Here is a 72,089-nt window from a genome sequence, read left to right as displayed (position 1 = left end):
ATTCATTGTCACCACTCTGACCTTTTAATGACTTCAACTAGCGTTTGTATCAAGATTGAAATGTGTTTCTCTGATGTCCATAATGACTGTCGTAAGTTTCTTACAATTACACCATCCTTAACACAGTGTTATTAGATTACACTGAACAAATCTATTTTCTTCGCCGGGCCGGGCTACTGGGCCGAAGAGAAAAAAGCTCTACGTCAGTTCTTGATCCTGGTGGTGAGTGAAGGCAAAATAGTGAAGAAACGTGTGCTTTTTTCCTCTTCCATCGTGAACACTCATCACGTGTGCGTCGTTATTGTTGGAGTTGGATCCAGAAGCGGGTGGTTCGAAACCGGAGGAAGAATTCAACGGGAGGCATCGCTAGAAAATAAAGTAAGTAATAACCGTTACACGATGTGGAGTGACGCGTGAGTCATAAGATTTAACGACTGTAGCCACAGCTGCGGTAATCATGAACACTGCGGCGATACTTCAAATGTCTTTACGGCATAATTTTCAAGAATAGTCTTGTCAATGTTGTGTCGCGGGTTATTATGAGTTCTTGAATCCATTTTGACTAGTTTCAACTCGAGTTTGCCTGTTTTAAACAGCGTATTAAATGTGTTGTCGCGAGGTTGTTGTTTTCTGGAAATTTTCTTCAATAACCTGAACAACAACAATTATTTCTGAATTGGTTTAGTTTACTATAAATTATTTTTGATAACCTTTAGTTTTTGAATCTTCTAAATAATATTTATAGCTTATAATCCATGTCAATTTAAAATCCTTTATCTTGACCTATGTTTTGCTCATACACAGCCAGGGGCGCCATTTGGCATAAAGTCATTTGGCATAACGCCATTTGGCATAAGGTCATTTGGCATAAAGGCCATTTGGCATAACGGTCATATGGCATAACGGACATTTGGCATAATTGTAACCAACGTCAAAAGTGAGGGTCTTTGGCATAACGGACATTGGCATAATTTTTCTTTGCGTTCGCTAAATGGTGACTAAGTGGTGAAACACCCGGAATAGTAAATATAACACCGTCAATAACAATATTAAAAGACATTGTCCTCTCTGGAAAGAATCATTTGCAATACAATACAAAATGAGCGCATGCCCGGACTAAACGAGTGGTGGATAGCAATACGTAACTTCTAGACGTTAGAGTTGAAAATTCGTATTTTGGTGCGTTCACTTATCTGCCTGTTTTTCCAGATATTTCTTAAACTCGCAAAGGCAGCCCTTGCTTTCTTGATCCGTGCGCCTATGTCGATCTTGGTACCGCCGTCTGACGCCATTTGGCTACCAAGATATTGGAAGCTTTCAACATTCTCCACTGGTTGCCCGGCTACTGTGAAACTGGAAGGAGTCACCGTGTTTACATCCAACGATTTGGTTTTGTTGACGTTGATGACTAAACCTGCCGAGGAGGAGCGATCGGCAAGGTCGTTGAGCTTACTCTGCATATCAGAGCGCCGTTGCGCGAGTAGTGCAACGTCATCCGCCAATTCGAAGTCGTTTAGGTGCTCCATGGTTATAGGCTGCCATAACAGCCCGCGGTTTGGTTCACGGTCAATCGCATCTACCAGAATCTCATCGATTACGATGAGGAACAGTAACGGTGATAGAATACATCCTTGCCTCACACCAGCTACGACCCGGATAGGGTCGGACAGGACCCCATTGTGCAGCACTCTACACGAAAAGGCCTCGTACTGTGCTTCGATGAGGCCGATGATTTTCTCAGGAACCCCCTTGCGTCTCAGGGCGCCCCACATATTCTCGTGATTGAGACGGTCGAAAGCTTTTTCGTAGTCAATGAATACCAAGTAAAGGGACTCTTGGAACTCGTTAACCTGCTCCAAAATGATGCGGAGCGTGACAATATGGTCCACACAGGATCTTCCGGCACGGAATCCGGCTTGCTGCCGCCGGAGAGTCGCATCGATCTTCTCCTGAATCCGGGCTAGGATAATTTTGCACAGAACTTTGAGAACGGTACACAGCAACATAATGCCTCGCCAGTTATCGCATACAGTCAGGTCACCCTTTTTGGGCACCTTCACTAAGATACCTTGCATCCAGTCGACCGGGAAAGTTGCGGTGTCCCAGATATTACGAAATAAACGATGCAGTAGTTGAGCGGATGTCATGGGGTCAGCTTTGAGCATCTCGGCTGATATGCGGTCGACCCTGGGGCTTTATTCGATTTCATGCTTTGGATGGCTGTTTGAATCTCTAGCAGTGATGGAGCTTCGGTATTGACACGTGTTATACGTCGGATCCCAGGCAGATCATGCCGAGGTGGTGATGGCCTGGTTGGCACTTGAAAAAGTTGTTCGAAGTGCTCGAACCAGCGTTTCAGCTGGTCAGTTGGGTCGGTCAATAACTGATCATTCGCGTCTTTCACAGGCATCGTTGCATTCATCTTCGCCCCGCTTAAGCGTCGTGAGATATCGTAGAGGAGGCGAATGTCCCCGGTTGCGGCGGCTCTCTCCTTCGTCGGCCAGAGAGTCTGCCCACGCTCGCTTGTCCCGTCGACATGAGCGTTTTACTTCCTTCTCAAGAGCCGTGTATCGTTGACGGGCTAAGACTTTGGCTCCTCTGGTTTTCGATCGCTCTATCGCGGCTTTGGCTTCTCTTCGCTCCTCTATCTTCCTCCAGGTCTCATCGGTGATCCATTGTTTTCTCTGGGTGCGTAGTTCGCCCAGATTGTTCTCGCTGGTGGCGATGAAGGCATTCTTGATGGCGGTCCATTGGTCTTCCACGCTGCCACCTTCCGGAATATCTGCAGCACGCGTCTCCAGTTCTTCAACGAAGGACCGTTTCACCGTGGCATCTTCCAGTCGGCGTGTGTTGAATCGTCGTCCAACTCTTTCCTCCTGCCGACGAATCCGCGCAATGCGCAGGCGTATTTCGCCGATGAGGAGGTGATGATCAGACGCGATATCGGCACTACGTTTATTCCGTACATCAAGAAGGCTCCGTTTCCATTTTCGGCTGATGCAGATGTGGTCGATTTGATTTTCTGTAAAGCCGTCACGGGAGACCCACGTGACCTTGTGAACCGGTCGATGAGGGAAGAGCGATCCCCCGATCACCATGTCGTTATTATCACAAAATTCTGCGAACAGCTCTCCGTTTTCGCTCATTTCTCCGAGACCATTGCGTCCCATAATGCGCTCATGGTTCGAGTTGTCGGATCCGATCTTCGCATTGAAGTCGCCCAAACAGATCTTGATATCACCCTTCGGAATTCTATCTACGACGGCATTGAGTTGACTGTAGAAGTTCTCTTTGTCTTGCAGATCGGCAGCATCGGTTGGCGCATAACATTGGATTATAGTAAGGTTTCGGACCCGTGTTCTAAATCTGGCAACGATTATCCTTTCACTTATAGGTTCCCACTTCATAAGCGCAGAGTGTGCCTGAGCGCTTAGTAGGAAGCCAACTCCGCGATGCCGGGGAGCGTGTTCACCTCGTAAACCAGAGTATAGCAGAACTTGTCCCGACGGCGTTCTGTGTTCTCCAAAGTTTGGCCAACGGACTTCACTCAGTCCCAGGATCTCAAGCTTCATGCGGCGTGCCTCATTGGCAAGTTGTGCCAATTTACCCTGCTGGGCTAGGGTTAAAACGTTCCATGTTCCTATTCGTGTCCGTTGTTTCGCGCTAAGAGTCGTCGCCGTAAAATCAGTCCGTATTCTTTCATTATCGGATTCTCGAACAAAATGATGTTTCGGGAACAGTAGGTTGTTGGCCCAAGGTTCCCTATCCACCGGGATGGGGCTGCCATCTTAGGTATAGCTTCCGGGGAATAGCATTTCATACTCAGCCGCTGGATGCCAGAACAGACGCTGTTGGAGCCGCACCTCCTTGGTGGACAGACGCTCGATCAGTCGGGTCAAATTTGTTTAAAGTCCCACCCAACACCAGGACTAGGCGAGTGCGCTTTGAGCGGCACACGGTCGCTTTTATAGGGCCTGCTTGGGGACACATGCAGCTTGGTATAGAAGGTCAACAGAGCCCACTGTCGAACCCCACCACATCCTAGGCAGACCCCACAGTACGCACCCTCTCACTCTAGCTGATGTCAGAAGGACAACAGTGCCCAGGCTGCACTACCAGCTAAGTACGCAACCCTTAGCTGGCGGTCAATTGTTATCGGAAGACCCGTGGAAGCGTGAGTATTGGAACTTGTGAGGACCAGAGCTATGTTAGGCGCCCCTTCCCGGATGTCAACTCACCATTTCGCAGCCCATGGAACGTCCACGTTGCTGGAACGTCCACGAAAAAAGTTACAACGCATCGAAGATTGTGTGTTCAAACCATATGCAAAAATCGTTTATTCTGCCAGCACTGCCGAACTAAGTAGATCAATAATTTAACTGAGTGTTATTTCAAAATAATTGATCTTAAAGGGCTTTAGAGCTAATGGGAGCTATCCGGAATCATTTCACAAAGAAAAAATCCGACAAGAAGGAAGATGGGTTTTGCCCTTCGATAACCGTAGGTCATCCGGTAGTGCAGGCAGAAACATTGATTTCTTGCATATGGTTCGAACAATCAATTTTCGAAACGTATTAACATTTTTTCAGCTTCCTTCCAGCTATGTACCTTCTTCGGCAAAGTTTTTTGGCATCTTCCAGACTATATGCTAACGTATTGAGTCACGTGATTGATGATTAATTGAAGCCGCTAATAGCAAAGATGTAAAAAAGTACATTTCCCATACTAATATTCATGTAAATTTAAAACGCGATGCGGCATGCGAGGTCGCAACCAATCGAGTCCATATTTTGCACAGTTGATTGGGGTCCCAAAACGATTCAGAAAAACCTTGATCTCACTTGATTGGACGAAGTTTGCGTTTTTCCACACAAATGCGCCCCACTCTAATACATATGGAAGTTTTGATAAATCAAGAGGAGAATTTGGGTAAATTGGCCAATTATACAAATTTTCAATCACAAAATGACTTGCCTATTTGAATTCAGCCTTTATAGATCTGCACCAGTTGAGATTGTTCTACATTTTTTGGAATAAAACACGAGTTTAGGGAAGAACCTGGCAAAATGAGCACTTTCCAATGGTTTGTCAGCAATGCGAGCATTACCAATCGATTTCCCGGATGTTTTTTACATATGAATGGGTCTACTCCAGTCCTTTAAAATAGTGACTTAAAAATAGTACCATACGAGATCAATTACTCCCACTGTGCGTTTGTTTGGGAAATGTTGGGTGTTTCGATTATGCTTCCGATCTGGAAATCTCAGGCTCATTCTGTAGCCGCTATGTTGCGAAGGCCGGCGGAGGTCATTCGTGGCATAGTTGGTTAAAAGCACCAATTTATCATACTGAGGATCATGGTTTCGAGTCCCATCGAAGGAAAATGGTTACCTCACGTACATTTTCGAATCAAAATCTTACATCTGAGTTCTTCAGAACAGAAATAATGTATTTCTGAATGAGCAATCGCCTCACCCACGGGCCTTAATGACAGAGACACAAAAATCGTATTCTTGTCTTCTTGTCTTCTTGTCTTCTTGTCTTCTTGTCTTCTTGTCTTCTTGTCTTCTTGTCTTCTTGTCTTCTTGTCTTCTTGTCTTCTTGTCTTCTTGTCTTCTTGTCTTAACCAAAACTTCAAAGGGTATTGTAATGTCCCCATTTGAATGCCTGATGACAAAGTATTTATGTGTTTAACTTTTGGCCATATATTGTCTATGTTTACCATCTCTGACAAATATCCGCAATCCATTCATTACCGCAACTGCCTGCATATCAACTGGAGCTCAGTACATTTGCAAACATTACTCACTAAAGCACACTGCGGATCGCTTTTGCACTAACGCACATTCCGGCACATACGCCTACGCAACGTAAAACTGGCGGGGAGGAAGAAGGGTGCTCATTCACGTAAAGTCTCTCAGAATCAATGCGCAATCTGTCGTTTACCACGTTCGATCCGTAGCATTTTCAGCTGCTCGTGCTGCTGAGCAGCGAGCCGGTGTTGATTTTTCTCGTTTTTATTTGCTTGCTGATGCAGACTCAGTTTGATTGCGTTTGCAGACAGCACGAGACCCAACCAGCAGCGGCGTCAGCCAACAGTGTCGGTGCGTGTGAGGAAAGCCCATGCATAATATGTATGTAGCGGCACGGGATGGATTGCGCTGTTGGAAGGTAAAGTGATGTTTGTCGTTCAAATGAATGGAGAACGTGGTACCAACATATTTTTTTTCACTTTTACCGTGGTGCCCTTTAGAAAACGGTAGTATTAAGAGTCTGCCGCAGCAAGAGACTTTCCGTCTGACTAGTCCTAGTGTTGATGATTTTGAAATAGAATCCAATTTACGATTGATTTTTATTACACAACAAAAATTACAATTCTTAACAGTGTTATCAGTATATCAGGGGATGAATAAGTTTGAATTGTTCACAAGAAACGGGCGAAGCCTGGAATTTATAACCCTGCGAAATATTTCAAAAGGCCATACTGTTGAGGTAGAAATACGTGTTAGTAGAGATTAAAAAGTAGTTGAATTAAATGGTATAGTACTAACTCGTCTTATGACAGGTGAAGAAATTCCATTGAACAAGATTAAATAATTTTCTTAAATTATAGATCCCTAATTAATTATTTCCTAGAATCTAATTTTAAACTATTTCATCTTTTCGGATGGCTTTCTTACAACGACCTGAAACTTCGAACGGAGTTTCTTGAGTTGATAGCAAGTGTATTTCCTTATGATCTGGAGATATTGACATATCAAAGTGTGGTTCTAATTGACTTTCTAGGATTCATACATCAATATATCCATATTGATTTAAGAAGCTAGTAAAGCATTATTGAAATTAAAGATTGTGAGTCTATATTTCATGATCACGTGAGAGCGTAAATACCCATTGGATATATCAGAACCATTCAAACACCATCCGGATTGAATTGTCTGTTTTGAATAAATGACGAACTATTTAATTTTGCCCGAAAAGAAGCATGAAAGACCGCATAAACGGTTCAAACCGGTGCGATCCGAGTGTACCTGGATGGATCACAATTATTGCAATCCATCTTTGCTCGGGTCACACCGGTTTACGCCGGTTGCTGGCCGGTCGTTCGGCGGATTTATGTACTGAGAAAGAGTGTCTTGCAATGTTAATTGTTTCGGTACTGGGGGGTATTCCGAGCAACAGCAGCAGCAGCAGCAGCAGCAATAGCAGCAGCTCCACCAGAGCAGAGCGGTGACTTGAACTGGGCTGAGTATGAGATAAGATGTGCGGTTTTGGGTCATGTATGGAGCCAACCAACCGGTTGGAATCGAGCGCGTGCGAAGGTTTTGCTCTTACGTAATTAAAACCCGGGTATGTACGTCGGCTGGGTCAGTGGTGCGTTTTATGGCTGCAAAATCACCCTCATGGGTATAGGTCGCCGTTCATATTTCATCAGGTGAATTTCGTTTGACATGAGAGCTTTTGCAATTTCGGGGAAATGAAATCAGCGAGAACGCTCACCGAACCGACATTTGGTTGTGCGTCATTCAGAGATAGCTAGGCGTTTTGTGAATCTGATGACATTTTGATTTAACTATTATCAAGCGTCAAAATCCCATTGCCTATGCCGCCAAGGGTTGCAACCTCTTGGGCAAAAATTACACCAGGGATCACTTATGACAATTGACCCGTAGCGAAATGCTTGCTTGCATGCTTGCTCGGCATCGACTTGCATTGTCGGTCCGTATCTGCCCGAAAGCCCAACAGCACACAACAACCAAACCACGTTACGCTGTCCTTTGAATCCTCCGCAGTTTCCTAACAAAATACAACCGAAACGGCCGACCAAAGCAACGGGGACGGTGTGCAGTCAGTGGCCGGGTGGTGGAGAAAATTTAATTTTGCCTTCTCAAGTATGTTCTATTCTCTGAAATGGAAAAAATAAAAAGATACAAGATTAATTAAACATCTTTAGTTGGAAATGAGCACAATTTAATGAGATAATCAAATTATTTTACTGTATTTCACTGCAGTTTGCGACAGTTTGCGTAGTCGCAACCATTACCGTCTACTTGTAGTACGAGTTGTACATGTTTAAAATTAGCAAAACAGTTTTATCCAGGATCAACGTTTTTCTGAAAAGATTCTCTTGTCCTTATTTTTACTGCAATCCAAGATTGGTTTTATTTAAGGTGTTGGGACTGCTAAATTTTTAAGTGTCAATAAAGTAATTTTATTATTATTGCAATAGTGAAGGGTCGCGGTTACTAATAAGATGATTCGTGATGATTTCTCGTATTACAGTCAACTCTCTACATCTCGATGTTCTATATCTCGATATCTCTCCCTATGTCGATGGTTTCCTCGATCCCTTCAATCTACATACATTTTGGCTTTCTACATCTAGATAACCTCCCTATCTGTTCTGATCATATTTGGGATTCACTCTCCTCATGTCGATATGTTCAAATTTTAGGGCTACTAGACCATCTTTGGACAATTACAAACACATCAACAATAAGAAATGACATTTGCAACAAGATTTTTTGGATATAGTCTTCTTCTTCTCCTTCTTCATTGGCATTACATCCCCCACTGGGACATTGCCACCTCGCAACTATTGTATAGACCGGCACCGGGAATCGAACCCAGCCACCCTCAGCATGGTCTTGGTTTATAGCCGTGAATCTTACCGCATGGCTAAGGAGGGCCCATTTCAATTTCCCCCCATTCCTCGATCTCTCCCTATCTCGATGGTCTCTTTAATATCGAGATGTGAAGAGGCCACTGTAATTTGAAAATTTAATTTCAAATTACCCGAGAAGAAAAAAAGTTTTTTACAAATTTATTCAGTAAATAATGTGACTCAGTAATCCGCTCTGGCTGCTATACTGCCCATGATTTCATAGTTGACGTAACAACCATTGCACTCTCGTAAGTATTTCGAATGATTTAAGAACAAACATTGCAAATTTAAACCATTTCAATCCGTAAACATTTTAATGATGTTTGGAACATGCAACGTATAGATGCTGCGGCGGTTGAATTACCCTAGAAAACGTGTAATAAGTCAAATTCGCTGAAATTTTGAATGGTTGATACGTCAACTATGAAATCATGGGCAGTATATACGTCTCAGAGAATCTTCATTTCAATCACAGGTTAACTTTCTTTAAAAATTTTAAAATTTAATGATAAGTATGTAGGTATAAATGAGACTGTGAAAGAATAAATTAAAAGTGCTGGGTCATTAGGACGACGGGTATTACGCTGAATTGCAGTTAGGGCGAATGGCCATTAGGCCGAATGAAAAGTGGGGAGTGCGAAACGAGAAGTTAGTAGTGCAAAGGGAGGAAGAAGTAAGACGGAAGAAGATAGAAAGAAGAAGAAAGAAGGAATACGTAAGAAAGAGAAAGGGAAAAAAGAAGCCGAAGGAACAAAAATAAGGAATATGAAAAAGGGAAGAAAAAAAAGAGAATTAAGAGAAAATAAAGAAGGAAGAAGGAAGAAACCCCAGATTAATCCACCTAACGGTGATGGAGCCTTTCTCGTGTGTTATGAAAATAGCATTTTGGCCATAACTTCTGAGTCCATAGTCCGATCTGGCCAATTTTCAATAGGAAACAATGGGAGAGAATTCTGCATCGAATGCAACTTGTTGCAAGCAAGTTAAGGATAAGTGCCTGAAAAATTAGTGACACTTTTGCCACATTTTTTTGGGTGGGTGCGCACAGACATACACACAGACATCACCTCAATTCGTCGAACTGAGTCGATCGGTATATGGGTATCCGGGCCTTCTATAAAACGTTTGTTTTTGGAGCGATCATATAGTCTTTACGTATACTTAGTATACGAGAAAGGCAAAAAGAAAGAACGGAGAAAAACGAAAGAAGAAACGACAAGGAAGAAGGAAGAAGCAAGAAGAAAGAAAGAAGAAAGTAGTAAAAGAAGCAAGTAGAAAAAAGGAAGACAAAAAAAGTAGGGGGAAGAAGAAATGCGGAAGCAGGAGAAAGAAAAAAGTGAGGAGGAAGAAGGTAGGAGAAAGAAGGAATGGCCATTAGGCCGAATGAAAAGTGGGGAGTGCGAAGTGAGAAGTTAGTAGTGCAAAGTGGAGAAGAAGTAACACAAAAGAAGAAATAAGAAAGAAGGAAGATGTGAGATGGAAAAAGGAAGAAAAAAGAAATGAATAATGCAGAATAAAGAAAAAAGAAGGAATAAAGAAGAAGAAAGAAAGAAGAAGTAAGAACGAAGATAAAATAAGGAAGAAGGAAGAAAGAAGAAGACGGAAAAAGTAGGAAATGGTGAGAAGGAAGAAGGAAGAAGGAAGAAAGAAGAAGAAAGAAAGAAGAGCGAAAAAGGAAGAAGGAAATAGGAAGAACGAAGAAGGAAGAAGGAAGAAGGAAGAAGGAAGAAGGAAGAAGGAAAAATGAAGAAGGAAGAAGGAAGAAGGAAGAAGAAAGAAGGAAGAAGGAAGAAGGAAGAAGGAAGAAGGAAGAAGGAAGAAGGAAGAAGGAAGAAGGAAGAAGGAAGAAGTAAAAATTAATAAGAAAGAAAGCAGGAAGAAGGAAAAAGAAGAAGAATGAAGGAAGAAGAAAGAAGGAAGAAGGAATAAGAAATAAGGAATAAGGAATAAGGAATAAGGAATAAGGAATAAGGAATAAGGAATAAGGAATAAGGAATAAGGAATAAGGAATAAGGAATAAGGAATAAGGAATAAGGAATAAGGAATAAGGAATAAGGAATAAGGAATAAGGAATAAGGAATAAGGAATAAGGAATAAGGAGGAATAAGGAATAAGGAATAAGGAATAAGGAATAAGGAATAAGGAATAAGGAATAAGGAATAAGGAATAAGGAATAAGGAATAAGGAATAAGGAATAAGGAATAAGGAATAAGGAATAAGGAATAAGGAATAAGGAATAAGGAATAAGGAATAAGGAATAAGGAATAAGGAATAAGGAATAAGGAATAAGGAATAAGGAATAAGGAATAAGGAATAAGGAATAAGGAATAAGGAATAAGGAATGAGGAATAAGGAATAAAGAATAAGAAATAAGAAATAAGAAATAAGGAATAAGGAATAAGGAATATGGAAGAAAGAATAGGGAGAAAGGAATAAGGAATAAGGAATATGGAAGAAGGAATAAGGAGAAAGGAAGAAGGAAGAAAGAAGGAGAAAAAAGGAAGAAAAATAAGGAAGAAAAAAAGGAAGAAAATTAAGTAAGATAAAAATAGGCTGAAGGAAGAATAAAGCAGATTGATGAGAAAAGGGAGAAGGAACAAGGAAGAAAAATTGAAGAAGGAAGAAAAAATAAATTTGAAGAAAAAAGGAAAAAAGGAAGAAAGGAGAAGGATGGAACAAAGCGAAGATAGAACAGAACAGAACAGAAAGAAGATAGAACTAAGAAGGATGAAGAGAGAAAGAAAGAGGAGTAAAAATGAGTAAAAAGAAAGAAAAAAGAAAAAAGAAGAAGGAAAAGGAATAAGGAAAAAAGAAGAATAAGTAAAAAGGAAGAGCGGAGAAGAGAAAAAGAAAGATGGGAGAGAAAATAAGGAAGAAGAAGAATGAAGAAAGAAAGAGGAGGAAAGAAGAAAACGAAGAAGAAAGCAGGAAGAAAAAATAAGGAAGAAATAAGGAAAAAATAAGAAGGAAAAAGAAAGTAGGAAGAAGAGAGAATATAGAAGGAGATAGGAAGAAGGAAATAGGAAGAAGAAAGAAGAGAGATACAAGAAAGGAGAAGGAAGTAGGGATCAAGTGAAGAGAGAACTTCTCATTTGTTACTTTTTGCTTTTACCTTCTCATTTGGCCTAATGGCCATTCGGCCTAATGACCTGATACCGACGTCAAGACGTGGAAGTGAAATGCGTAAAATGTTGAAGGAGAGGTGCAAAGTTAGTAAGCGAACATCTACAATTTACGTAACGCTCCGAAGGGGGAGTTGGCTAAAGTGTGAAGATACATACAAAATGTTTAAATACTTCATACAAAAGTGTGACTAGGGGTAGGGGAGGTTGAAAATGACCAATTTTTGCGTTACGTAATTAATGGATCTTCCTTAATGAGAAGGAAGGAATTAGATGTGGGTCAACTCCGGAGGTTTTGTTGTTTTTTAGCCAGACAATATCTTCCTGAATTTTCTGGAACTGACAAATCTTTTGTCTTGGGTGCTTGACAGTCGCATCGGTATATATCAAGAGCAACATTTGAAAAGAACGTAACAGCCAACATTTATTCCTTCTGATTCTTTGTCTACATATATAGCACTTTATGTGGACGAAAAATCAGAAGGAATAAAATCCATGTATGTCTGCTCGGTGTTTGGCCCACCGTTTTTGGTCGAATGCCGTTTGGCCAAATTGTGAGAAGTGAGATATTCGAATTAAGAAGTTAGTGGTCAAAAGTGAGAATTGAGAAGTGAAAAATGAGATATTCAAAAAAAGGAAAAAGTATTGAAAAATGAGTACCAAGAACTGGCAGTGAGTATTGAGTAATGAGATGTGTGTAGTACGGGACCCTCCTTAGCCTAGTGGTAAGACGCGCGACTATAAAGCAAGACCATGCTGAGGGTGGCTGGTGCCGGTCTAGGCTATTTTCGGTTTGAAAATTTTCTCGAATCTGGGCATAAAAGTATCATCGTGTTAGCCTCATGATATACGAATGCAGAAATAGAAACTTGACTTAGAAACCTCTCGGTTAATAACTGTGAAAGTGCTAAATTAACAACAATAAGCTGCGAGGCGGCAATGTCCCAGTGGGGGATGTAATGCCAATAAGAAGAAGATGAAGAAGATGTGTGTAGTAATAAGCGAGATATGTGAAATGAGAAGTGGTAAGTAACTGATGAGAATTGAGATGTGATAGTTAAGAAGAAGGAAAAAAATTGTTGCTGCAACATCATTGTGCATAAATCTGGTCACATTTGAGTTACTTAGGGGCCGTACAATTATTACGTAAGCATTTTTCTGGGTTTTTCGACCCCCCCTTCCCCAATGCAAGATTTTTTCCATACAAATATTTTTTAGTTATATGGAGCGTAAGATATTGACCGACCTCCCTCCCACCACAGGTGCTTACGTAATATGTGTACGGCCCCTTATGTCAGGCCTGGTAGCGGGTCACTTTTTAGTGACTTGGTCACTTTTTTCGGGCTAGTCACTAAAAAGTCTCTTTTTTCGACCTCTAGTCACTAAAGTCACTTTTTCTCGCAAAAAGTCACAATTTTCAACTATTTTGAAACTAAGATATTTTTATAAAGCTTTATCCAACGGAAGCTGTTTTGTTTAAGGCAGAAATGAAATTACGGATCTTGGAAAAATGATCACTCTGAAACATCGCCAGCCATTTAACTCGCTGCTCCTATTGACATTTACCAGTAGCTAATTGAAGGTGTTTTACGTCACAGTTTATAAATTGGTATACAGTCATGCAAGCAGGAGACCTGTCGATTTAGTTTTTTTAACTCAAACTTTATGCAGTAGGGGAAGGTGAGAAGACTTGATTCTCCCCTGTTTTACCAAGAACTAAACTGCCCATGATCGGATATTTGTAACACTCCACAACAGTAAAACAGGTTTTACTATCTTGCTTATCTGTGGTAAGCTGGAAATGATTGAGTTTGTGGGGAGGATTAACAAACGATTTACAAAATTAACCAAAATGCATATGTTACAAATGCTATCATTTTTTCACAGCACAAATCCATAAATATGCTAAATGATCTTCACTGATAAAAATGCCATCATTCCACCACAACTTCAGGATATTTGAATTTTGAGTTGTTGCCTCAATTTGAGGAGACTTTATCTCTCATTAGGCATCCATATAAGCATTTGTCTAAAAAGTTCAAGGAAATATAATTTGTTCTCAAGCGGCTTTTTTACAGATGTAATGAAGGGTTTTCTCTAAACAAATATTTATTGAGTAGATATCATAGAAAGGCGATCAAGTCTCTCCAATTTTGAAGATTGCATGCGCTGTCGAATTCCATAGCAAAAATCGTTCATGAATACGCACCTCAAGTTGGAAAATCTGCGTATTTTGGAGTAAAAATATTTAAAAATTCAGAGAGCATTGTCCTCATTACAAGCAGGAGGTCGAAGGTTCAATTCCAAGCTCGTTGTACATGAATATTCATAATTTTTGTATCGTTTTCTACCAAAACGATCCTACTGTTGTTCCTGTCGCACTAAAAATTCCAAAAACATCCGTGACACCTATGACAAATCGTTAGAGTTCTCTGCATCTTTCTTAAGTAGGCAGCTAATCCAATTACTTATTCTCACTTATTCTCACGAGAAGAGAATGCTCATTCACGCAGATATTCGCCGAGAAATAATTTTCAGGAAAGAAAAACAGGTGTTAAGAGTGATAACTATATTTCGATCACTTCCAGTGGCGTAAATATTTGATTTGCTTGCAGACTACTCTTAGTTTAAAGTTGTCCTGCTTTTTACTGATATTGAGTAAAATTTCCGTGGGGTTAAGAGAGGGCAATAATTTCACTTAGTCACTGAGTAGATAAAAGTTACCGAGTACGATTTTCATTTCTCTTCTTAGCTCGTTCTAAGAGAAAAGAGTGACGAGTGAAAGATATTTTCCGCCGCAAATTACAAAAAAAATATTCTCCTTCGACTCAAAAACGCTTGATTTCGTCTCATCGAACTTAAAATTGATTGGAAGTCACTATTTGGTCACTTTTTCTGCAACTGAAAGTCACTATTTGGTCCCTTTTTTCGTCAGCTTTGGTCACTAAAGTCACTATTTTGAGTAGCTTCGGTCGCTACCAGCCCTGTATGCTGCTAGGGTAGAAGAAGGAAGAAAAAGGAAAAAGAATGTATGAGAAAAAACTAAGAAGGACGAAGGAAGTAGGTAGGAAGACCAAGAAAGAAAGACGACGGGAAAAGGAAAAAGGAAGAAGGAAAAATAAACAAGGAATAAGAAAGAAGGAAGAATAAGCAAGAAGGCGAAAAAGAAAAGAAAAGAAGGTAGAAAAAAAGGAGGAAGAAAAAAATGAGGAAGAAAAAAAAATGAAGGAGAAAGAAGAAGGGAAAATGAACAAGAAAAGTGGAAACAAGGAGAGTAAGACCAGAACAATTCAGAAAAAGAAAAAAGGAAGACGAATGGAAAAAAGGAGGAAGAATGGAGAAAAAAAGGAGTCAAAGAAAAGAAGTAGGGAGAAGGAAAAATGGTGAAAAAAGAAGGAATTTACTGATTATGGATCGGCTGTACGTTTTAATTTTATTTATTGAACGGCTACTCAGTCTTGCAATTATTACAACGAGTTTTTTATTTACCCGACTTTTCGACACGGGAAAAGAAGAAGGAAGAAGTAAAAAGAGGATGAAGGAGAAGGAAACAAAAAGATGGAAGAAGGAAAAAGCAAGAAAGAAGAATAAATGAAGAAGAAAAGAAGGAAGAAGGGAGAAGAAAGCATAAAGAAGGAAGAACGAACTAAGAAGATGGAAAAAGGAAAAAAAAGAAAAAAGATGCAAGAAGAATGAAGTAATAAGGTAAAAAATAGGAAGTAGATTAAAGAAAGAAGGAAGTAGTTACTTTACCATTTCTCGCTTTTCACTTCTCAATTCTTACTTCTCACTTCTCTCTCATCACTTCCTTCTTCTCACCCCTCACTTCTTTCTTTTCATTTCGCACTTATCATTTCTCTCTTCTTACTTCTCACTTCTCATTTCTCACTTTTCACTTCTTACTTCTCACTCTTCAATTCACGCTTCTCGCTTATCATTTCTCACTTCTCAGTTTTCACTTTCCACTTTTAATTTACCATTGCTCCCTCCTCACTTTTCAATTCTCGTTTCTCACTTCGCTCTTTTCTCACTTCTTACTTTTCATTTCTCACATGTCACTTGTCACAGTTCAGTTCTCACTTCTTACTTTTCACAGCTCACTTTTGCTCCTCACGTCTTATTTCTTATCACATGTGAGAAGTGTCTAGTTCCTCATTTCTTTCTGTACACTTCAAATAATTCTCCCTACTCACTCCTCATTACTAGCTTTTCGCTACTCGTACTCTAACGATTTCTTTTCAACTATTCGGCTAAACAGCATTCGGCCAAAAAGGGTCCATCCAACCAAATGACCTGACACCGTCACGGTGTTGGAGCAACTTTGCCTACCACAATGACACGAATTGAAACTCTAACATTAATAGAGAAAAGAAAACCCCACAATCTAAGGGGTGATTCAAATATGATGGTTGGGAGCTGGTCCTGCACCTCCGATGAGGACTGTATTTTTTGGTCGGCGTTCCAAGAGCGATCCTTGGGACTGAGGTGGACACAAATCGGGTAGATTTGGCTTTTATTCCAGGTGGGTTTCGGATTGTTCGCTTTGCGGGTTTTGTTTCACAACTCAGATCATCTTCATACTTGAATACATTAATTTTGTCCATCACACATTACACATCATCTTCTTCTTCTTCTTATTGGCATTACATCCCCACACTGGGACAGAGCCGCCTCGCAGCTTAGTGTTCATTAAGCACTTCCACAGTTATGAACTGCGAGGTTTCTAAGCCAAGTTACCATTTTTGCATTCGTATATCATGAGGCTAACACGATGATACTCTTATGTCCAGGGAAGTCGAGACAATTCCCAATCCGAAAATTCCCTAGACCGGCACCGGGAATCGAACCCAGCCACCCTCAGTATGGTGTTGCTTTGTAGTCGCGTGTCTTACCGCACGGCTAAGGAGGGCCCATCAATATTGGCTTAATAAACAACACTTTATTTACTCGTAACTTCGTTTATTGAAATTAACACTACGTATATTTTGGTTTGAACACCCTTGGATATTCGAACTCTGTCCAATCGTTTCCGATGTGAACAGGAGACCTTTCTAAGATGGCGCCGTCGGTGCGCCAAATTTCTCCTTGTAGATGGGTGGCCACGCACACCACCCAGCCACATGTTTCGCCGAGGGGTGCATCAATAAAGATGGCAAGCTGATACTTTTTAATATTTCTAGACCTCCCTCTCCCCTCTGTTACGCTTTTTTGTATACCTTGTATATGTACTGTCATAAAATCTTAGACCCCTTCCCCCTTAAAACTGAGACGACGGGCACAAGAAGACGAGGTGAGGAGCAAGTGGGTGGATCGGTCAGGTGGAAGACGATCCCTCCGTAGACTGCGTGGTTTTTATCAAATCTGAAGATGAGGCTTTGGATAAAGGGAGGCTAGTGTGTAATGATAAATACTGCTGAACTGTAAGGCGTTATTTATGGATAGGACTTAGGAAGTTTATCATTCCGTACAAGTCAACGAGACGTCGACCCTAGACCATGCACAACTATTTGCACATCACACTTCAGGTATTCCACGGAGTTATCTATGAATGGATTAGCTTCCTTGTTGTTTTCACTTTACTCATCCATCGAAAGATGGACCTGCTGGGGGTGGAAAAGTTCGGAGCGGATATTACTATTTGGAGGGATGTCTGCAAAGAGAACCGAAGAGCTCGATCGACTAGTTGAAAATCACGGAACTGTCAGATATCGAGGGACTTGCTTCTAATAAACGATAACAGCAAGTGAACAACTTTACGAAGACTGTCTAGGGAATCGGTTGTGGCAGCGAATGTTTCCAGGGATAATGTCATCCGAACCGAAGGGCGATTAAGTAATTCAGCAGTATGGGATGGTCCGATGGTTCTTTTTGCTCTACCGCCTACAAATTCAACACACATGGCCGCAGCTGCTACTCGGAATCGAGCATCTAAGATTCTGATCTTTGTGCATAAGGAGTGTGACACGGAACCAGGTACACCAAATTAGAGTTTCCATCCCGGGATTTAGGAAAATTCGGGATTTCCCGATTCCCGGGATATTATTTTTGAAATCCCGAAAATCCCGACAAAAAATACTGTTTCATTTCCAATTCGCAAACAGTGTAATTTTTCTTCTTACAAAAGTTATTTGTTTTGAACGCGAAACCCAACTTAGGTGATAAACTCATATCATATTTTTATACCTCCCATCAGACATGTTTTTTTCCAAGTTCGTTTATTTGGTAGGCTCAGGCATGTATACGGAGCCAAGGTTCTTTGTGATGCACAATCGATATCATCTTATTATTAAATTAGTAAGAGAGGAACAGACATGAAAATAAAAAGAGATAGTTAATAGATCACCTTCACAAAAAATAGTAGATTCCCCTATACCACTCAATGGAGGGCTACTGACTGATACTTTTTCCAGCAGCTACAGCTCTCTATTAATTAAACGACAAGTATCTACAGTACAAGATCAGCTACATCTATTTGGCGCCTGCTTCCTACCCATCTCCCGTCTACAGCGAGGTTGTGTACACTAGCTGATATTCGCCTTGCTAATCTCCTCGCGCCGCCCAACATTGAGACAGTATTCCTGAGCTTCTTGCCTCCAAAACAATTCTTGATCTAATTCATGTCCTCCCAATCGACGTTCGTACAACAAAATTTCCAGCAAATGCGCAAGTAAAAGTGGTCCAACCCCGATGCTCTGCCTAATTTTTTGGTGTATCACTTCAATCAAAATCAACAATCAATTTGTCCAATTCTCGGCTTCTGTCAAAATTGTATACTGTGTGGCTATATTTGAGCGTGCAATGCTTAGTGTAACCTGCGCTCAACCTTTGAGTGGATTATCATATTTCCCACCACCAAGGTTGCACTAACGGTGAGTGCCACCACAAGAAGGCTCATGGCACAGCGGACGCCATTACTCTTCTCTTTCCATTACCAACCGCCCGACAGGTAAGACGTGCATCCTGATAGAACCGGGTGATTCCTTTTCGGTCAATACTTAGACTTTCACAATGGCGATCCTGCCAGGTGTTGTACAAATTTTATACTTTTGTTAACAACTCAAACTAGAACCTGAGCTAAAAGGAATCACCCGGAGAACTGATCGAAAAGAGTAGAAATTAGTGCCAAATTAAAGCCTCCCCGATACAAAGAGCGGATCCTTGAAGATCGCGCATAAGCAGCGGGTCTTTTGATCGCGCATCCGGTAGCGGATTTGTTAATCGCGCAATTTTGAGCGGGTTCTGATTGCGCATTGGAGCGAATCTTGCAATCGCGCACTTGAAATGAATATTATGATCGCGCTATCAGAAGCGGGTCTAATAATTACGCAAATTTGAGCGGATCCCGATTACGCATTTGGAAGCGAATATGGCGGTCGCGCATTTAGCAGCGGATCAAAAGCATCGCGCATTTACTAATGATAGTACAACGAATCCTAAATAAAACTAAGTATTTAACCTATTCACGAATCACACATTTAAATGCATTACTATAATGTTGAATTCACAAAAAAGTAGAAATCAAATCAGAACAAGTTTGTTAAGTAACATACCTAATTTGAATTTTGCATTAATGCATATCGTTACAGTCAAACCAGTGCCGAGTAAAACGACTGCAAAACAAAAAGAAATGGCGAACAATGGAAAATATGTCCGACCGGTTGACGCATCAGAAGATGACGCCGCAATCGGAAGTGACGAACGAAATCAAGCCAACGATGAAGTGAAAAACGACCAATACGATGCAAACAGTGATAACAACAGCTCCCCAACCAGCGAAACAAGCGGCGCTAATACTGATGACGAAGAAGAGCATAGCAACGCATCAAGTAGCTCTTCTCCAAGCTCCCCTTCGCCACCGATTACTCCTTCAGTCCGTGAAGAAGCCCCGACTCAAGCCGCAAGCCAAAATGAATTGGAACAAGTAAGCAACTCCGAACGAATCGAGCGCATGGAGAAGATGATCGCTGGAATTAATGACACCCTGAGTCGTTTCCAGCAAAGCTCTGGCCCAGTGAAGGAACCTACCTCGATCGACAACCGTGATAACAGTTGGAATCTCGCCAATGAAACCACTTCGTTCGGTGCCACCAGCGGAAGCTCCGCGAGTATCCGCTGGGACCATATACAACCATTCCCGGCGAGCGTCCCCGCGAATAAAATGTGGGAGACTTGGAACCGTTATCTGGAAAATTTTGAGATAGCGGCGTCACTGAGCAACGTCAATGACCCAGTTAAGCGAACACAATTATTGTTTCTGTCCATGGGCAGCGAGTTGCAGGAGATTATCAAGGCTGCAAAGCTCCGCCCGAGTCTAACCAGCTCGGACTGTTATAAGACCTTCATATGTAACATTAAGAACTATTTTCGATCCATGACGGACACCGCCGCTGAGCACGAGGCATTTACAAGAATGAGGCAGGAAAACGGCGAAGCTGCGGTTGCGTACCACGCGCGACTCATGTGTAAAGTGCGCTCGTGCAATTACTCCATCGACGACGAGGACCGGTTTGTGCGCGCACAATTACTGAATGGGCTACGGAACAGGGATTTGGTCAGACAAGCAAGGACCTATGGATACGATACCAACTTTATCGTACAGTCAGCTACTAGGGATGAAGCATTCGAAGCTGAAACGCGCCAGCAAGAAAGCCCGAGTGCATTTGAGGTCAGTAGAGTAGAACGTTCTACTTTCAGTAAACGCAAACGTTCAAGCAGTGCGGACGGACCACGGGTCAGTCAATATCGGAGCGGACAGAACAGACCACCAGCTAATCAACAACGAAGAGAACGAAACGGAAACCAAGGATGGCGTCAACGCTGCAACCGATGCTTTTTGTTCAATCATCGGAATGGACAATGCCCAGCATTGAATCGCAATTGCAACAAATGCGGCAAGCGCGGACATTTCGTTGCGGCTTGTCGGCAAAGGCAAGTGAACTCCATGCAGCAAGACCGAGGTGGAAATGCGGGCTCCTCATCTGAAGACAGACATGACGATGTTAAGCAGGTATTGAATGATTAACTAATTATCTTACCATGAATTAAATTTTCGAGATCAATAAAACGAATTTCACACATAATGGTTTCTTTTCATTATAATGTTACTCACTCCAGGAAGTCAACGCTCTTACTTTACAAGATATAATGGTCGAGTGTTCTATAGGATCATCTAGTCCAATACGCTTCTTGATAGATTCCGGTGCAGATGCCAATATAATCGGTGGAAAGGATTGGCATCGGTTGAATGAGGAGTTTAAATCAGGTTTGGCAAAGCTCGAAATGATTGGAAGTACACATAATCTTCTTCACGCTTATGGGAATCAAAAACCAATGACTATCGCATGTACGTTTAAAGCGAGCCTTTTTACAACATCAAAGAGTGCTCCCGCCACGGCAAAAGCTACGATATTCCATGTAGTACCCAGTGGCTCAAGATCCCTGCTAGGGCGACATACTGCAAGCGATATGGGTTTGCTGCAAGTCAACGTTAACCAGTGCGAGATGACAGGAGAACATGATCTTTTCCCAAAAATGCCAGGTGTTAAGGTGAAATTCAGCGTTAACAAGGATGTACCACCTACAAAAAACGCCTATTACAACGTTCCTGCAGCGTACCGGTAAGAACAACTTTCATTCAAACTATGATATTGAGCATAATGATATAGTAGTCAAACATTGCCCTATGACAATACTTACCCCTTTTACCTCAAGTTTAATACATACCAAACAGTCAAAACCATTTAAAAACTAATGTCAGAATATCTATATTATTACTACGAAACACCTTGCTATTGAAAATGCGTTAGATTCAGAAAAAAAGAAATGTCCTTAGAAGTATGAAAAGGTTGCGTTATTTAACCCTTTTGTTACCGACAAAAAAAACACCCTTACGTTACCGACAGGGTACCCGGGTACCCACGGACTTAAAATGATCATAACATAGTCAGTTTTTCACCGATTTCGACAATTTTGGTTGCTACGGATGCAGGAGCTTACCCGCTATTCGATACATGTTACAGAGGACCGATTCGGATTATTTGGTAACCGGAATTCCGGATTAACTGGGCCAAGTCCCAAAGTATGTATAAATTGAAGATATATATTCAACCAAATGAAGATTTCTTGCGTGATGACTAATCAACTTCGTTGGAAATTTAAAGAATATAACTTAACTACGTTACAGGACCATTTTATGAATTAATGCCGGAACGGTTATTCCGGAAACAGGTTCCCGTCGGGCCTAAAGTGGCCACAAACTTATTCTGAAGAAACCCTGGCAATATGGGTATCAAAATTCATGAAATTGTTTCGGAAGCATGATCTGATAAGTAATTGAACCATTGGATGTTTTGACAACGGACCGATCATCCTGGAACAGGTTCCCGTGGGGCCTAAAGTGGCCACAATCTCATTTTGAAGAGGCCCAGGCAATGTGGGTATCAAAATTCATGAAATTGTTTCGGAAGCATGATCTTTTGGGTTATTATGCCATAAGATGGTTTGACAATGGACCGGTCATTCTCACACAGGTTTCCGAGGGGACCCTCATTTAGAAGAAACACTTGCTCTCTTCTTTTCCCGTTATTTCTTGTCAAAAAGACTTGAAAATTCTTGACAGGTACTCATAAATGATTTATAATGAACCACAGACGCTGTAAGTATCATTGGTGTTTGCTGAATAATTTACAAAATAAAAAGAACGACTGAAATTTTCAAAAAATTTATGGATGCAAAATGGGTCAAAAACGTGACAAAAGCGGAACGTGATGAAATCAGGTCGAAAATGTGATAAAATCGGAGAGTGACAAAATCAGGTCAACACTGTGTCACTTCTCTATTCTCATTTCTATCATTTTACTTTTCACTTTTACTTTCAATTTCTCACTGCTAACTTCTCACTATTCACTCCTCACTTCTCATTCGACCCAATAACCATTCGGCCTAACAGCCATTCATCCTGATGACCCAACATCAGTCCCATCTTCTTGGAAAAACATGTTTCCGAAAATATTTCAATAACTTTGATGCCAGGGTGTCTTCTAAATGAGTTTGTGGCCACTAAAGGCCTTTCGGGAACTTGTTCTAGCATGACTGTTCTGGTTGATATCCATTCTATGTTTTCAACTTTATGAATAACATGTTTCAGGAAAAAATCCAAGAATTTTGATACCCATATTGCCAGGGTTTATTCTAAATGAGTTTTTGGCACCTGCTGGCCTTCCGGGAACTTGTTCCAGAATGACCTTTCCGGTTGATATCCATCCTATGGTCTCAACTATATGGAAACGTGTTTCCGGAACAATTCCAAGAATTTTGATACCCATATTGCCAGGGATTCTCCCAAATGAATTTATGATCACTGTGGGCCCTCCGGGAACCTGACCATTCCGGTTGATATCCATCCTATGGTCTCAACTACATGGAAAACATGTTTCCGGAACAATTCCAAGAATATTGATACCCATATTGCCAGGGATTCTACCAAATGAATTAATGATCACTTTAGGCCCTCCCCTCCGGGAACCTGTTCCAGAATGACCGTTCCGGGTCTTATCCAATCTATGGTCTCAAGTACATGGAAAACATGTTTCCGGAACAATTCCAAAAATTTTGATACCCATATTGCCAGGGTTTATTCTAAATGAGTTTTTGGCCCCTACGGACCCTCCGGGAACCTGTTCCAAAATGACCGTTCCGGTTCATATCCATCCTATGGTCTCAACTACATGGAAATTATGTTTCCGGAACAATTCCAAGAATTTTGATACCCATATTGCTAGGGTTTATTCTAAATGAGTTTTTGGCCACTACGGGCCCTCCGGGCCCTCCGGGAACCTGTTCCAGAATGACCGTTCCGGTTCATATCCATCCTATGGTTTCAACTATATGAATAACATGTTCCCGAAACAATTTCAAGAATTTTGATACCCATATTGCCAGGAATGAATTTGCGGCCACTATAGGGCCCACGGGAACCTATTCCAGGATGTCCGTTCCGAGTCCATATGATCACGTGGTCCTAATACGTTGGGAAGTCATAATCCTCGAATTTTCTGCGAAACTGGTAGCTCAGGGTACAAGAAATCATCATTTGGATTCTATAAGATCAACTTCTCCATTTTTGAGACATGGTCTAGCAAATCCGGAACTCCGGTAACCAAGTAATCCGGATCGGTCCTATGTGACATGGAACGGATAGAGGATGAATTTCTTAATCCATAGCAAACGGAATTGTCGAAATCGGTTGAAAACTGACGAAGTTATGGTCATACCAAAACGTGGGTACCCGGGTACCCTGTCGGTACGTTACAGGGTAAAAATATTCAGAAGCCCCTCCCCAAGCCCCCCCTTACTGGATTTTCATTTTCGTACCACCCAAACCTTAATTTTGCCGAGTTTGAAGATGTCACGGAGTTTCAATTTCCTGCGATGTTCAGAACCCTAAAAAAAATTCACTTGAAAACGAAAAAGGTACCCGGGTACCCTGTCGGTAACAAAAGGGTTAAAACATAGATTCAATAATATTGACACACTACAAAGCATGTATTGGACAATAAAACCCATTGCTTTATTTTAAAGAAATATACCGAATTCTGAAACACAGCTCAGTCTTAAATTACGACCCAATGCACTATTTACATTGACACCACACTCATATCGATTACAGAGATGCAGCACGCCAAAGATTACATGACATGGAAAAACGAGGGATAATTGAGAAGGTGACGTCGGCTCCCGATTGGATAAGCGGCATGTCCGCTGTTGCCAAGGGCAGCAATGATTTCAGACTTGTTGTCAATATGCGCGCCCCCAATCGCGCGATCAATAGAGAATACTACCGACTCCCTCTGCTCGACGAAATAAGGGTTAAGCTCCACGGTTCTAAGTATTTTTCAAAGCTCGACCTAAGCAACGCCTTCTACCACCTCGAGCTAGCAGAAGAATCACGGGAATTAACCACTTTCCTAAGCGAAGACGGCATGTATAGGTTTACGCGACTCATGTTCGGCGTAAACTGTGCGCCGGAAATCTTCCAGCGCGAGATGGTTCGCATCTTAAAGGATGTCAGTAATAGCATAGTATATATCGACGACATACTACTCTTCGCCGAAACGTTGGAAGAGCTCCAAGCCACAGTTGCAACGGTTCTACAGATATTGCGGCAAAATAATTTGACAATCAATCAAACGAAGTGTGAATTCGACCAGACTAGAATAAGGTTCATTGGTCATCATCTCGACGCTGACGGATTCCATATTGATGAGGAGAAGATAAAAAGTGTACGCTGTTTCAGGGAGCCGACCACCCTGTCCGAACTTCGAAGTTTTCTCGGCCTAGCATCATTCCTCAGCCCCTATCTGCAGAATTTTGCTAACACCGCAAGTCCATTGTGGGCAGCAACCGCGTCTAAAGCATGGACATGGGGACCGGAACAATCGGAAGCATTCATAATGATGAAAAAACAAATTATCGATTGCACGATCTCATTGGGCTTCTTCTGCGAGAATGATAAGACCGTCTTATACACTGACGCTTCGCCAGTTGCTTTAGGTGCTGTTTTGGTGCAAGAGAGCCCTCGTCAAGCACCGAGAGTAATAAGCTTTGCATCCAAGGCCCTCACCCCTACAGAGAGAAGATATGCACAGAACCAGAGGGAGGCCCTAGGTGCAGTATGGGCGGTGGAACATTTTTCCTACTTCTTGTTAGGTAGGAATTTCACGCTTCGTACTGACGCCCAGGGAATAGCTTTCATCCTGAACCGGTCCAGGGAAGAGTCGAAGAGGGCTCTAACACGAGCGGATGGGTGGGCATTAAGGTTAAGCCCTTATAATTATAACGTCGAATTCATCCGGGGTGTCGATAATATCGCGGATACGTCATCAAGGCTTTATAACGGAGAAGACGCACCATTTGACGACGAAGAGAGCCCATGGGAATTAGCGCCACTTGAAGCCAACTCCGTAGAGTTTCTGACGGAGACAGACATAAAGACAGCCACCGACCAAGATGAAGTTCTACTCCAAGTAATAACTGCGCTTAAAACAGGGTCGTGGCACAAGGATCTGCGGAAGTACCAGCTGGTTGAGAACGACCTAGTGGTCAAAAACGGGATCGTCGTCAAAACCGGATGTGTTATTGTGCCAAAAACGCTCCAAACACGCGCACTGGAAGTAGCTCACGAGGGACACCCGACGATTGCGAAGATGAAGAGCATAATGCGACAACGCGTATGGTGGCCCGGTATGGCCGGCGACATAACCAAATGGGTGGCTTCATGCAAAACGTGCTGTGTTAATGGTAAACCAGAAAGAACAACTCCTATGCAGCGCGTGTTTGTTCCAAGGGCAGCGTGGGAATCGATTGCCCTGGACTTCAACGGTCCTTATGTCAAATTCGGTGGAATTTTGATCCTCGTTATTGTAGATTACAGGTCAAGATTTATCATCGCTCGTTCCGTAAAATCTACAAGATTCGAATGTGTTCAGAAAATCCTTGACGATGTTTTTGAGAAAGAAGGATACCCTAGACACGTGAAGACCGATAATGGACCTCCGTTCAATGGAACAGATTTCCTGGAATACTGTAAGAAACGCGGCATCTCATGCACATTTTCGACTCCTCTTTTCCCGCAGCAAAATGGGCTTGCCGAAAGCTACATGAAGCTAATTAACAAAGCTATGGCCACTGCATCTGCTGAAAAAACAAACTACATTGAGGAAATTAAAAAGGCCGTCAATTCTCACAATTCCGCTGCACACAGCATTACCAATATACCACCGGAAGAGGTAATGTATGGTCGCAAGATTAAACGCGGATTACCACTAATTCAACATGGTAAATCGGACTACAATGACGATATGCTAGATCAGAGAGACCGCGAACAAAAACTAGCTGGCAAACGCAGAGAGGATGCCCGCCGGGGCGCCCGCGAATGTAAAGTAAAGCCGGGTGACGAGGTGGTTGTAGAGCGATCTAACCGTTCGAAAGGAGAATCACGTTTCTCTCCTACGAGACACACGGTAATTGAGGAACGAAATGGAAGCCTTGTTCTGAATGATGGCAATGGGAAAGTCGTCAAACGTCATGTCTCCCAGACAAAAAAAGTTTCTCGCTGGAGAAACACTGATGAGCAGGACAGAAATACCGCTAGCAGCGAGGCAGGAACTTCGGCAGGAACCACATCATCAGGACCTCTAGCACAATCCCCGGAAAAAACGCCGAGACCAACTCGCGGTAAGAAAATACCAGCATTCCTCAAAGATTACGTTCAAAAAGTTGGGATTGAACGTACGCACGAATAATCTCATGGGACCCTTTTTCGAATTCAAAGCTGAAACACAATATTTGCTATTAATATAGAGAAGAATAAATAGAAATAGAAAAACAAAACCTTACCTTACTATTAAAAAAAATAGCACTCTAGATATATCATTTACCCAAGGAAACGATCAGAATGGAAATTTATTGACGTTTCTTCCTTTTTCCTTTCTGTACAAAGGTTTGCCATCAATGTTGGTGTGACTGTGTTGGAAAAAAATTAAATGAATGAATGCGCAACGAGGTTCGAGACGAGGATATATGCATCTTATGGTAGTATCGTAGTATCGATCATTCTCACACTACGTGTGCACTTACATATACAGTACTCGCATATACGACGATACGATTTGTAATTCATATGTACTATTTACCTTGTTTCCATACGTCATAGAGATACCGCGAACGCACAAACACATTTATTATCGATGTTTGGTATTTACCTCTGTTTGAAATGTGTATAATGTCATGATTGCCGGGGGGTGATTGATGCATATGTGAACAAACACTGAACGAAATGCAATAGGCCTTTTCATGTGACACTGCCGAGACTGCACTTGTTTACAACCGCTGAACAGGCCTGTAAGTCCGAAGCTGTCACTTTCATAGAAGAACTGTCAATTGACGATAAAATCAGCTGTTTTTAAACGTCTCGTGAAAAGGCCCATACATATTTTGTTGCTTCGTAACGGATGATACGCAACATTTATTTTATGGAAATGTCTTATTGCACACTTTCCACCTTGATGGAATCCGATCTTAAAAAGTGCGAGAGAGATGATAAAATAATGTTCTGTCGGTTGGCGGGATGTTGAAAAGGGTGAATCGTTGCGGTAACGGGAATGAATGAACAAATGGACTTGACGAGATTTCGAAAAATTAAACCATTTATTATTATTATTTTTTTTTGACGATTTCAAATTAGTTACAACGCAAAATAAATAGTGCAATCGAGCATTATGACTTCAATGTTGATTCAATGGACAATATTTCACAGGTAAATGCATTTAGTTGAAAGTAATTATGTAAAACCTTTGACATCATTGATAATGCACCACATTGAATTATTATGATACACGCGGCTTGACTGGTTTGCTGTTATACCTATTGAGATGAATGAAAGTTAATGTGCATTTTTTTTCTTCAAACTCATTTTTTTTGTTAGAATGTAATACATAGCAAAGCGTTCCTTTTTTCCGGAGAAGAGGGAAGATGTGTGGCTATATTTGAGCGTGCAATGCTTAGTGTAACCTGCGCTCAACCTTTGAGTGGATTATCATATTTCCCACCACCAAGGTTGCACTAACGGTGAGTGCCACTAGGGATCCTATATTAAGAGATGTGCGAATACTTTTCCAGACAATTTAGCAACGCTGTTACTTTCGTAAACAAACGCTGCCAGCACTTGCCGTGGCGCAAAATGTTGGAGCTCGAACATGACTTTGCGCATAATGGCATTTTCAGATTTCGTTATCTAACGTCCAACAGTGCATTATCACTAGAATAAAAGTACAATACAAATGAACAAAGTACCATGCATAAACTAGACGACTTCATCTTGCCAATGTAAAACAAATTGTTTATTCGACAAAACTTTTCGTATTTTTTTCCTTTTTAATCGCAATACCTTTCAATCCGCAGCAATAACAATGTTCATTTGGCTCAGCTTCTGACAGCTCTCAATGTTCGATTGGCTCAAGATGGCCGCTTTCGCATATCTCTGAATGTAGGATCCCTAAGTGCCACCACAAGAAGGCTCATGGCACAGCGGACGCCATTACTCTTCTCTTTCCATTACCAACCGCCCGACAGGTAAGACGTGCATCCTGATAGAACCGGGTGATTCCTTTTCGGTCCATACTTAGACTTTCACAAATACCAACTTTAATCGCGTGATCTATTAACTCCATTATCGTTAAATTATCGAGTTAACTTATGTTAAATTCTCGAGCTCCTATAATAATTGAGTTGATTCATCTTTATCGCAGCAAACAATTACGTTGAACACAATTAACTTTATCGGCGATAACAATAAATTAACGATTAACATCAAGGTTAGGAAGCGATCTGTTCAAGATTAGGGTATTGAATGGTATTGAATGCAATCCCAGCAACTGTCTAAACCCAATGCATATTCAAAACAATGCAAACAGTCAAGCCGACTTCAACCGCCAGCGAACCCTTCTTCTTGGACTCGGCGATCATATATTCCAAAAGGGTACTCTACCTTCCGAGATAAACGTGAACATTATTTACTTCTTGAGGTCGTTTTTTTTTTCGAAAGAATCGATTTAAATTAGAATTGAATTGAGTTGTAATTTGAAATCTGTATTATCTGGCCTTTCTAAAATATGAACTTCACCCCTGAACATTGAATAAAATCGTTTTTAAATAAAAAATAAGTTTTCTAAGGAAACATAGAAAAATCCCGGGATCCCGGGATTTCCCGGGATATACGAACAAGTGCATCCCGAATCCCGGGACAACGAAAATGGCCGGGAAATGGAAACTCTACACCAAATGCCCTCAACATTTTCCATTTCTAATGTCGATACAGGAGTTTTTGAAAGAGCTTATCGCACCGATAAAGGCAAACTGATGTGGGCTACTTCAGTCGTTTTAATGTGCCACTCCTCGACGACCAGTGGTATACCCTATAGGGTTACATTATGACTTAGCACTAAAGCGGTCCTTTTGAAGCTAATGTCGGACCTAATATCAGATCGGCTGCTGCAAGCACTGCATCGCTTTATCGCTGTTTTTGATGGGATTAATATCGGATTAATATTGAGGATCGGATTAATATTGATATGAATTCCAGGAGCAGTTCCCATATCATAAAAATAACAAATTTTGCTATGGCTAAGAACCAACTAATAGCTCAAGATATTGATTAGGTCTTGTTAATAGAAATTTGCCGCAACTTCTATATGACTCGATTCAATTGTATATGAGTGACAGAATGTCGTTTATAACAAGTGTGCTGCTGCTCGGGAACCAATCGGTGGATTTAAAACTGTTTCCCCTAACATGAAAAAATCTCCATATTGGTTCCATAGACTCGTGTAAACTATGCACAACTGCATCTCTAGATCGGACTGGAAATCGAACCCAGCCACCTTCAACATGGCCTTGCTTTGTACCGCGCTTTTTACCGCACGGCTAAGGAAGAACCCCCAATTTTCCAATAATGTACGAAGTTATATATTTAAAGTCTCTACTATTTGTTGCCAGCGTACAACGGGTTAAAGAAAGGGGTTCGGGTCATTAAGTTTTTTAAGTTTCGAATGTATTTCATTCGTCCATTACATAAAACTTTAATAGTATACCCGTGTCCTTTGTTTAGTGCAGTTTGTTTCTATTAAGAAGAAATGAAGCAGTCGTTTTGTGTTATGATATTTATCAAACTTAATGTGAGGCCTCTATAGATCGATGCACCGCTAATTTTACTTTTCGAGAAAGAACTTTTACTGACCCAAAGCATACACAAACATTTTGCATACGTTTTGTCAAACTTTCACTAGACAATCACACACTGTGTAACCAAAGGGAGAAGGCCCAGCCCCAAACGAAGAAACCGTTCTGCCGGCTGTCAGTAGAAGATATAAATTTTCATTATATATTACCGCATTAGATACATGTCACGAGGGACTTTGCTGTCCCTGGAGCGCCAACCGTGCCATACCATGTGCTGGTTGTGTGTCGTCTGTCGGACGTCGTTACTCGTTACTCGCGTTTGTTACATGGATGGTCCCTTCTTGTACCGGGAAAAGCCCGGACCAGAGAACTCCGCTGAACCAGCAACCATAGACCGCGCGATGTCATTTCACCGTGACAACGCACCCGGTTCACGTCCAACCAGGGAGGCGCACAGATTGCCTCCTCGGGGGGCGCTGGTCCACCGTCGATAATCTGCCGCGTTCGTCGTTACGTTTTCGTAGGCTCAGCTCAAGCCTGGAACGTGCTAATTCGCACTTTTCTAACCACACCGTGCAACGCTTAGAAACACGGATGAAACTCCTCTTGCCAACTCCGGGATTGACATTCAATAGAATTCAACCTAAACGCTTCTTCCAGTGCATACAATTGATGCCCAAAAGAGGCAAAAGATGCTACACCATTTAAATAACAATAACTTCGATTGTAGATTGCGTGTGGCCTCTAGCGCCAGCTCGTGGTTGGTTCCTCTCCGGGAATCGGAATCGGGGCCGCACGTGATGGCGATTGCTTTTGCTTGCGTGCGAGAGCGTGAAATCAGTTGTAACGGAGCGTGCAGAAGTGTGTTCCCGGAAGGCTTGGAACGGTATCTTCCTAGACGTTGCCATTGATGGCGGTGGCAATGGTGGACGTTCGACAAAATTAGATTCCATTTGCTTGTTTGACCACGTTGAACACAACTTTTCGATCCAATGAAATGGTTCTAGAAGTTTGTTCTAGAATTCTGAAAGATGTTAACACGCAGATTTAATCAAAATGAAAAAGACAATTTTACAGCACTTAACACTATTATTTGCAGCTTTCGATTAAAATTGACAATGATGACGAATAATATGCTCTCCTGGGTCAAATGGATTTGTAAAATCCTTTTAATCCGAACATCGAAATAAAAAATAACAGAAAAAGGTTAATTCGTTGCCGACACGCGGCGGGTAAAAGGATAAACAAATCGCTTTTAACTGCCTGAAGGCACATCGAAGGCTAAAAAATGGCCTAAAAGATTTTTTTCTTACCGTTCGCGATTATCACTCTCAAACAGGTAAAGCTTAGACGAAGTTTCTCTGCGATGAACCTGGATGAAGAATAGAAATTGTACTGATCGAGAAGAACAGTTGTGATTTACTGAAGCGTTAGAAACTGAAGCTGCTGACCAGTTAGACCTCCACTAATCGATGACCAGCCAGATTTGCAATAAAAGCGAAATGGAAAATGAAATATGTGATAAGGTAATGTGGTCGAATTAAATAAATAAAATTTATGATGTAGAAATTAGTAGAAATAGCTACCCCAGCCAACACAAAATCGCATATGCTAGCGAATAAGTGTACAAGGTGGAGGCGATATAGGCGCATTCCTGCATTTGACTGCGTGCAAAATGCACGTATATGGCCTCTACTTTGTACACTTATCCGCTAAGATATACAATCTTGTGTTTGCTGGGACGTTAAGAAAATCATCGAAATCGAACTAGTTCGGCAGGTTATGCTGAAAGGAGGCTGGGATGACGCTGAGGGAAAAAGAAGGAAGAACAAAAAAGTAAGATGAAGAAAGAAGATGGAAAAAACAAGAAGAAAGTAGGAAAAAGGAAGGTGAAACAACGAAAAAATAGAAGAAAGAGGAAAGAAGGATGAAAAAAAGGAAAAAGGAAAAAGAAAAGAAGGAAAAAGAAAGGAAGGAAATAGGAAGAGGAAAAAATGAAAAGGGAAGAAGGAAGAAGGAAAAAGGAAGAAAGAATAGAGAAGAAGGAAGAAAAAGGAGGAAAGAAGGAAGACTAGAAAAGAAGAAGGAGAAACGGAGATGGAAAATGGAAGAAAAAGTAAAACAGAAGGGAGGACGAAGAAGGAAGAAAAAAGAAAAAAGAAAGAATGTGTAAAAAATAATAAGACATAGTGAAGAAGTAAAAAGCAAAGAAGTGAAAAGAAAATATTGAAAAAAATGGACAAAAATGAAAAAAAGGATGAAAAATAAATTTAAAAAGAAAGGAAGAAAGATGCAAGAGGTAAGAAAGAGGAAAGAAGAAAAAAGAAGCAAGAAAGAAAAAAAAAGGATCTGCCTTTCACATCGCATTTCTTAATTTTTAGGAGGAAGGAAGAAGGAATCAGGAAGAAAGATAAAGGAGGGTGGAAGATGAAAAAAGTAAGAGATAAGAAAGAAGTAGCGAAGATAGAAGAAGAGAGAAAAAAGTAGAAAGTAGGAAAGAAGAATGAAGGAAGAAAGAAGAACCAAGAAGAATAGAGGAAGAAAGAAAGAAGAAAGAAGAAGGAAGAAGGAAGATCGAAAAAGAAAGCAAGCAAGAGGAAGAAGGGAGAAAGAAGAACAAAGAGAAAAGAAGGAAAAAGAAAGAAGGGAGAAAAAAGAAAAAGGAAAAAAAAGGAAGGGAAAACGAAAAAGAAGGAAGGACGAAAAAGAAAAAAAAAACCCAGATTAATCCACCTAGCGTTGATGGAGACTTTCTCTTGTGTTATAAAATAGTATTTTGGTCATAACTTTTTAGCCCATAGTCCGATCTGCGCCAAATTCAGTAGGAAACAATGGGACAGGATTATGCGTCGAATGCAACCTTGCGCGCAAATCGGTTAAGGATCAGTGCCTAAAAATTAGTGAGTTTTTTGGCGGGTTTTGCGCACAGACGTACACACACAGACATCACCTCAATTCATCGAGCTGAGTCGATCGGTATTTTTCCAGTCCTTCTATAAATAGATCATTTTTGGAGCGATCATATAACCTTTACGTATGCTTTGTATACGAGAAAGGCAAAAAAAGGAAAAAGAAGAAGGAATAAGGAACAAGTAAAAGGGGAGAAGGAAGAGGAAAAAAACCCTGAATAATCCACATAGCGGTGATGGTACCTTTCGCGTGTATTATAAAACAAGAAAATACATAAGAGTAACAAAAATGCTCATAAGAGAAGTCAAAATTGGACTTTAGGGAAATAGATGCAGTTATCTCCATCAATTCACATTTATTTGCGTTCATTTGAATACATTGAGAAAATTTTGAATTTTTCTTCCCGATGGGAAAATGGGGGGAAATGATGTTTTTTTAATAACTCTGGAACGATTTGGCCAATTTTCAATAGCAAAAAATTAGGAAAAAGAAGAAATAAGACGTAAAAAAGCAGAGAAAGAAAAGAGAAATTGACGACGGAATTTTTCGGCTCTTTCAGTCTTATGATAAGCCTCAACTGGGTTCTGCGTCAACTATCCGACGTTTCGGTGTTTATTACACCTTCTTCAGGGATTTAGAGGTTGCGTTTTGTTGTACTTATGCAGTAAGAAACGTGTACGAAGCCTCTAAATCCCTGAAGAAGGTGTAATAAACACCGAAACGTCGGATAGTTGACGCAAAACTCGTTTTAGCTTATCATAAAGACTGAAAGAGCCGAAAAATACCGTCGTCAATAATCAATCACACTTACACAGCAACAATCAAAGAAAAAGGAAATATTGAAAATTATAGAAGGAAGAAATAAAATTGAAAACTGATGACCAAATAAATTAGAAAGAAGAAATAAGAAAGATAAAAGAAGTAAGAAATGGGAAAGAAGAAGCAAGAAGGAAAAAGAAGGAGGCAGGAAGAAACATGAAGGAGAGAGGAAGATGGAAAAAGAAGAAGGGAGAATAAAGAAGGAAGAAGAAAGAAAGAAGAAAGAAGTAGCACAGAGAACAGACATGGAGGCTCGAACAAAATTTCTTGCAAAACATGTGAAAATAAACAAACGGAACCTCAACGCCATCGACGTCGACATTGCAAGTCACAATGTCATTTTGACAACACGATGGCGCTGATATGCTCTTGCATGCATAACGACACTAGCGCACGGTGGCATTTTTTGATGACGCTAGCGCTGATTCTGCACGGGATAACGGCGACATTCCAAAGTTATTTCAAAACGAACAGTAAAAAGTTATCACAACATAGCGAGTGTAGCTTCAACGTCTGTTCTCTGTGGAAGTAGTGAAGAAGGAAGAAGAAAGGAGGAAGTAGGGAAGAAAGGAGTATAAAATAAGGAATAAAGAAAAGGGAAGAACGAAGAATGAAAAAGTAAGAAAACAGAAGGATGAAAGAAGAATAAATAAGGAAGAAAGAAGAAGAAGGAAACAGGAAAGCAGAAGGTGTACCGATACGGAAGGCTGTGTTGGAATCAAGTGCTGCGAATGGAGGTAGCGAAATCAATTAGTCGTAGTCGGATGGCAAAACAAGATTATAACATGATTGTAACAACATCAGTTATTTATAGCAACCGTTGATATAATCGAGTTGTGATAAAATATTATCACATTTTAATTTTATTTCTTAACAAAATTATAACAGAATTAGTTATGTTTCATAGTTTTGTTAGAAAATTTGGTTATTTTAACAACATCCCGAACCAAGTTTATAACAGCCTATGTTAGAAAAACTGTTGAATTCAGTAACACAATATGATATGAATTAGTTATTCTCTCCTGAGTCCTGAGTCTAAGTCCTATGCGAAGACGAACAACGAAATGCAAGGCAATAGGTTGTATCGTTTAAATGTTAATCTATATTGGTACCTAGTGTTATGGTATTGATCTCACAAGAAACATTTTATTTTGTAGCAATAATCTAAATATCTTATATCGTCAATTAAATCCAACTATCAGCTTCTTATATAATACTAGCAAACATACCTTCAACATACTGATATTGAATTTGCTAACAACCGCTTAGAACATGTGTTCCTAAAATGTGGGCCGCGACTCCCAGGAAGGTCGGGGGCTGATCAATGATGGATTGAGAAATACGAATCTTGATTCATACTTTTGTCCCACAAATCTGTCACAGCCATTGGATTTGGATCTATGTAGTGAACGGAGAACAATAAATTTTGAGATTTTGTTAAATACAATGGAATCCAAATAATTCAAATCCAATCCAATTCCAATCCAAATCCAATCCAAATCCAATCCAAATCCAATCCAAATCCAATCCAAATCCAATTCAAATCCAATCCAAATCCAATCCAAATCCAATCCAAATCCAATCCAAATCCAATCCAAATCTAATCAAAATCCAATCCACATCTAATCCAAACCAATCCAAATCCAATCAAATCCAATCCAAATCCAATCCAAATCCAATCAAATCAATCAAACCAATCAAACCAATCCAAATCAATCCAAACCAATCCAAATCCAATCCAAACCAATCAAATCAATCCAAATCAATCCAAACCAATCCAAATCAATCCAAATCAATCAATCAAATCAATCCAAATCAATCCAAACCAATCCAAATCAATCCAAATCCAATCTAAACCAATCCAAATCAACCCAAATCAATCAAATCAATCAAATCAATCCAAATCCAATCCAAATCAATCCAAATCAATCCAAATCCAATCCAAATCCAATCCAAATCAATCCAAATCAATCCAAACCAAAACCAATCCAAATCAATCCAAACCAATCCAAATCAATCCAAACCAATCCAAATCCAATCCAAATCAATCCAAATCAATCCAAACCAATCCAAATCCAATCAAATCAATCCAAATCAATCCAAACCAATCCAAACCAATCCAAACCAATCCAAATCAATCCAAATCAATCCAAACCAATCCAAACCAATCCAAACCAATCAAATCAATCCAAACCAATCCAAACCAATCCAAACCAATCCAAATCAATCCAAATCAATCCAAATCCAATCCAAACCAATCCAAATCAATCCAAATCAATCAAATCAATCCAAATCAATACAAATCAATACAAATCAATCCAAATCCAATCCAAATCAATCCAAATCCAATCCAAATCAATCCAAATCAATCCAAATCAATCAAATCAATCCAAATCCAATCCAAAACCAATCCAAACCAATCCAAATCAATCCAAACCAATCAAATCCAATCAAACCAATCCAAATCAATCAAATCCAATCCAAACCAATCAAATTCCAATCCAAATCAATCCAAATCAATCCAAACCAATCCAAACCAATCCAAACCAATCCAAAACCAATCCAAATCAATCCAAATCCATTCCAAACCAATCAAACCAATCCAAATCAATCCAAACCAATCCAAATCCAATACAAACCAATCCAAACCAATCCAAATCAATCCAAATCCAATCCAAATCAATCCAAATCCAATCAAACCAATCCAAATCAATCCAAACCAATCCAAATCAATCCAAATCAATCAAATCAATCCAAACCAATCCAAACCAATCCAAATCCAATCCAAATCAATCAAATCCAATCCAAACCAATCAAATCCAATCCAAATCAATCCAAACCAATCAAATCCAATCCAAATCAATCCAAATCAATCCAAACCAATCCAAACCAATCAAATCAATCAAATCAATCCAAACCAATCAAATCAATCCAAACCAATCCAAATCAATCCAAATCCAATCCAAATCCAATCCAAATCAATCCAAACCAATCAAACCAATCAAATCCAATCCAAATCCAATCCAAACCAATCAAATCAATCCAAATCAATCAAATCAATCAAATCAATCCAAACCAATCCAAATCCAATCCAAATCAATCCAAATCAATCCAAATCAATCAAATCCAATCAAATCAATCCAAATCAATCCAAATCAATCCAAATCAATCAAATCAATCAAACCAATCCAAATCAATCAAATCAATCCAAATCAATCAAATCAATCCAAATCAATCCAAACCAATCCAAACCAATCCAAATCAATCCAAATCAATCAAACCAATCCAAACCAATCCAAACCAATCCAAATCAATCCAAACCAATCCAAATCAATCCAAATCAATCCAAATCAATCCAAATCAATCAAATCCAATCCAAATCAATCCAAATCAATCAAATCAATCCAAACCAATCAAATCAATCCAAATCAATCAAATCCAATCCAAACCAATCCAAACCAATCAAATCAATCCAAATCCAATCCAATCCAATCCAAATCCAATCCAATCCAAATCAAATAAAAATCCAATCCAAATCCAATCCGAATCCAATCCAAATTCAATCCAAATCAAATCCAATTCCAATCCAAATCAAATAAAAATCCAATTCGAATCCAATCCAAATCCAATCCCAATCAAATAAAAATCCAATCCGAATCCAATCCAAATCCAATCCCAATCAAATCCAAATCCAACCAAAATCTGATCCAAATCTTATCTAAATCTGTTCGAATTTCAAATCATTTCCAATCCATTCTAAGTAATATAATGACGTGGTTTTTTCAATCTAACGCGAACTCATTTTGATCCAAATTCTAAAAGATAATGTGGGAGGGTCGCAAGCAATATGCGATTCTGCTAGATGGGTCGCCTGTACAAGTCGTTTTTGAACATCTGGCCTAGGATATGATATTTATCTAAAATTTCGCAGAGATATCATACTTAAATTAGATAGCAAGTACAGGGGATGGACAAAATAATTAGGATAGGCAAATTTTGGGTAAAATTAAATGTGTTGTAACTATCTTAGTTATCGTTCGATTTTGACAAATCAGGCATGCCCGAACTAGGAAATTAATGCAGTTTGATGGAATGTCCATGGAACCGACTATGGCCACCGGATTCCGGAGATATTCCGGGTTTTTTTCGGAGGTAGGTTCAAAACCGTAAATTTGAGGTGGATATTAGAAGATGTTGTGGTTAAAAAATGAATAATCACGGTGCCCCGGTAGACCGTTATTATAAAATAAAAATGTCCATCAAAACCAAGTACAGGGCTCGATTCCTGTGGTAATTCTGCACCTCTGGACCAATTTTTAAAAAAAATCCCTAGGAGGAATCTCGAGAAATCTTGATTTGAAGTTTTTAGTTAGGAAATTTCAAAAGAATCCATATAAGAATCCAAAAATATCATCAAAACCCCTAAATAATCCATCTAAATAGATGTCCTTCAATTCTTCTTATACCGGGTCGGAAGTAACCACCAGGGTTGCAGCAAGCTTTGCAGGGTTGCTGTCCGGCATTCTTGAAACATGCCCTGCCCATCGTACCCTTCCAGCTTTAGCTACCTGGGTACTGGGTTCGCCGTAGAGCTGGGCGAGCTCTTGTTTCATCCTTCGCCGCCACAGCACCATTCTCTTGCACAACGCCAAAGATGGCCCTAAGCACCCGTTGCCGTTATTAGAACCATAAATATTTACAACTGACTTATCTTAAGTATGTTTTTGTATGGCTAACTTGCTCGAGTTAAGTATAAGTGTTGCTTTCCATGTTTAATAGAATGAGAAGTAAAAATTAATTTTAATTTAGTGTTTATGTTCATAATGGAGAGCAGTAAGACCAGAGTTCGTGTAGAATAATAGTAGTTAGAAGCTGTTATACTCGATCACAGCACTTATTAACCGATCTTTGCTGCCAAATCTCGTCAAAGTTCTAATCAACGGACTAGAAAAAGCATGTTTGATATGTAAGCCAAGACCTATTCCGGTACATCTACAGAACTCAGAAACATGATAATTCAAGATATGGTACTTTGATGTGAATGGAAGCTGCGGCTTTTTCCAGCTGCTAGCAAAGCCCTCAATTGCTTCCTCAAAACCATGCTCGAGTTTAAAAAGAGCTGTATCTTGCGTACACTTTTTTGAAATTATTCAGAACTTGCTGATTTGAATATTAATTAGAAAATTGTTAATTGTTACTTAAAGCAGAGTAACTTACCGTGACGTAATCCAAAAGGTCGGGATTCTAGTGAACTCTATGTTATTTGTTGATGCCTCATCTGTACTTGGTTTACCCATAAATTTACTCAACATGAGGTTTCTCGAGCAGCTTTAAACAATTCCGAACTAGGTGTGTAGTGGCGGATATAAGTTTAAAAATTGAATATTTTATCTTCGTTGTAACCGAAAATCCAAAAGAATATGCACAAAGCTTGTAAAATTCTTCTCTGTTCTCTTGTTTTTCCTGATGTTTTCCTTGGTTCTCGAGATCTCATTCTATATGCCGAGCTCGCTCTTGAAAATCGTAGCTTTTCCTTACCGCCATCTTTGGAGTCATTACCAGTCCGATGATCCTTGTGCGGGGAAATCTCAGAATTTGATAAATCTCCGTCAATTCAATTGTTACAGCATCTGACGAAGATCTAACCTGTTATATAATGCTAAACAACTACACTACTTTAAACAAATCTTTAAGCTGTTGGTTTTTTCATCAATTTCTTCCGTACTCCAATCTTTACTTCTGATGCTCGAATACATTTGTGAATACAATAAAAAAATACAGACTTTAATCTGAATGGCATTCAACAAAAAATCTGCAGCCTGCACGTGAATTCATGAATGGTTCTGAACGAAAGGTAGCATTCTTGAAGATAGACGGTTTCAAGCCATACAAAAAACATACCTAAGTCAGTTTGGTGAGCTTAATCAGTTGTAAAAATTTATAATTGTAATAAAGGCAACAAATGCAAACTGGTTGAAAACAACTTGGACCACTTTTTGGACGGCTTTGAAGGTATTTTGGGGATATTATTGAATTAAAATATAGATTCTTTTGAAATTTCTTAATTAAAAACTTCAAATCAAGATTTCTCGAGATTCCTCCTAGGGATTTTTTTAAAAATTGGTCCAGAGGTGCAGAATTACCACAGGAATCGAGCCCTGTACTTGGTTTTGATGGACATTTTTATTTTATAATAACGGTCTACCGGCGCACCGTGAATAATATTAGTAACCACAAATGAAGTAGGGCTCTTGCTGATTGGAACCATATATTGAGATTTGGAATCGGACCAGAATCAAGTGAGATATGGCCATTTATTTAAAATCGGTTCCGATCGATACTTATCAAAGGGGATAGGCCACAAATTCATTTGAATCTCGCTTTTTGATAGATCATCCACCATGATTTCATTCTAGAAGGCCTCTTATGTGTCCAGAATGAAAAACCAATTGAATAAACGAATCCTGGAGTCGCTGGGATGTCCCCGGGGAACCTGTGGAAGGGGACATTTTAGTTTTACCACCAAAACCAGTCATTCGACGGCTCTTTTTTCATGGGTTTCGATCAGGAAGCGAAGTATGAATATAAAATGGTCCATTGATGGCTCTGACCGCTTCCAGGATCTACGGATTGGCCCCGGGGAACCTGTGGAAGGGGACATTTTAGTTTTAGCACCAAAACCAATTATTCGAAGGCTCTTTTTTCATGGTTTTCGATCAGGAAGCGAAGCATGAATATAAAATAATCCATTGATGGCCCTGGCCGCTTTCAAGACCTATGGATTGGCCCCGGGGAACCTGTGGAAGGGGACGTTTTAGTTTTACCACCAAAACCAGTCAATCATTCGACGGCTTTTTTTTTCATGGTTTTCGATCAGAAAGCAAAGTATGAATATAAAATGACCATTGACGGCTCTGATCGCTTCCAGGACTTACTGATTGCCTTTGAGGATTCTGTGAATGAGGACATTTTAGTTTTAGCACTAAAACCGATTTTTGATCAGGAAGCGAAGTATGAATATAAAATGGTCCATTGACGGCTCTGACCGCTTCCAAGACCCACGGATTGCTCCTGGAGAATCTGTGTAAGGGGACATTTTATTTTAAGCATCATAACCAGTCATTCGACGTCTCTTTCCTAGTGGTTTCGATAAGGAATCGAGAAATGAATATAAAAGGGACCATTGAGGGCTCTGACCGCTTTCTGGACCTACAGATTGGTCCAGTAAACCTGTGGAAGGGGACATTTTAGTTTTGGCACCAAAACTAGTCATACAACGGCTCTGTTTTCATTGCTTTGGATCAGGAAGCGAAGTATGAAGTAGGCAGGTTCCCCGTGAGCTATCCGTAGGTCCAGAAAACGGTCAGAGCCGTCAATGGTCCATTTCTTGTTCATACTTCACATTCTGATTAAAATCCATGAAAAAAGAGCCGTCCAATGATTGTTTTTGTGCTAAAACTAAAATGTCCCCTTCCACAGCTCCCCGGAGGCAAACCGTAAGTCCTGGAAGCGGTCAGATCCATTAATGGTCCAATTTATACTCATACTTCGCTTTCGCATACTTTCGCTTTTTTTGATCAAAAATCACGAAAAAAAAGCCGTCGAGATATTGGTTTTGGTGCTACAACTTAAATGTTCCTTTCTACTGGTTTTCCGAGGGGAATCTGTAGATCCTGAGAGCGATCAGAGTCATCAATGGTCAATTTTATATTAATACTTTGCTTATATTAAAGAAGAGCTATCGAATGATTGATTTTGGTGTAAAAACTAAAATATCCCCTCCCACAGGCTCCTCGTGGGCAACCAGTAGGTTCTGGAAGCGGTCTATGCTGTCAATGGTCATTTTATATTTATACTTTGCTTCCTGATCGAAAACCTATAATAAGAGCCGTCGAATAACTGATGCTAAAACTTATATGTTCCCTTCCACAGGTTCCCCGGGGGCAATCCTTGGGTCCTGGAAGCGGTCAGAGCCGTCAATCATCCATTTTATTTTCGTACTTCGCTTCCTGATCGATAACCATGAATGAAGAGCTGTCGAATGACTGGTTTTGGTGCTAAAACTAAAATGTCCCCTTCCACAGGTTCCTCGGGGCCAATCCGTAGATCCTGGAAGCGATCAGAGACGCCAATGGACCATTTTATATTCATACTTCGCATCCTGATCGAAAACCATGAAAAAAGAGTCGTCGAATGACTGATTTTGGTGGTAAAACTAAAATGTCCTCTTCCACAGGTTCCTCGGGGCCAATCCGTAGGTCCTGGAAGCGGTCAGAGCCGACTATGGACCATTTTATATTCATTCTTCGTTTCCTGATTGAAAACCATGAAAAAAGAGCCGTCGAATGACTGGTTTTGGTGGTAAAACTAAAATGTCCCTTTCCACAGGTTCCCCGGGGCCAATGCGTAGATCGTGAAAGCGGTCAGAGTCGACAATGGACCATTTTATATTCATACTTCGCTTCCTGATCGAAAACCATGAAAAAAGAGCCGTCGAATGACTGATTTTGGTGCTAAAGCTTAAATGTCCCCATTCACAGGTTCCCCGGGGACATCCCAGCGACTCCAGGATCCGTTTATTCAATTGGTTTTTCATTCTGGACACATTAGAACCCTTCTAGAATAAAATCATAGAGGACGATCTATCAAAAAGCGAGATGCAAATGAAGTTGTGGCCTGACCCCTTTGATAAGTATCGATCGGAACCGATTTTAAAGAAATGGCCATATCTCACTAGATTCTGGTCCGATTCCAAATATAAATATATGGTTCCAATCAGCAAGAGCCCTACTTCATTTGTGGTTACTAATATTATTCAATTTTTAACTACAACTTCTCTTAATATCCACCTCAAATTTACGGTTTTGAACCTACCTCCGAAAAACCCGGAATATCTCCGGAATCCGGTGGCCATAGTCGGTTCCATGGACATACCGTCAAACTGCATTAATTTTCTAGTTCGGGCATGCCTGAACTGTCAAAATCGGATGATAACTAAGATAGTTACAACACATCTAATTTTACCCAAAATTTGCCTATCCTAATTATTTTGTCCATCCCCTGTATATACCTAAATTTTAGACTTATGTTATATTTATTTATTATTATTGTATTGTCTTGTGGTATTGCAAGCCACAAACCATTTTCCAGCTCTTCCAGGCTCGCTTTGTGATTTTCCAAACCACAATCCATTTTCCAGCGGTCTTCCAGACGCGCTTTGTGATTTTCCAAACCATAATCCATTTTTGCAGCGTTCTTCCAGACGCGCTTTGTAGCAATATAAACCCATTGCCTTGTGTTTTTTAATCATCAAAAATTTGAACACGTACCAATGTGAATTCAACTCACCTTTTGAAATCAGCGTCAGGATCCAACAAATAACCTGGAAGGATCGGCAAAATATGTGGCCCCAAATGGCCGGATCGAATTGTTATGACAGCAGCTCTCCGTGGGTGGGTGTACACGCCACGGAGGTCTGACCAGAAGAGGCCGAGTCATGGCTTGCTGCGCACTGATCGACACGCTGATGGTAACTTACTCAAACCCCACAATTTTTACGCTACTCGCCAATAAGTGGCGATACCGGCGTTTCAATCTGTTTTGTTAAACCTGCTACTCTATGTTTTAAAATCTTCATCACTAGCTCATGGAAGAATCGTAGTTGGACATCGATAAAATGTATGGGAAAACCAGGTACCTATTTCGCAAATTTATGGAAAATGTTGAAGTTTTAGCAGAAAGTAGTGATAAGGAATGTAGTACGAGGTGAAAAGATGATTAGTAATTTTGTAGTGAAGAAAATTCGATTTTATTGTCGGCGTAGCACCAAGTTACAATTCGGAAGTCGGGACTTCCGAACCGAACTTTCTTCCGAAGTTTTATTTGTCAAACTAATTGATGCGTCGTTTAGCGCACCTTTAGGCGAATCCAGCACACTACTTCCGAAATTGGGAAAGTTGCCTGTATCTGGAGAAAAATCCAACTTCGGTAGAAAAAGCTGTATAAATTTATTCCGGATAGACAATACTACGACTGTATCAACGCCATCTCTTGCATTGAACGTTTCGATGCAAGAACTGCTAGGGGAAGGGGGGGCAATATGCCCTAGCTAAGCAAACACTGCTCTATTGTCTCATTTGTAACGCTATTCATGGGTATTTTTACATTATGCATCAGTTAAACAAGATAGCTAGTTGATGCCATTCAAAAATTGTCAAAAATCTCAATCATATTGATAATATTCACATTTCAAAAAAGTGGTGATATTTTGTTGCCGGAAAACTCATGAGGCAAAACGCCTTTCAGCTGGCGGCTCCTAGGGAATAAAGTACCACGCGTCGGCGAATCAGCATTCTAGTATGGATAGTCCGTGGAGACGCAAGTACTTTGTAGATTATTGCCACTAGGGCGTTTTGCCTCGCCAAAATGTTAGATGTTTCTTCAAAATGTGGAAATTTTCAGTTTTTCCGACCTTCCCATGCACTATTTTGAAACTTTCTTCGCCTATCCTACATAATTTTAGATCTAGTTTTGTTACGGACATATTAATGACGGTAAATATGAGGGAAACCACAAAAGGCGTTTTGCATCGGGGGGGCGTTTTGGGGCCTCTTCCCCTACCTTATTGCGATTCCAGTCGTGTGCGAACCGAATGTGTGTGTGTGTGTCATCCTCTATCCCTCACCTAGCTGGGAGTGTTGGTCAAGTAGTACTACGAATAATTTGATCATATCTCATGCTCCGTAATGGTGCCCTTTATGTTACGAAGACTAGTACTGCAAAAAGAATTTACCCCTGAAGCAAGTTAAGTTGCTTCAGGAAGTGTAGGAAACGGGATGTACTAGTTATTCATAACAGGTACAGCAAAACTTTACAAGGACGCCCTTATTCGTACTAACTACTCAGGGAATAGAAGGTCGAGAAGAGCCACCGTTGCTAACTAAAGCGTGAACCGGATACCTGGGACTCCCACAATATCCGCGGCGATAGTAACAAACGATGCCCTGTACGTATTTAGTGTTTTTTTTTAATTTATTTTCAAATTTCAATTTTTAAATTTATAAGGAAATGATAGAAAGAAAGCAAAGATTTGGAACGTGCTCACCAGTTTATCCATTATCATAATAGCTCCGGTTTGAACAGGACGCATCAGGAATATCCGAGACGATGACATGATTACAAAGCGTTTAATTTCGAGAAATCAGACCCTAGATGCCTTTCGCTATACTGATTTCAGTGAGTTAGCTTCTAGTGTGCCGTTGTAAGCGCGTTCAAAGTGGGTGATTCATGATATGATCCTCTCCTAGTCGATTTAGAGAACACACATTGAAGAAAAAATATAAAATGAAAAAGGAAAATAATTCGAAGAAATCAAACGATTTGGAGCATGAAATGGAAATGTTGAAATGTAAAATAAGGAATAAAGAAGAAAAGAATAGCAAATTATAACAAAACAAAAAACTTCTCTGTTAGCTTCCGCAGGAAATCTTGATCTTTTCGTCAGCACTGGTTTGAAGTTCACCAATTTCACAGTAAAAAATCCGTGGTAAAAATTACTATTTCATAGATTACGATCTGTTTTTAAAACTACTATGAAATTTCAGTAAATTTCACCATAGTTTCAGAGAAATTCACAACTGATTCAGTTCATATGACAACAATCCGCAAGGGCCACAGATGATTTTCACTGCGCGCAATTTTTGCGTTACATAATTAATGGATCTTCCCCTGTTCAAAGTTGTTGAATTAAACAAAATCTCATAGCAATCTGAGTTTCTTTGGAGTCTGAAATGGTTATTAAGTACCTTCATTGGTTTAGTTCTGGATAAAAAACAAGAAATAAAATTTCAATTTTGACAAGGAAAAGATTTTGTTAGAAAACTTTTCTTTTCTTCACAGTGTCCATATTGTGATGTATGAAGGATTAGTAAATGGTGTTCTTTGCAAATAGCTTTAAACTTTTTAAATCGATTTTTTTCAAACCTTTCGACTTGAAGAAAAAGCTTACAAACTGCCGTTGGTTCTACAGTAAACTCTTTCTCACTCGATGGTCTGTAACTCGATTTATTCTCTACCACGATTTAACAGGTAATCTTCCTGACCAACGTAACTTTCAATATCGAGTAAGGAAGAGTTCAATGTATTGCATCTTGGCTCAGTCAGTGCTATTAACCTGAAGGTAAGTGTTTGTTCAACTACGATTTCATTTCAAATAGAAATGAAGCTCCCATCCGCATCCAACAGATGTTTCCTGTTTTCCATCATGATAGTTACATCCTTCCTTACCTATGTATGAGCTGACGTGGTATCAAAGAGTAACTTTCTCATATGCCAGCAAACCACGTCAAACTCAAATAGAGTCGTGGCTCTGTGAAACATCAATAGACTATTGTTGCAAGCATCAGGTGTTATCGTGATAATAGTTACATATAAACATTCTTGGAAAATTGAGGTGTTGCCAACTGTACTTTTTAATATTAACTGAATCACAACTTGATGCTTACACATTTCAATTAAAACAGAAGATTGAAAGCCAGCAGCACTGTAACTTCTTCAAAATGTCTCAATAAACGGCATAATCCAATAAGCAAAGGCAAGCGAAGGACCTCTTCAAACTGCAATTTCGAGGCGGCATCTATCCTCCCTCCCACATCGCATCACTTAAGAGAAGACACACTAAAGTGACATATGTCCGTTGTTTGAATATGTTTATAACTTTGTTTCGGAAAAGCTAACAAGATAACAATTACAAACTCGAGCCTGTTTGCTTTGAGCAAGCACAGTAGCTGCTGACCAACTGACCACCGACCGACCAACCGACCGAGCACCACACCCGACGCTGCGCTGCGCTGGTTGTGTGCTTCTGCTTCGATAAGGGAGCTTTCCCCAGTGCAGAACAACCGCCAGCACCTTAAGGAAACGCACGACGTGGGTCTTCCCAAAAGGAAAGGATAATATTTGCACTGCTTCTTCGGGTTGTACGAGGGGAAGGGGAGGTCCCGGGTGCAGTGCAGGAAGTTGCTCCTACGTAAGTTGCTCGTTCGAGCAAGCAAGCTTTTCTGCATGACTGCCTTCTGCAGCTTAGAGAGGGACATCTTCCGCCTGATGAGTTCTTTATCTTCCCTGAGAGAGTAGAGGCTCCGGATGTTGGAAGCGAATCATCCCTTCAGGGCTTAAGAAAGGCATACAAGCCCATCCACATCCACAGGGTGTCGTCATACCGGAGCCCGAGGCGTAAAGCGAAAGGTGTTGGGAAATGTTGTTGTTCGAAAGGCGCCGCTGACCGACCGTCGATGTCTTCGGGACAGGATCTTAGGATTTAAATTGGGATAGGGTTTGGGATTGCATTGCGGGGGCATTTGTTGGTACAGCTTTAATCGGTTTTTCCTCGACAAGACGATGACGATGGAAATGACATAAAGAAGGACCGGAACGATACCACGAGTTTGACACTGAAGCCTGAATGTCATTACACCGAGCGCAATTATCCCGAAGTGCGTTGGCCCGTGAAATGAGCGATATCACGAAAATGCTTCATAGGAGAGACAATAAAAAAAGGGAAAGTATAACAAAACTCCCTCCATTAATCCACCTAGCGGTGATGATGCTTTTCTTGTACATTATAAAACATAGTATTTTGAGCCCGTAGTCCAACCTGTAGAGGTGAGTAAGCACGCATGAAAGCATTAAACATTGACACAGTTCAAGCAAAAATCGTCAATTTTGGTAATGTTATTGAATCCTAATCACAATCTACAATCCTAGACCTGGAGTGGGGGACTTTAATCAAACGTAGGGTAAGACGGTATAATGCGCCCCACCTGGCCAAAACGCCCCCCTTTGATTTTTAGAAAACTATAACTAATTAATGGTCAAAATCAGTTGGTACCTATAATAAGTATTTGTAAGCCCACCATACTATGTAAATGTGGAAGTATTTTTGTATTACACAATGAAAATAATAGCAAAATACAAAAAGTTACAGTTTTGATGTAACTTTTCATGTTTGTTTGCTCAACATACTGGTGCGACTCTGGCATACTGTCCGCAAAACTTGCACTGGAACACTCAGTTGGGCAACAAAATAACTTTCCTCAGTGGTTAATAAGATAAAAAATTGCTTCCATCTTCAAAAATGTAACGATTTTCGAAAACATGTTTCACTGGGCAAAACGCCCCAGTGTAGGCAAGACGATATGCCCTTACCAACTGGACACAAGCGCAGCGAGCCTGCAGCAGTTGCTTCCAAATTGTATGGATAATATTGAAATGTAATTCACACCTCCTTGAATGGACCTATGTTGGTTTTTTAATGTCAAGCGCATAAGAATTTGTAGCCTTTTTATTATGGGATTGATGAAATACTAATGAAGGGCTATGAAACGTCTTTGGTTGAGGTGGGGCGTATTGCCCAGGCACTTTTTAAAATTCATTTTTTCACGACTTTTCAAAAAAGCTTTATTACGTGTTATCTGTAATATTTTTATATGACTACTCATGGGCAATGCATTTTGGACTTCCTGGACTATCAAATAACACAAAGTTTGTATAAATTGCGTTGAAAAGTAAAAAGTTATCAAGGAGTTGCCTTAGGGGGGGGCATATTATACCGTCTTACCCTACATGTGCGTCTGTTCCTCATGTTAGGGGCGACCCAAAACAGCGTCTGACCCGTAGCGGGCGGCTGAACAAGAGAAGCGGTGTCACGACAACAATTCCTAAGAAGGCAGCACTGCATCACGTGGCTAGGTATTACAGCCCTGGTAAGGCAGCATACCGAAAAACCAACAATCAATCCCGAAAAATGTAATCGAAAATACAGGATTGAGAAATCGGTAGAGGACACGACAATTTTTAACGAAAACTGATTGAAAACTCGATATTTTTAACAAATTCTTTAACCCCTTTAACCGGCAAATTCTTTAACCCCAGCTTGATCGATGCATATGCACCAACCAACGACTAAGGCTGATGATGTGAAGGGCGAGTTCTATGAGCGTCTAGACAAGACCTACGAAGAATGACCAAAACACGACGTTTTAATTCATCATCGGTGACGCAAACACACAGGTCTGAAGGGAAGTTCTTAAGTTCTTTCGCCTAGTCATTGAAAATGAAAGCCTCCAGCTACCAATGACAACGACCTGAAGCTAGAAAATTTTATCGCAGACAGAGGAATGGCTATCTGTAGCACATATTTTGCACGCAAGAATATTAAAAGGCACATCTGGAGACACCCAAATGGCGATACATGTTTTCAAATCGATCATGATTTGGTGGACGGTCAGTATTTCTCAGATGTCTGACCACTATCTGGTGGTATGTAAGTTTTGCGCAAGGCTGTCCAACATCACCGGTTCTAGGAGTGAGAGACCCATGCGGCTGAACATACATCGAGTGTCGCGCTAAGGAGTTGCGGATCAATTCGCCCATAAGCTCGACGAGACATCCAACTGGGGAAAATTTGAACTCATTGTAACACCAAGTCCAAGAGACGGTCAATTTCGTTTCACAGCCACAGAGGTACTTGGACACCACACAAGGAAACCAACTGAAAGGCTAATTCGATGTGCCAAAGAGCGTCTGATGAGAAAAACTAGACTAGAGGCAGCATGCTAGTGGCGGCTACACGCCCTAATAGAGAACGATATAAAGAACTAAAGGCAGTTGAGAAAAAACTTCACCGGCGTAAGAAACGGCGGTACGACGAAAGTTCTAAAAAACGATCAGTAACATGCGCAAGAAAAGCACACCGGTGCACTACGGTGCCAGTCATGATCATTGACAGCTCCGGAAATCTGTTGACTGCCGTTGGGAAGGATGGAATTTAGCCCGAGTTTTTAAAAGTTGGGAGTGACCGGCCTAACGAAAAAATTCATCAAGTGATTGAAATTATTTGGAAGGGAGAAGAAATGCCTTCGAGCTGACTTGATGGCCTCATAGTATGTCCTATTTACAAGAAAGGGCACAGACTCGATTATCCTTATTATCAATACCGCCTACAAAGTAATCTCCCGAATTCTGTTTAGCAGATTTTGTCCGTTTGCGGAGAGGACGATCAACAACGGACCAGATGTTTACTCTGCGACAAATCTTTGATAATATAAACATTTTCGGCTGTACGTTCGGCTAAGTGACTTTCGGGCTGACGAGTTTTGATTTAATGGTTTGCTCGACCAAATGGCATACTCGGCCAAACAGCTTTCGGACTACTGGTCTTCGACAAAAAGTAATTCGCCCAAACAACCCTTAATGTCCATGTAACACCAAATCCATCCCGAGAGGACCTTCAACGAGCAGAAAACACAATCTGCAGATTAACGTAGTACGAAATGTTTCCTGCGGAAGTTTCAAAGATGACGGAAAATGAGCAGCTGCCTTTTTTTTACTATCTTTTTGTCACACTATTTTTTACTATCTTTTTGTCACACAGCCGGAAGATGAGCGATAACTGTGGGTTATGTGTATTGGGTGGTGGATGGGTGGCTGGATTTATTTGTGTTGATTGAGTGGTTGTGGCCCTGAAGAAGATCTTTTTCCCGAATCGAAACGTCGGCGATGAAGTAAAACTGTCAACGCTGAAAGCCAATCCGACTGTGACTGAAACCCAATCCGAAAATTAAGTTACAACTGCACAGTCGAAATCTACTAGCAAATGCCATGTTTGGCCAAATGTCCCATTCGGCCAAATGACCCTTTAGGCCAAATGACGGTTTAGGCCAAATGACCCTTTCGGCCAAATGATCCTTTCGGACGAATTACCCTTTCGGCCAAATGACCTTTCCGTACAAATGGCCCTTTCGGTCAAATAACCCTTTCGACCAAATGACCCTTTCGGCCAAATGAACCTTTCGGCCACATGAACCTTTCAGCCAAATGGCTCTTTCAGCCGAAAGACCCTCAGCTAAATGATCCTTTCGACCAAATAACCCTAACGGCCAAATGAACTCTTCGGCCAAATCACTATTTCGGCCAAATGACCCATTACAGCCAAATGACCCCTTCTGCCAAATTACTTTCGGCCTAATGGTCTGTTCAACCAAATGGTATATTCGGTCGAACAACTTTCGGCCTAGCGTCCTTCTGCCAAATGGCATTCGGCCGAACGGTATTCGACCGGATTCCGTAATTTGTTTCTCCAGCGGACAGTTCCAATTTTACACCTTAGCTCCGTTAGTGTTGATGCTCTGCTTCTACGATGAATCCGACTTTATCAAATAGTTTCAAAAAATAATGCGCTGTTCTCCGGTGGTATTCACTGCCTTATTAAGGATGGAGGTTTCGAATTTAAAATTGTATTTTTTGAGATTGTATAAAATTTCACCGAAAACTATTTCGCGGAACTCATTTTCACGGAATAACATTTGGCGGTTTGTAACTTTTGGCGGTTTGTACCTTTTTGCCGAATGACTTTTGGCGGAATGTACCAATTCGCTGAGTGCACCATTTCGCGGAATATTAATAATAATAGCTTAATGTTCATTCCTCACTTCCACAATTATTACCTGCGAAGTTTCGGACGAGATTAGGACGTTAAAACTTTTATACCTTTATATTTTTATACCGTTACATTTTTTTTCGATGAATTTCCTAAACCGGTCCAGAAGTTGAACCCAGCCTCCTTCAGTATAGTCTTGCTTGACAGCCACGCTTCTTCCCGCACGGCTAAGGAAGGCTTCTCAGAATATGTAGAAGTAGTTTTCAAAATTTCAATTGTCCCTTACAATTCTTTTATAATATCTGGCAGATGGGCCAGATATAATGAAGAGATTATCTCCTCTCTTTACCTCCCAACAAACAATTTTTGCTGAATAAGCTAGTTTTCTAGCTGAAGATAACTATTTTTAGGTGAATAAACGCTCCATTAGCTTCCAATGTTTGTTGGGCTTGTTACGGATAGACGTTTTTATGAATTAGTTTTTATTTCTACCTTCCGCCTTATACCGAAAAAACGTATTTTTTTAAATATGGCCTTACATCCTCCCTTTGCCTTGTACCGGATAGACTCTACCATTAAAAGAAGGCATTACCCTTTCCTTCGCCTTATACCGGGCAGATTCGTTCTTTTAAAGAAGGTTTTATCAACTCCTTTCGCCTTATACCGGGCAGAAGCATCCATTTTAAGAAGACGTTACTCTTCCCTTCGCCTTATACCGGGCAGACGCGTTCTTTTAAAGAAGGCATTATCCACTTCTTTCGATTTATGCCGGGCAGACGCGTGCTTTTCTAAAAGTCATTATCAACTCATTTCGCCTTATACCGGGCAGACTAGAGATGTTCGGGTTTCGGGTTTTGAAACCCTAAGCCCGACGGGTTCGGATCGGGTTCGCGTTTGAAAAATTAGTACAATATCGGGTTCGGATCGGGTACGGGTTTGTGAGATATAAAAATCGGGTACGGGTTTAAGAAATAAAACACTAAATATTATTTTATTCAGTTTTGCTATTTGTGAGGCTAGTTCGTTAGTTGGGCTTACATTTTTTCGATTTTAAAATTAAACCAAAAATGTCTAGTTTGAATTTTTGGGCAAGACGGCGCGCTTAAATAATGAAATTGTGTCGGGTTTAGGTCGAGTACGGGGTTACGGATGCTAAAATTCTCGGGTTCGGGTTTGATAAAAAAAATATTCCAAGTCCGGGTTTGAAGGAAATTTTCAAATCGGGTTCGGGTCGGGTTTGGGTTTGCTAAATGTGAAAGCCCGTCTCTAGGGCAGACGCATCCATTCAAAGTAAGCATTATCTTTTCCCTTTACCGGGCAGATGCGTTGATTCATATAATGGACTGCCTCCTTTCTTTTCTTTATACCGAGAAAACGTGTCCATTTCAAGAAGGCACTGTTCCCTTACTCTGCGCTGTAACGACCGGATGGGGTCATTCAAAGAAGGCATGACCTTCTTTCATTGCATTAAATCACAATCCAAAAGAATTTAGCCCATGTTTCATGTAATTGGGCTGAAATCCATAAATATTTCAATGATTATTCAGTTAGAATAATTTAACTGAATTCTGCCAAATGGCATTCCGCGGAATGATTTTCGGTGAAAAGGTACATTCCGCGAAATGTCTCTCGGAAAAAAGGTGAACAGCGATGGGTGGTCATTTGGGGAGGGGGACTTATATCCATGGAAAGCCCGTTCGCCTTTGGCAAAAGGACTAATCGCCGAACCAGAGTGTTCGGGTTGCCCATGGATAATATTTGAAAGTATAGACCAGAATCCTTAAGGTAGTAGAAAAGAGCATCCATGGAAGCAGCCGCCAGTGCGTCCCGAATACTACCTGGAATCCCATACAGATTTCGGGGATGGTCGTACTTGCGACCAATTCGCAAAAGTCACCTACGAAGATCTATTGTGATCGAGGAGCAATCTTCGTAGCAGTGGTGAATCTATCCTATCCACCCCCCTCCCAATGCAATCGATTGGGAATGTTCTTCCTAATATACCGAACGATTGTATAACATTTCACCGAAAACTATTTCGCGGAATTCAGTTTCGCGGTTGAACATTTCGCGGAATAACATTTGGCGGTTTGTAACTTTTCGCGGTACGACATTTGGCGGTTTGTACCTTTTCACCGAATGACTTTTGGCGGAATGTACCATTTCGCGGAATGCACCGTTTCGCGGAATATTAATAATAACAGCCTTTGTTCATTCAGCATTCCTAGAATTATTACTTGCGAGGTTTCTAAGCCAGGTTACCATTTTTTTAATTCTTTGAACACGAGATTAACACGTTAAATCTTTTCTACCTAAAAAGCCGAAACAAATTTTTCGATAATTTTCCTAGACCGGGCCAGATATTGAACCAAGCCTCCTTCAGCATAGTCTTGCTTGGCAGCCACGCATCTTCCCGCACGGCTAAGGAAGGCCTCCCAGAATACTTAGAAGCAGTTTTTAAAATTTCAATTGTACCTTATACCGGGCAGATACATCCATTTAAAGAAGACGTTACCCCTCCTTTCGCCTTATACCGGGCACACGCGTTCATTTAAAGAAGGCATTATCAACTCATTTCGCCTTATACCGGGCAGATGCATCCATTTAAAGAAGGCGTTACCTCTGCCTTCGCCTTAAACCGGGCAGACGCATTCTTTTAAAGAAGGCATTATCAACTCCTTTCACATTATACCGGGCAGATGCTTCAATTTAAAGAAGGCGTTACACCGCACTTCGCCTTATACCGGGCAGACGCGTTCTTTTAAAGAAGGCATTATCAACTCCTTTCGCCTTATACTAGGCAGATGCATCCATTTAAAGAAGGCATTGCCCCTCCCTTCGCCTTATACCAGGCAGATGCATCCATTTAAAGAAGGCGTACTTCTCTCTTCGCCTTATACCGGGAAGACGTGTTCTTTGGAAGAAGACATTAGCAACTCCTTTCGCCTTATACCGGGCAGTAGATATGGTGGGGTTTCAGGTTTTGAAACTCGCAACCCGAATCGAACCCGAACCCGATTTGTTTGGGTCGAATTCAGGTTTGAAAAATTAGTACAATACCGGGTTCGAGTCCGGTACGGGTTTAAAAAATAAAATACTGAAAATTATTTTATTCAGTTTTGTTAATTGTGAGGTTAGTTCTTTGTTTGGGCTGACATTTTTTTTTCAATTTAAAGACAACCAGAAAATATCTAGTTTGAATTTTCCGGGGGGCTTTTGTGCGGGCCTTAATAATTAAATTTTGTTGTGTTCGGGTCGAGTACGGGTTTACAAATGCAAAAATTCTCGGGTACGAGTCGGGTTCGGGTTTGTATAAGATCAAAAAAAATGGCCTGCATTTCATGTAATTAAGCAGAAATCGTTAAATATTTGAATGATAATTATTCTAACTGAATTCCGCCAAATGGCATTCCGCGGAATGATTTTCGGTGAAAAGGTACATTCCGCGAAATGTCTTTCGGAAAAAAGGTTCATTCCGCGAAATGTGTTTCGGAGAGTTGATACATTCCGCGAAATGTCGTACCGCGAAAAAAAATTCCGCGAAATGTTTTTCGGCGAAATAGTATACAACCATACCGAACATTAGTAGTGGTAGAGTTAAATTCGGGGTACCACCGTTCGGGTAAATGAGTTTTAGTCGACAGTACAACGAGCGACAGCACCAGACGTTGAATGTAATTAATCTCAAGTAGCAATTTAATTTGTAATGTACTTCGATCAATTTGTGCTCTCTTCCAGGGCGTGGGCTCACGAACGAAATTTCGTATGTGTAGTACACACATATCTACACCCAGCGCTGGAGGGAAAGAGAAAAGCCCGGTCCTTCGGTGTTGAGGAATGGGTCTTGCTCGACTGGGAGCCATCAGCCGACAGGGTTTTAAGGGTGACCGTTTTCGTCGTCTTTATAGTGCAGAGGAGCGTGCTGAATAGTATTTCATTTAATTACAATTTGAAGCACTGCCCAGATCGATTTTGGTTGACTAAAGTGTATGAGTACGTCCTACCAATCAACATAAATGCTGAAGAAGAGTCGGCACTTATATAAGTATACTTCCGTCCGGAATCTAATGAGTACTAGTTCTAATAATCATACACTCTACCGGCTGTTTGTTAGTACAAGAAGAAGGGGTCTGGAAAGTATTTAACCATCTGAGTTTGCTTTTTTTTTTTAATTCAGCAAGTACTGTCAAGCTTCCACTGTTTCACTGAAGTATATAGGCAGCTCTATCAAAAGATCTGATTTACTATCCAATAGATTTAAGGATCAGCATATCGACTAGAAGAAAGTTAGAGATATTTTTATTTCGTTTTGAATGAAAATCCCGCGTTTTATCATATCGCATATTAAACGCTATTGTATATTTACTTGTCTAAAATACCAGACGACGAAACATGCCATCCAAACATAATTTATGACAATCCGATGTCACTATTCAGCTATTATCTGCCTTATGGGCTTCATGGCTCTGAGTGCTGCAACTGCACCAGCATCGATCCTGAGAGCCGCATTCAAGTATGGATGGTGACGTTCTATATGTAGGTTTGCCATACAGAGTTCCTCGTGGAATTCGGATGCAATCCGTCGAGGGAAAACCGAACAAAAGAAAACGGGGGTAATACCTGCGCAAAATGATACTTGATTTTGTTGATATCATAAATAATAATCATAATACGCTGCCGGTGCAAATGACAATGACGACGGCTCCGGTACTGTAGCGCACTGCAGAGGATGGCCGTTGTTATCTGAGAGGATGAGGAGTTTTCCCTAGCTACGGACGCATTAAGGACATGCGTCAAGGAGTTCTGAATTGTGTTTCTCCGCACTTCATGCGGTAGTTCGTAAATTGGGTAATGGAGCGTTTCGCCTTAAGTGCACAATGGCTTCCATGATGCACACTCAAAAGCAGCAGCAACAATGTTGAACAATTTGATCGACATTTATCATAGAATCGGAACAGACGAGCGTGAAATTGGATATATAGCTTGTCAGGACGAGTATAGGCTTGGGCGCGGACTGAGTGATGATTTATCGCTACGCCGACTAAGGGCGCAGGTTGTCCAATCAAATCCCGTGCTTGATAGATTTATTACGCCAGCGATGCTGCTGCTGCATATGTCCTAATGTTGAGTTTGAACAAGTGTGAGTGTGTGTGGTTCAGTACTAGATGAATTGATTGTAATTAGCGCATTGTTAACTTGTCAGGAGCTGAAGATCTATTAGTGCGTAAATCATTGGAGGATAAACTGAGTATAGATTCAACGCAAACAAATATGCAATGGAGCTTTATGAACTATGACAACTAGGTTTATACCGCACTGCAATGAATGGCTGTTCTTTCCGTTTTCTTGGTAATGATGGTGAAATAATAGTTACGGATGTTATTTCCGACTGGGTAACATTCCCGGCACAGACAGGCTCAAAAACCAAAGATAGAAACATTATTTTGACAAAATTCCTCCGGGAGCGTGTGTCACTCGAAAATTTACTATATAGCTAATTGAAATTGAAATTAAACATGTAATTGCGGCATAAGAGGGGTAAACGGAAGCGCATTGGCTTTCCGGGAATACCTGCCGATACCCTAAAATAGCAAAACACAGCAGAAAATCAGACCTGTGCGCCGCCACCGACGACGATTTTTTTTGCGCTGCCGCCGCCGCACATAGGAGTACGTAGTATAAAAGCGTGGCCAAAACTATGTCAATCATTTTGTCGTCTCTAAATGCATTGATTATAAACAGAAAAGTGTATTTTTTTTGTTTTTATGCTCTTTGCAATCATCTAGCAGAGAAGTATTACCATTGGCGGAGTCCGTTATTGCTATTTGGCGCCACTTGGCGCAAGAACACTCCCTTTGTGAACTACAGCGTGGTTGCGACGAGTGGTTCCTCCAGTGAGTATGCTCTTTCTTATGTTATCTTCATTATTTGATTGTTACTAACTATATTTATCGAAAAGGTGTACTATGTTTATTTACTTTGACTATATAAATTTGTCTTCGGATAATATTTATGTTCATGGATAAAGTGTTGTAACATCAAAAGGAGCAGATCCAAAAATACGGAATGCAAATCAATCGCTTTATTTCTTAATAACCTTTACATCCCAAAAATGCGGATGCTTCTTATGGATCTAAATCTCAACTCTTCTTTGGAAGCGAAACACAATTTATGCGACATTTATCGCTCAAAACGATGATTTTTTGTCTAACTATTTATGCAAATTTCACTATTTTGAAATAAAAATAAGTCACGATTGCGTGAGGATGCGTGAAATGTTTTTCATGGAGCTTATTAAGGAAACTCCAATCTTTCCAACGCTGACAATTTTGTTGCTTGGACGGGTTTGGAACCCAATCAAAAGTTTTATTTTGTAAAACATATTATTGTAAAAAAGATAGAAAAAAGCTAGCATTTATAACCATGGTTATATATCACGTATAAACGTTTTCAGATTGAATCATGCTTAAAAACTTTTTACATACCCTCATTATTGATACCTATATTGACTTTCATCTTAAAAATCATTTAAAACCAAGAAAAACAGGATTACACGTGAACATTTTTTCATGCACACTTGTGATAAAACTACCATCAAAATTATGGCGAAGTTTTGACAGCCAGCATTGCTTACAAGTTGACAATATTGGTTCAAAAATTCCATGGCCAATTAGTATATTAATAATAACTATATAATATATATAATAACTATTTGAGAAATTTCTAAAACAAAAGTTTTTGACTTTTGGCCAGGGTTTGGGCTGAAATACTCCTCAGTGCGCCGTTTGAAAAATTACCACGCCACCGAGTATTTTTTTACCACGCCGATGGTTATTAAAAGACTATTGAATCAGTAGGATTTCTTACATTTTCAGCCTTGTTTATATGACATTCATCTACTTTCAAGGTGTGCATACGAGCGTTCGAAATAATATCAGCAAGGATGTGAAAGCTGCAAAGCGAGAACAAGACACGCTCATTAAGAGGGAGGTGGTAAGTGAGAAGGTCGAGGTAGGCTCGCAGACTGAAGCCTCCTCTCTCCTAAGCGGTACGAAGGGGACGCAAGAGGTGATTGAGTTCGCCTCGAGCGTCAACGAGGGCCTGATTGAGGCGCGCCCGAAACGCGCCAGGCAGCAGCCTAGTAACGCCGAACGTCCCACGCTCCACAAGGCCAAACGGCGGTTGGTCATTACGGGCAGCGGTACGGTCAATCTCGAGAAGGAACCTATTCGTCATGAGAGGGTACCCAATTGAACTGAAAATCTTTGGTGATTCGTCAGCAGGACCAAGAGGAGAGGGGAGGTGCCACATCCGCCATGAAAACCGAGGGACATAGGCGAGGCCTTGTTGATTGAAACCGACAAAGACAAGTACGCCAAAGTCCTAAAGTCCATGGGAGGTTCCGAAAGTCTGGGTGACGACGTGCGATGCGTCAGACGCACTAGGGTAGGTGAACTGATCCTGGTGCTGAAGCGTGGAGCATAAGCGAGCCGAACAGCCTACAAAAGGCTGGCCCGGGATGCCCTGGGTGAGGGAGTGAAGGTAAGGTATCTGGGCACCAAGGTGACTCTCCGGACGAAGTCACCAAGGCAGAGGATCTCGTCTCCGTGATTAAGATACATTGTGGGACAGAAGTTGAACGGACTTCTGTACAACTAAGAGGGGGCCCTTTGGCACGCAGATAGCTTGGTTTAAGTTACAAGTCGCGGACGCCAAAAAGGTCCTTGCGGTCGGTAAACTGAAGGTTGGATGGTCAATATGCCCAGTAAGCATGTTCAAACACCTTTAGTCGAAAACTGTTTTACGTGCTTCGAGTCTAGCCACAAATCATGGGAGTGCAAGGGGCCGGACCGTAGCAACCTTTGTCGACGTTGCGGTGAAGAGGGACATTTTGCGTAGGCCTGCGATAAAGCACCTAGGTGCCTTATCTACGCTAGTAGGAAGCAAGCCCGTAACAATGTTATGGGTGGACCTACTTGCCCTTATGGTGGCAATAAGAAGACGCAGTGCGGATAGCACAGGTGAATCTTAACCATTGTGCAACTGCTCAGCAGCTGCTGTGGCAGTAGGTTTCCTAGTCAGAGACGTCGCCACAGCAGCTGCTGATCCTTCGCCATTCTTGCGGATCCGTACCATGTCCCTGCCAACAACGGCAACTGGGTCGAAGATGGCGGCGATTTGTACAACGAGCCGGTTTCCGGTCCAAGAGGTCGTACACACACCTTCCGAAGATGTTGCCATGAACGCCGCTTATCGTTCAAAGTTGCAAAAGTGGCCCTTAATAAGGCCATTTGAAGCAGTAGAAGAGTGTATTTTGATAACCTTTGCCAGAACGCCAACGCTAATCCCTAGGGCGATGCCTACAGAATAGTAATGGCGAAGATCAGAGGTGGACTAGCACCTCTCGAACGGCCGCCGGCTAGGTTGAAGCGCATTATCGAGGTTCTCTTCCCGTCTCATGTCACAAGTCCCTGGCCTCCAGCACCGCAAAGTGCGGCCGAAGTGGCACCGGTTAGCAACGAAGAGTTGCTTGCGGTGGTCAAAACCCTTGACACGAACAAATCTCCGGGGCCCGACGGAGTACCAAACCTCGCTCTAAAGGCAGCGGTCATGGCGAACCCTGACATGCGCAGGACAGTTATGCAGAGATGCCTGGACGAGTGTAGTTTCCCCGATAGGTGTGGAAGATAGAAACTGGTGCTATTGCCGAAGCTGGGGAAACCACCCGGTGACCCCTCGGCGTATAGAGCTATCTGTCTGCTGGACACCACGGGGAAGTTACTTGAGAAGATCATCATCAACAGGCTTACCCCATACACTGAAGGTACGAACGGTCTGTCAAGCAATCATTTTGGGTTTCGTAAGGGTAGGTCCACGGTGGATGCTATCAACTCACTGCTGTTCTCTTGCTTCATCAACGTTCTTCCTAGTGTGCTAAAATATTGCTGTATCCAGCTGTTTGCAGACGACGTCGAGTTGTATATCGCTAGAACCAACGAATGTATTGGCGAACTTATCCGAATAATGAACAAAGATCTGGAAAGAGTAAAGTTCTGCTTGTACTGAAACAATTGTTTGCCTTTACAGGTCATTTGACTGAAAACTCTGAAAACTGAGGGTCGTGGGTTCGAGTCCCATCGAAGGGAAAGTGGTTACCTCCGATACATTTTTCAAATCAATATCTTCCATTATGTACATTAAGTACATATTCACATATGAGTTTTCAGAACATTGTAAATTAATGTTCAAGTCGGGTGGTTCAATCCCCGTAATGACCGAATAGATCACTTCTAGACCAACCTTTGAAAAAAGCGTAACAACCAACATTTATTCCTTCTGATTCCTCGCCTACATATATTTAGACGAAGAATCAGACGAAATAAATATTGGCTGTTACGCCCTTTTCAAATGTTGGTCTAGATTTGACCAAAAATGCAATTAAGTAATAATGGTGATTTAGCAGAGATGGCGTCCAAAAATGTCCTTTCTTCAAACAACCATTTTGGCTAGTGTCATTTTCTGCGAAAAGTGTTGTTTTTTTTTGCTAAAAAGTTGTTTAGCCGAATAGGTCATTTGGCAGAATATGCCGTTCTGCCGAAAGGATTGTTTTGCAGAACGGACGTTTTCGGGCCAAATGGTTCTTTCTGACAAATGACCATTCCTACCAAACGGCATTTTCGTTCATGATGATTTGGTCCTCATGATCTATTCGGTCTAACGTTTTTTTCGGAAAAATATATAAAGCTCTTTTAATGGAATGTATTTAACCGTCTAAGACGAGTTAAGTACTCTCCATTTAATTCCACCAATTATTTTCGATATCTTTGCAGATACGTATTTCGACCACAACTGTGTGGTCGTCTTCAGTGTCTCGTACTTGACTCGACTTCGAGTGTCCCTTTCGGCTATATGTCGCTCTCGGCCAAACTACATTTTCGGACAAACTATTTTCGACCTGATAACAGTTTCGGATATACGTTCAATTTGGTTGGATTACTTTTGGCTTAAAGGCCAGCATCGACTTAAAGAGAGGTTACGAAATTTCGTTCAATTGTCCTTTGACAAAAAGGCCATTTCGCTGTAAATGTCATTCGGCCGAACGACCGAATGGAAATCGACCATATTATCTGTTCATAGTGATTCTGTCAAAGGTCCATTTCGGCCAAATGCCAATTTCGAGCTGATGACCTATTCGGCCAAATGACCATTTCGGTCAAACGACCTGTTGGGGAAAATGACTTTTTCGGTCAAATTACCAGTTCGGCCGTATTTTGATTTCAGCCAATAAAATGTAATTTCTCAAGAATTTTTTATGGACAATTCACTAGTTGCTAGATAACTGCAACATGTTTACGTTTCAGTTAGCGAATGTCGCTGGATAACTGCAATGCTTTCTAAACGTCAAACGGTTGTCAGTTGACGTCAGATGCAATAGAAAGACACCTGATTGTTCAGCGTAATGTAGCTATCGTCGACTTTGACATCGCTTCCAAGTTCAGCAACTGCAAATTCGGATGCGGATATTCTGAGGAACTTTTTGTTTTAGCGGGGGCCATGCCAAACTGTCTGTCCTAATTATTTTAAACTGGAAAAGCACACGTTCAAACAACCATTCTGCCAGCCGCATTCTTCTACAATTATGAATAATTTTCTGTGTGAACTGTTTCTGTGTTTCTGTACTCAACAGAAACTCAACTTGAATTTTTCATGGATATTTCGAACATTTTGCTGTAGAAATTTGGAACAATTTCTCGTGAGAACTCCAACGAATTTCCTGCTGAATTTCCGAACAATTTTCTATGGAACTTCTGTAGGAAATTACAAAAAAAGCTCAAAACTTCAAAGTAGTTCCCTTGGAAAATACGAAAGTTATTTGGAAACGAATAGTTTGAGGAAAACAGTTCGAGTGATTCCTGAGGAGATAAGTCGAGAAATAGTCGGGTAATACAGCTCGACCGGTGGTCTTCCGGATTCCGGAAGTGGCGCTTAAGCGACCGGTTATAATTAAACCTCGAGCTGAAGCAACGAACGGTTACAAACGTCCGGAGATATTCCTGGGGGAACATCTGGATGTATTCGTGGAGGAACTTCCAGAGGAATTTCTGGAGGAACTCTCGGGGGAATTCATGGAGGAATTTTTGGAGGAACTTACGGATTGAAGAAATGGAATTTTCGCTCTGGCGATTTCTATGGGAAATAATGAAATCATATCTGAATGAATTCCTGTAGAAATTTCTGAAAATATTACTAAAGAAATTTGTCGTACGTACTCCTTTTGGAGTTTCCGATGAAATTTCCTGTTGAAATTTTAAAATGAGTTCCTGGAATATTTTTTTATGTAATACCAAAAAGATTTCCAAAGAAACTCCTTAAACAAATTGAAGGTAGATATTTTGGGATGACTTACCGAATTAATTCCTGGAGGTATTTCCGATAGAATTATTATTGGTACCGTCATCGGGGTGACATTTGGTCAAATGGGGGTGAGAATGGGTCACTGTTTCAACTACTTAGAATACTTATAGAGTAGATTGAATGTATCTGAGGGCAAGAAGATTAACATATAAGAGACCTTTTTGAACGATTTTGTTATCCGACCTCCAAGCTGCCGAAGAGAGCGCTGACCCATTCCATCCCCAGACCCATTGTTACCGATGGCGGTATTTACAATAAAAATGTCTGTAAGACTTTCCTAATAATTTGTGGAAAAATTTATGAAATATAACAGGATGAATATTCCAAGAATTGTTTCGATGAATTGCTGGAGGACCTCCTGAATCAAAAAGAATGATGGACTGTAATTTTGATATTTTGGGGGATTTTCTTGGTTTGCTATCCTATTTTTAGTGTCAAAATAGGGGTTTACTTCTGTAATGGCCAAATTATGAATGAACTAATTACGTCAAAATTGCTGGTGAACTAACATTACCACAACAAGGGTCCAGATGATATGCTAAGTGATAAAAACTCAATCAATTGCCTAAACTGAAGAGAGATCTGCATGAATTTGAGAACACTGAACTACCAGTACAAAGGATCCAGATTTTGTTTGATCTGTTCAGTCTCATTCTTATACACTCAACCCTCTTCTTACGTCACTTATTTTTGCAAAAATTATAGTATTTCACTTTATTTATTGATTGTTGGATACTATTTAATACATTCACTTGCGTCTTACATGAGGTATTGTAAGATCTCCCCAAATCCAGGCATATGAGTTGTTGTCTTCTTCTTCTTCAATGGCTCTACATTTCAACTGGAACTTGGCCTGCTTTTCAACTTAGTATTCTAAGAGCATTTCCTCAGTTATTAATTGAAAGCTTTTCTATGCCCACCATTGCATATTGTGTGGCAAGTACAATGGATACACTAGGGCCAGGGCGTCTAGAATGTTTCCAACCCGATAACATCCTTGACCGGACCGAGAATCGAAGGTGTTTTCCCAAAAGGAACCATTTGGTTATGCGGATAGATATTGGAGCCTACATTTCAGAGAATTCTGCGATGACCTGGAATGGAATAATTCAATAACAAATTATTTAAAAGTCTTATCTGCTTTTGTAAAAAAAGATTCAAACTTCAATTTGACGAATCTGATGGCATCCCCACGCAAACCAAAACCATCAACAGGTAGTAGAAGCCTGCACCTACGTGTTGATGGTGTTGGTTCAACGTTTGAATCTTTGTTTACAAATGCAGATAAGGCGTTTTGAAAATTTGGTATTGAATTGTTGAATGCGTATCTAATATGGATCTATGGATCAAAAGAGGATGAATCATCTATATAATAAAAATGAAATGGTCTGTGTTCGTATCCGCATAACTCGGAAACGGCTGGAAGGATTTTCTTCTTTCCTTCAGCAGATATGTTCGTTATTGTTTCCGACGGGTTTATATGATATTTCTTCTTACGAAAATCACGACTTAAGTTGAGTAAATCATGAAAAACTGAAATTAGGATTTGTATAGGAATTTCGCTTGGGCAGTTTAGAGCGCATATTTTCGCCTACTATGCAGGACAACGTATGCCGGGTCCACTAGTTTAAAAATAATAATCCTGTAGACCTTAAGACCTGTACTCCATGGACTTTCTTAAATTACCTGGAATGGAACAACAGTTGAAGATGTATCCGATTTAGTCCTATGGATCAAAACGGGTATGAACAAGTTTTTTTAAAGAGATAACAGCTTTTTACTTACGCGTGTTGATCGTAAGACTTATTTCAGGGATGGTATTCCCTTTGGCTCTACAGATCTAAATGGGCATGGCCCAATTCATATGTGACCGGATTTAGTCACAAACAAATTGCTACAACCATTTTTGTCTCACTTGTGCTGCTCGGGTTGTTACCGCGGCTGAGGACATCATGAAGACCTTGGTTGATTCGGCAGACCATTTGTTTCAAACTCCAGAACAAATTAGAGCCCTTAAAACAACTCATATGCCTGGATTTGAAACGCAAGTGAAAGACAAATACTCTGAAAACATATTTGAGCTGATACCACGGCTTGGGACAACATGAAAGTTTTGATTGATTCAGTATACCATTTGATTCAAACTCCAAGATAATTTGGAGATCTTAGAACATCTCAAATGTCTACATTTGAGACGCAAGCATAAAAAAATACTCGGAGGACATAAGTGAGTTGTTACCACGGCTTGGGACATCATGGTAGCCACTGTTGATTCGGTAGACCATTTGATTCAAACTCCAGGACAATTTGAAGATCTTAGAACAATTCATATGCCTACATTTAAGACGCAAGTGAAAGACAAATACTCGGAGGACATATTTGGGATGAAACCGTGGCTGAGGAGCATCTACTTTGTACTTTGGTTTTCTAAGAGTACCTTCTTATAGGCTTACTTTTGGATGTCAATAATGTTTCAAATTCTTTTTACGTCAGGCTGTAATACGAAGTAACGTATAAAAAAATGCCGTAAAAAGAGGGTTGAGTGTACCCCCTTGCGAAGCAATCCGATTTAAACATTTAGTGACTAATTGTCATCGGAACATTACTGTCTGTACCGTGGGGCCTAAAGTGGCCAAAAACTCATTTTGTTGGCAATATGGGTATCAAAATTCATGAAATTGTTTCGGAAGCATGATCTTAGGGAGTCTCCACAAATTACGTAACGGTTAGAGGGGGAGGGGGTTGAGCGAAGAGTGATGATCCATACAATGGATCTTCCATTATGTGGAATTAGCCCATTCGTTGGTTTGACAATGCACCGGACATTCGCAAACAGGTTTCCGTGGGGCTCAATGGGGCCCATCATTTAGAAGAAACCCTGGCTATCTTCTTTTTCTCCAATGGTTTTACAGGACAACTGGAACTTGACCTACTTTTCAACAATTCTATTAGTAAATCAATTGAAAATGCTTAACTATACTGCCCATGATTTCATAGTTGACGTATCAACCATTCGAAATTTCAGCGAATTTAATTTATTACGCGTTTATTTAAGTAATTCAACCGCTGCAGCATCGATACGTTTCTTGTTCCAAGCCTCATTTTAGTGCTTACGGGTTAAAATGTTTTAAATTTGTGGGACCAACCCTTGTTACGTCAACTATGAAATCATGGGTAGTATATGTCTTGTATGGTAAACACAAAGAATACACTATGCCCAGAGAGTTGAGCACATTTCCCAATCGAAAGCATCTTAGATCGAGAATCGAACTTGGCATCTGCGGATTGGTAATCCTACAAGGATAACTGGGGACCCTGGCAACATAGATTTAAAAAATCCAAGCAATTGTTTCAGAAACATGTTTTTCCCACAAAAACGAAACAGATTTTCGTGGAACCTAAATTTTCTAGATTAGATGTTCTGAAACCACAAGTGTTCTTTAGGTAAATATGGGCACGTCCTTATTTGATATTGAAGACCTGCCCGACTATTTATAATCAGTTTTTCTGGTCTACCGTTTCGATGGAAAGCCGGAGATCTAAGTGTGCTGCGCTTGTGGACGGACATGGAAATCGCAACGACTGAAAACTAAATTTTGCCTAATTTGTTCAAAACGGGTGCTGAAATTCAAGTTTATTGGAAAAAATCGGAGCAAACGTTCGTGGATCTATAGATACGAAAAGTGAAAAAAGTGAAAGTCGGAGTAACAAGACTGATGATTTCGCTGATAGGATCTAATTCATTTCTTTAAGGATTTTTTTCTGTTGAGCTAGTTTGCGGCAATGGACAGTTCCAATCGTTCCTTTGTTCCAAGGTGGCCTGTCAAGCAGAATGTGAAGAACTCGTTTCCTGGGACTTGAAGTAAAACTTTTTCAAGATAGAAAACGTCCAGGAATTTGATGTTTAGATGGTTTACGTATACGTAGCTGCTGCAGTCTGAAACTGTTTACTAGTATAGTGTTAATAACGAGCAGCCTTGTTTGTGAGGATAAACGCCTTTGTATAAGAAGTGTAATTTCGTGTCAATATTTGTGCCTGGAATTCTTTCGTTATTCAAAACTGGCTACAAAATAACATTACCCAAAGTCTCATACACACATTGATTTTTATATGTAAACTATTTATTAACAAAGCGGCACGAGTGGAGTGGATATTTTTCATTCGCATTTTGAAATACATTTACAAATACCTTTCTATGCGAGAACTATCTTAGTGTCTATATTTATCATAAATTAAATTATATATATAGTGTCGATGGTCGATCCAAACACAATTTGCATCTGATCCTAAGAAATAAAATCAAATGCATTGATCAAGGACTTTAAATGTGAACAATACATCTGACTCTCTTTTGTCGAGAGTTTTTCCACACTGTCGTGTAGAAACTCCTAAATATAATAAAATAACAAATCCTGCAGTTATTCAAACGAATGATTTAACTCATTGACTAATTTCCGAAAGATGGGTTCTGTTAGTTTCAACTCATGTATGATATTCAGTAGAGGCACCCAACAATATTCTCTAAGCTCATTTTAACGCGGTTTATATTATAAAGATCTTATTCAGCAGTCTCGCGATTTTATTCCATATAGCATCAGATTTGAAGGGTTGAATGTTTTTCACCATTGTTCAAGTTATTGCCACTGCGCACTTCAATTCAAAAAATAGATTAATGGGGTTCTTTTTTTGGGTTTGTTTTTCTATACAAAAATGTGAGTCATAACTATGAATGATAATGTGTTGAACTCAGTTCTACATATAGTTTTGCAAATCGTTCACTAAAACGATCCCTACATAATCCTGCCTGTTGGCGCGACTGGTATATCTGATCACCCTATCAAGTTCGTATTGAGAACATGTTGATCTATATGAATGATATAAATAGTATTGTATCGAAGCTGATAGTTTAGGACGGAAGAGTGCTGGAAGCAAAATATAAATTGAAAAAGAATCCGTGGTTTGAAACCTATAAGTGAGTGCGAATAACTGAAGATTGTGAGTAGTTGAAATCGATATTGTATTTGAATTTATATATTAATAAAACTTTGTAGTTTAAGCTTACCAACAAAAACATCGGGGTTTGTTTGCTCTAAAAATCAGTGTCACCGCAACACTGCTCTATTCCAAACTCTCAATGAATACTCGTGAAAGTGCAGAGGATTCCTCAGCTTTCCTAACGAGTTTCATTTCACCAGTTTTTTTCCTGACTGCATTCGGACGCGGCCTGCGCCAATATTGCCTTTCATAGAGTATTGGATTACCAGTGTTTACAAACTGAGAATGTTTACTGCACCCAAGTATCATCTGTTCCTTGTGTAATAACAGCTAATCCGGCAATAATGGAGTAGCAACCGCGAGCGGTCAATCATGCTCATGCTCAGAGATTATATTTTAACAAATTGAACAATCAATTTAATAGTAGGAACTTCTTGCGCGCAGGACGATCCCATGATCACCGGAATGTTTTATTCTGCATTGTGCGAATGAGTAAAATAACTAACAAATGCAGAACGATCACGCGATCTTCGAAATATTTTGTTCTGTTTTGTGTGAGTTACTTACTTACACTTATGGGTCCTGTACACCTCCGGTAGTGCAAAGGGCCGACTTGAAAGATCTCCATCCTGAGCGTTGCCCGGCTATCGCTTTAACCTGTTGCCAAGTTAGATTTCGGTCGACTTTTTTATTTCTTTATTAGGGCTTCGCCGCCATGAGCCTCTGGGTCTGCCTCTGCTGCTATGTCCCGCTGGGTTCCAGTCTAATGCTTATTTACAGATTTCGTTTCCGCCCCTACGTAGAGTGTGGCCGTCCCAGCTCCACTTCCGATCCCGAATTTCTGTTGCTATCGGCCTCTGGTGACAACGACGATGGAGCTCGTTGTTTGAGATCCAGTTGTGAGGCCACCAGGCCCAAATTATATACCGCAGGCATCTGTTAATGAACACCTGCAGCAGTTGAGTGTTCTCCACTGATACACACCATGTTCCGCTAGCGTATAACAGCACAGATTTCACGTTAGAGTTGAAAATTCGTATTTTGGTGCGTTCACTTATCTGCCTGTTTTTCCAGATATTTCTTAAACTCGCAAAGGCAGCCCTTGCTTTCTTGATCCGTGCGCCTATGTCGATCTTGGTACCGCCGTCTGACGCCATTTGGCTACCAAGATATTGGAAGCTTTCAACATTCTCCACTGGTTGCCCGGCTACTGTGAAACTGGAAGGAGTCACCGTGTTTACATCCAACGATTTGGTTTTGTTGACGTTGATGACTAAGCCTGCCGAAGAGGAGCGCTCGGCAAGGTCGTTGAGCTTACTCTGCATATCAGAGCGCCGTTGCGCGAGGAGTGCAACATCATCCGCCAATTCGAAGTCATTTAGGTGCTCCATGGTTATAGGCTGCCATAACAGCCCGCGGTTTGGTTCACGGTCAATCGCATCTATCAGAATCTCGTCGATTACGATGAGGAACAGTAACGGTGATAGAATACACCCTTGCCTCACACCAGCTATGACCCGGATAGGGTCGGACAAGACCCCATTGTGCAGCACTCTACACGAAAAGGCCTCGTACTGTGCCTCGATGAGGCCGATGTTTTTCTCAGGAACTCCCTTGCGTCTCAGGGAGCCCCACATATTCTCGTGATTGAGACGGTCGAAAGCTTTTTCGTAGTCAATGAATACCAAGTAAAGGGACTCTTGGAATTCGATGACCTGCTCCAGAATGATGCGGAGCGTGACAATATGGTCCACACAGGATCTTCCGGCACGGAATCCGGCTTGCTGCCGTCGGAGAGTCTCATCGATCATCTCCTGAATCCGGGCTAGGATAATTTTGCACAGAACTTTGAGAACGGTACACAGCAACATATTGCCTCGCCAGTTATCGCATACAGTCAGGTCACCCTTTTTGGGCACCTTCACTAAGATACCTTGCATCCAGTCGACCGGAAAAGGTGCGGTGTCCCAGATATTACGAAATAAACGATGCAGTAGTTGAGCGGATGTCATGGGGTCAGCTTTGTAATTGCTAGGATGGGCAGCACGTGGACTGCCAGGACAAAGGCCTCGGCAAGCTTGGCTAAGCAACGGCCTGCCGTGTGAGGCTGGGTATCACAACTACCTCTTTTATCGGCTAGCTCGATCTGGAGAACCTCTTTTGATCTCAAGGTCGGCTGGAGTATTCTCTACTATGCTAATCAGACCTCGGATATGTGGGGAGTAAATGAAGGAAATTACAAAATCTAGTGTATCACAATATTTTCGTATATTGCCCTATTCCTTAACAATCTGTGTGGGTGTGTGTCAGTGTAGTGTAGTTCTTTTACATATACCTGGCCGGCCGGCAGACAGTTCGATGCACGGTTACGATGACTGCTTGCAGAGACGGGCCTCGTGCTCGTAGTGGGGTCCGGGAATGGTTCTGGATGATTGGCGACCGGTTCAGGGTCGTCGGACGGGCAGGGCTCACAGACGTATACCTTGGAGCAACTTTCGACCTTACTCGGGAGATATTCACAGGCACTGTTTCACAGAAACTTGCCACTTCTCTGTGAACACTGGGTGGTTTGATACCGTGGTTGTCAGGAAATGACATAAACCGGGTCCTAACAGGTATATGGACTTTATAAGTAATATTCCATAGCAATTGGTAACTAATTATACCTGATTCTACTTTCACTCGTTGCACCTTAACCAAAAAACGGCACTATTTCACCACTATCTACACCTTGAAACTTTTTTATGAGCTACACAGCTCACTAACGTCTGCCTTGTATAAAGTCCACTTTAGAAAAGAGCTCAATAAACTTTCGTCCTCTTTAGGAAACTTTTGTGAACCTCTCTATTTGATTTTATCTCGTATTCTGTCTACCTCTGCATCCACTGAACTGTATTTCTTATTCCATGTTAAATGTAGTGTGTAGTGTGCTTAACCTAAGACCTAGGGGTATAGTTTTATGGCATTTTTATTTAAATTTAAATAGGATTAGATTTACACGGAGTTTATATATATAAATAGGTAGGATGAACAAACTTTACATTAATTTACAGGCTTATTGTTACTAACGGTAACAGCTTTGAGCATCTCGGCTGATATGCGGTCGACCCCTGGGGCTTTATTCGAGTTCATGCTTTGGATGGCTGTTTGAATCTCTAGCAGTGATGGAGCTTCGGTATTGACGCGTGTTATACGTCGAATCCTAGGCAGGTCATGCCGAGGTGGTGATGGCCTGGCTGGTACTTGAAAAAGTTGTTCGAAGTGCTCGAACCAGCGTTTCAGCTGGTCAGTTGGGTCGGTCAATAACTGATCATTCGCGTCTTTCACAGGCATCGTTGCATTCATCTTCGCCCCGCTTAAGCGTCGTGAGATATCGTAGAGGAGGCGAATGTTCCCGGTTTCGGCGGCTCTCTCTTTTTCGTCGGCCAGAGAGTCTGCCCACGCTCGCTTGTCCCGTCGACATGAGCGTTTTACTTCCTTCTCAAGAGCCGCGTATCGTTGACGGGCTAAGACTTTGGCTCCTCTGGTTTTCGATCGCTCTATCGCGGCTTTGGCTTCTCTTCGCTCCTCTATCTTTCTCCAGGTCTCATCGGTGATCCATTGTTTTCTCTGGGTGCGTAGTTCGCCCAGATTGTTCTCGCTGGTGATGATGAAGGCATTCTTGATGGCGGTCCATTGGTCTTCCACGCTGCCACCTTCCGGAATATCTGCAGCACGCGTCTCCAGTTCTTCAACGAAGGACCGTTTCACCGTGGCATCTTCCAGTCGGCGTGTGTTGAATCGTCGTCCAACTCTTTCCTCCTGCCGACGAATCCGCGCAATGCGCAGGCGTATTTCGCCGATGCGGAGGTGATGATCAGACGCGATATCGGCACTACGTTTATTCCGTACATCAATAAGGCTCCGTTTCCATTTTCGGCTGATGCAGATGTGGTCGATTTGATTTTCTGTAAAGCCGTCACGGGAGACCCACGTGACCTTGTGAACCGG

The 72,089-nt window shown here is 40.8% G+C and overlaps 2 protein-coding genes across 3 annotated transcripts; both read left to right on the top strand.

The window, feature by feature from the left end:
• Positions 1-18,611: 18,611 nt before the first annotated feature.
• Positions 18,612-21,584, top strand: LOC134219852 (uncharacterized). 2 transcript variants are annotated; one of them, XM_062698739.1, is made up of 3 exons: positions 18,612-18,733; positions 19,374-20,794; positions 20,902-21,584. In XM_062698739.1, exons 2-3 carry the CDS (start codon positions 19,415-19,417, stop codon positions 21,406-21,408), a joined length of 1,887 nt encoding a protein of 628 aa, XP_062554723.1. In that variant the 5' UTR covers positions 18,612-18,733; positions 19,374-19,414; the 3' UTR covers positions 21,409-21,584. The 2 variants fall into 2 exon arrangements, with proteins under 2 accessions (XP_062554723.1, XP_062554722.1); XM_062698738.1 differs by lacking the exon at positions 18,612-18,733 and having other exon boundaries at positions 19,016-20,794.
• Positions 21,585-24,482: 2,898 nt separating this feature from the next.
• On the top strand, positions 24,483-58,942 carry LOC134221609 (uncharacterized protein K02A2.6-like). The gene is made up of 2 exons (XM_062700798.1): positions 24,483-27,021; positions 58,596-58,942. The coding sequence occupies exons 1-2, from the start codon at positions 24,483-24,485 to the stop codon at positions 58,940-58,942; spliced, it is 2,886 nt and encodes a 961-aa protein (XP_062556782.1).
• The last annotated feature ends 13,147 nt before the right edge of the window (positions 58,943-72,089 follow it).

Source organism: Armigeres subalbatus, chromosome 3, assembly GCF_024139115.2.
Source record: "Armigeres subalbatus isolate Guangzhou_Male chromosome 3, GZ_Asu_2, whole genome shotgun sequence".
Taxonomy (NCBI): domain Eukaryota; kingdom Metazoa; phylum Arthropoda; class Insecta; order Diptera; family Culicidae; genus Armigeres; species Armigeres subalbatus.
This window is presented reverse-complemented; position numbering and strand designations above follow the sequence as displayed.

Excerpts from the sequence above, each read along its gene's own strand:
- LOC134219852 (XM_062698738.1), top strand. The coding sequence starts at position 19,280 with ATGTTGAATTCACAAAAAAGTAGAAATCAAATCAGAACAAGTTTGTTA. Across the intron at positions 20,795-20,901 it reads GACATGACGATGTTAAGCAG|GAAGTCAACGCTCTTACTTT; the intron begins GTATTGAATGAT and ends TACTCACTCCAG.
- LOC134221609 (XM_062700798.1), top strand. The coding sequence starts at position 24,483 with ATGGAAAAACGAGGGATAATTGAGAAGGTGACGTCGGCTCCCGATTGG. Across the intron at positions 27,022-58,595 it reads AACGCCGAGACCAACTCGCG|GTGTGCATACGAGCGTTCGA; the intron begins GTAAGAAAATAC and ends TCTACTTTCAAG.